The following is a 72,089-nucleotide window of genomic DNA, read 5'->3' on the forward strand; positions in this document are numbered from 1 at the left end:
GAAATAAAATCCTTTAGAGATAAGCAAATGCTTAGAGATTTTGTCACCACCAGGCCTGCCTTACAAGAGACCCTGAAGGAAGCCCTAAACATGGAAAGGAACAACCGGTACCAGCCATTGCAAAAACATACCAAAATGTAAAGACCATCGAGGCTAGGAAGAAACTGCATCAACTAATGAGCAAAATAACCAGTTAATATCATAATGACAGGATCAAGTTCACACATAACAATATTAACCTTAAATGTCAATGGACTAAATGCTCCAATTAAAAGACACAGACTGGCAAACTGGATAAAGAGTCAAGACCCATCAGTCTGCTGTATTCAGGAGACCCATCTCACATGCAGAGACATACATAGGCTCAAAATAAAGGGATGGAGGAAGATCTACCAAGCAAATGGAGAACAAAAAAAAGCAGGGGTTGCAATCCTAGTCTCTGATAAAACAGACTTTAACCATCAAAGATCAAAAGAGACAAAGAAGGCCATTACATAATGGTAAAGGGATCAATTCAACAGGAAGAGCTAACTCTCCTAAATATATATGCACCCAATACAGGAGCACCCAGATTCATAAAGCAAGTCCTTAGAGACTTACAAAGAGACTTAGACTCCATACAATACTAATGGGAGACTTCAACACTCCACTGTCAACATTAGACAGATCAACGAGACAGAAAGTTAACAAGGATATCCAGGAATTGAACTCATCTCTGCACCAAGCGGCTAATAGACATCTATAGAACTCTCCACCCCAAATCAACAGAATATACATTCTGCTCAGCACCACATCGCACTTATTCCAAAATTCACACATAATTGGAAGTAAAGCACTCCTCAGCAAATGTCAAAGAACAGAAATTATAACAAACTGTCTCTCACACCACAGTGCAATCAAACTAGAACTCAGGACTAAGAAACTTAATAAAAACCGCTCAACTACATGGAAACTGAACAACCTGCTCCTGAATGACTACTGGGTACATAACGAAATGAAAGCAGAAATAAAGATGTTCTTTGAAATAAATGAGAACAAAGACACAACATACCAGAATCTCTAGAAGACATTTAAAGCAGTGTGTAGAGGGAAATTTATAGCACTAAATGCCCACAAGAGAAAGCAGGAAAGATCTAAAATTGACACTCTAACATCACAGTTAAAAGAACTAGAGAGGCAAGAGCAAACACATTCAAAAGCTAGCAGAAGACAAGAAATAACTAAGATCAGAGCAGAACTGAAGGAGATAGAGACACAAAAAACCCTCCAAAAAATCAATGAATCCAGGAGTTGGTTTTTTGAAAAGATCAACAAAATTGACAGGCTACTAGCAAGACTAATAAAGAAGAAAAGAGAGAGGAATCAAATAGACGCAATAAAAAATGATAAAGGGGATATCACCACCGACCCCACAGAAATACAAACTACCATCAGAGAATACTATAAACACCTCTATGCAAATCGACTAGAAAATCTAGAAGAAATGGATAATTCCTGGACAATTACACTCTCCCAAGACTAAACCAGGAAGAAGTTGAATCCCTGAATAGACCAATAGCAGGCTCTGAAATTGAGGCAACAATTAATAGCCTACCCACCAAAAAAAGTCCAGGACCAGATGGATTCACAGCTGAATTCTACCAGAGGTACAAGGAGGAGCTGGTACCATTCTTCTGAAACTATTCCAATCAATAGAAAAAGAGGGATCCTCCCTAACTCATTTTAGGAGGCCAACATCATCCTGATACCAAAGCCTGGCAGAGACACAACAAAAAAAAGAGTATTTTAGACCAATATCCCTGATGAACATCGATGCAAAATTCTCAATAAAATACTGGCAAACCGGATTCAGCAGCACATCAAAAAGCTTATCCACCATGATCAAGTGGGCTTCATCCCTGGGATGCAAGGCTGGTTCAACATTCGCAAATCAATAAACGTAATCCAGCATAGAAACAGAACCAAAGACAAGAACCACATGATTATCTCAATAGATGCAGAAAAGGCTTTTGACAAAATTCAACAGCCCTTCATGCTAAAAACGCTCAATAAATTCGGTATTGATGGAACATAGCTCAAAATAATAAGAGCTATTTATGACAAACCCACAGCCAATATCATACTGAATGGGCAAAAACTGGAAAAATTCCCTTTGAAAACTGGCACAAGACAGGGATGCCCTCTCTCACCACTCCTATTCAACATAGTGTTGGAAGTTTTGGCTAGGGCAATTAGGCAAGAGAAAGAAATAAAGGGTATACAGTTAGGAAAAGAAGAAGTAAAATTGTCCCTGTTTACAGATGACATGATTGTATATTTAGAAAACCCCATTGTCTCAGCCCAAAATCTCCTTAAGCTGATAATCAACTTCAGAAAAGTCTCAGGATACAAAATTAATGTGCAAAAATCACAAGCATTCTTATACACCAGTAACAGACAAGCAGAGAGCCAGATCAGGAATGAACTTCCATTCACAATTGCTTCAAAGAGAATAAAATACCTAGGAATCCAGCTTACAAGGGATGTAAAGGACCTCTTCAAGGAGAACTACAAGGCACTGCTCAGTGAAATCAAAGAGGACACAAACAAATGGAAGAACATACCATGCTCATGGATAGGAAGAATCAATATCATGAAAATGGCCATACTGCCCAAGGTTATTTATAGATTCAATGCCATCCCCATCGAGCTACCAATGAGTTTCTTCACAGGATTGGAAAAAACTGCTTTAGAGTTCATATGGAACCAAAGAAGAGCCCGCATTGCCAAGACAATACTAAGTCAAAAGGACAAAGCTGGAGGCGTCACGCTACCTGACTTCAAACTATACTACAAGGCTACAGTAACCAAAACAGCATGGTAATGGTACCAAAACAGAGATATAGACCAATGGAACAGAACAGAGTCCTCAGAAATGATACCACACATCTACAGCCATCTGATCTTTGACAAACCTGAGAGAAACAAGAAATGGGGAAAGGATTCCCTGTTTAATAAATGGTGCTGGGAAAATTGGCTAGCCATAAGTAGAAAGCTGAAACTGGATCCTTTCCTTACTCCTTATACGAAGATTAATTCAAGTTGGATTAGAGACTTAAATGTTAGACCTAATGCCATAAAAACCCTAGAAGAAAATCCAGGTAGTACCATTCAGGACACAGGCATGGGCAAGGACTTCATGTCTAAAACACCAAAAGCAATGGGAGCAAATATCCAAAATTGACAAATGGGATCTAATTAAACTAAAGAGCTTCTGCACAGCAAAAGAAACTACCATCAGAGTGAACAAGCAACCTACAGAATGGGAGAAAATTTTTGCAACCTACTCATCTGACAAAGGGCTAATATCCAGAATCTACAAAGAACTCAAACAAATATACAAGAAAGAAACAAACAACCCCAGCAAAAAGTGGGCAAAGGATATGAACAGACATTTCTCAAAAGAAGATCCATACAGCCAACAGACACATGAAAAAATGCTCATCATCACTCGCCATCAGAGAAATGCAAATCAAAACCACAATGAGATACCATCTCACACCAGTTAGAATGGCAATCATTAAAAAATCAGGAAACAACAGGTGTTGGAGAGGATGTGGAGAAATAGGAACACGTTTACACTCTTGGTGGGATTTTAAACTAGTTCAGCCATTATGGAAAACAGTATGGCAATTCCTCAAGGATCTAGAACTAGATGTACCATATGACCCAGCCATCCCACTACTGGGTATATACCCAAAGGATTATAAATTATTCTACTACAAAGACACATGCACACGTATGTTTATTGCGGCACTATTCACAATAGCAAAGACTTGGAATCAACCCAAATGTCCATCTGTGACAGACTGGATTAAGAAAATGTGGCACATATACACCATGGAATACTATGCAGCCATCAAAAAGGATGAGTTTGCGTCCTTTGTAGGGACATGGATGCAGCTGGAAACCATCATTCTTAGCAAACTATCACAAGAAGAGAAAACCAAACACCGCATGTTCTCACTCATAGGTGGGAACTGAACAATGAGATCACTTGGACTCGGGAAGGGGAACATCACACACTGGGGCCTATCATGGGGAGGGGGGGAGAGGGGAGCGGGATTGCATTGGGGAGTTATACATGATATAAATGATGAATTGATGGGTGCTGACGAGTTGATGGGTGCAGCACACCAACATGGCACAAGTATACAATGTAACAAACCTGCACGTTATGCACATGTACCCTAGAACTTAAAGTATAATATAAAAAAAAAAAAGACACTTCAGGCCAATATCCTTGGAGAACATTGATGCAAAAATGCTTAACAAAATACTAGCAGACCAAATCCAACAGCATAACAGAAAGCTATTCCACCATGAATGTGTAGACTCGATCCCTGGTAGGCAGGGTTGCTTCAACATCTGCAAATCAATAAATGAGATTCATCATATAAACAAAACTGAAAACCAAAATTACAAGATTATCTCAATAGATGCAGAAAAGACTTTTAATAAAATTCAAAATCTCTTTATGTTAAATACTTTCAAGAAACAGGGCCCTGAAGGAACATACTTTATAATAACAAGAGCCATCTATGAAAAACCAAACACCCGCATTATACTTAATGAACAAAAGCTGGAAGCATTCCCGTTGAAAATCAGAACAAGAAATGGATGCCCGCTCTCACCACTCCTATTCAAAATAGTACTGGAAGCTGTGGCCAAAGTAATTAGGCAAGAGAGAGAAATAAAAGGCATCCAAATAATAAGAGAAAAAGTTAACTATCCCTATATGCAGACAACTGAGCAGGGAGGTGCTCAGTAAGAATACAACTGAGCAGGAGGTACAATGAAAATTTTAAAACACTGCTCAAAGAATTCAGAAATGACACAAACAAATGGAAAAATATTCCATACTTGTGGATAGAAAGAATTAATATTGTTAAAATGGCTATACTGCCCAAAGTAATTTATAGATTCATAGCTACTCCTATCAAACTACCAAGACATTCTTTACAGAATTAGGAAATCTATTTTAAAATTCCTATGGAACCAAAATCAGTGTGAACAGCTAAGGCAATTCTAAGTAAAAAGAATAAACCTGGATGCATCATTTTATTCAACTTCAAACTATACAACAAGCTTCCAGCTATGCTGTACTGGCTATACAGCTATGTTTTCTGTACAGCCTGTTTTCTGTACAGCCTGTTTTCTGTACAGCTATGTTTTCTGTACAGCCTTTATTTAGAAAAATAAAACACTTTTTCTAATAAATTAACCAGTCTCAGATATTTCTTTATAACAATGCAAGAAGATGCTAGCACACTGCCCAAAGCAATTTACAGATTCATTTATATTCCTACCAAACTACCAATGACATTCTTCACAGAATTAGGAAGAACTATTTTAAAATTCATATGGAAGCAACAAAGAGCCCAAATATCCAAGGCAATCTCAACCAAGAAGAGCAAAGCTAGAGGTATCAAGTTATCAGACTTCAAACTATTCTGCAAGGCTACAGTAATCAAAACAGCATGGTTCTGGTACAAAAACAGACACATAGACAAATGAAACAGAATAGAGAGCATAGAAACAATGCCACACACCTGCAACCATTTCATCTCTGGCAAAGTTGACAAAAACAAGCAACGGGGAAAGTACTCCCTATTCAATAAAATGTTATGGTATAACTGGCTAGCCATATGCAGAAGATTAAAACTGAACAACTTCCTTACACTACATACAAAAACTAATTCAAGACAGATTAAAGACTTAATGTACAACCTGAAACTATGAAAATCCTGAAAGATAACATAGGAAATAGCACTGTGGACATAGGCCTTGGCAAAGCAATTGCAACAAAAACAAAAATTGACAAATGGAAACTAATTAAACAAAAGAGCTTCTGCATAGCAAAAGAAACTATCAACAGAGTGAACCAGCAATGTAAAGAAAAGCAGAAGATATTTACAAACTATGCATCAAAAATGTTTAAATTTCAGCATCTATAAGAAATGTAAATAAGTTTAAAAAGCAAAAAGCAAACAACTCCATTAAAAAGTGAGCAAAGGACATGAACAGATACCTTTCAAAAGAAGATATACACATGCTCAAAAAACATATGAAAAAATGCTCAACATCACTAATCATTGGAGAAATGCAAATCAAAACCACAATATGATACCATCTCAGACAAGTAAGAAAGGCTATGATTAAAATGTCTAAACATAACAGATGCTGGTGAGGTTGAGAAGAAAAAGGGAATGCTTATACACTGTTGGTGGGAATGTAAATTAGCTCAGCCATTGTGAAAAGCAGTGCAGTGATTTCTCAAAGAACTTAAAACAGAATTACCATTTGACCCAGCAATCCCATTATTGAGTATATGCCCAAAGGAATATAAATTATTCTACCCTAAAGACACATGTATATGCATGTTCTTCACAGCACTATTCACAATAGCAAAGTTATGGAATCAACCTAAATGCCCATCAATGATAGACTAAATAAAGACAATGTGGGAGATAGGGAGCAAGATGATGAAATAGAAGTCCTCCCAGATTGTCTTGCCTGCAAAGACACCAAGTTAACAACTGTTTACAGAGAAAAAAAATACCTTTATAAAAACCATAAAACAGGTGAGCCCTCATATTACCTTCTTTTATATTTGTATGACTGAAAGAGGCACTGAAAAGATAGAAAAAAAATAGCCTTGTATTGCTGATGCCACCCTCCCCTACAACAGGCAGTGGGGATTTGATGCAGAGAGTCTCTCTGGGTGCTGGGGGAGAATGAACACAGCGATTGTAAGCTCTGAACTCAGTGCTGTGCTGTTAGAGCAGAAAGAGAAATCAGACCAAATTCAGCTGATGTCCACCCACAGAGGGAGCACTTAAAACAGCCCTAGCTAGAAGAGAATCACTAATACCAGCAGTCTGAACTTGAGTTTCCACAGACCTCATCACCATGGGCTAAACTACTCTGGATGACTAAGTAAACTTAAAAGGAAGTCTAGGCCGAAAGGACTGCAACTCTAAGGCGAGTTCCAGTACTGAACTGGGCCCAGAATCAGTGAACTGATGTGGTGGTGGGGCTAGGTGACCTGCTGATACACAGGTTTGGACTGCTAAGGGAGTGCTGGCATCACTCCTACCCAAACCCCAACCTGCACAGCTCATGGCTCCCAAAAGACTCCTTTCTTCTGCTTGAGAAGGGGAGATGTAAGAGTGTGAAGGACTTTGTCTCACATCTTGACTACCAGCCCAGCCACAGCAGGATAGGGCACCAGTACGGATCATAAAACCCAGTTTCCAGGACTTATTTCCTGGATGATATTTCTAAACACACCCTGGGAGAGAGGGAACCTGCTGCCTTGAAGAGAAATGCCTAGTTCTAGCAGCATTTATTATCTGCTAACTGAAAAGTTTTAAGGCCCTGAATAACCAGCAGTGATATTAACAGAAAGAGATCCCGATCCAGACCACAAGAGAGGTTTTTGGACCTTGCACAAGAAAGGATTCAGGGCTATTCCATAGAGTAAAGTGAAAGCAAGTTTAAGAAAGTAAAGGAATAAACAACAGCTACTCCGTAAGAGCTGCTCAACTGAGTACACTTAGTTACTTCTTGATTATATGCTAAACAAGGGGTGAATTATTCATTAGTTTTCTCGGAAAGGAATAGGCAATTCCTCTAACTGAGGGTTCTTTACCTTTTTAGAAGATACAGGGTAACTTCCAGATGTTGCTCTGGCATTGGTAAACTGTTTCGGTGCTGCTGGAAGCATCTTTTGGCATACTAATGTATTATAATTTGCATGTAATGAGCAATAAGGATGACTAGATGTCACTTTCATTTGCCATCTTGGTTTTGGCAGGTTTTGGCCAGCTTCCTGTTTTATCAGCAAGGTGTTTATGACCTGTATCTTCTGTGAACCTCTTATCTCATTCTGTGACTATGAATGCCTAGCCTTCTGAGAATTCAGCCCACTAGGTCTCAGCCTTATTTTATCCAGCCCCTATTCAAGATGGAGTCACTTTGGTTCAAACACCTTTGACGCTGATACCCAGGTACTACATCAAGAATCTTGGGTGAGCCTCTGAGACATGATGACTCCAGGTGAGACTTAGCACACTATTATCTGTGGTGGCTATTTGAGGAAACTCTGCTTGAGAAAAACAAAGGGCAAATTAAAGGGGACTGTGTCTTGCACCTTGGGTATTAGCACAGCAACAGGGTAATAGAGCATCAAGTGGACTCTTGGGGTCCCGAGTTCTAGGACTTGACTCCTAGACAGAATTTCTTTTTATTATTTCTTAAAAAAAAAAAAAAAGGATACATTACATGTGCAGAACGTGCAGGTTTGTTACATAGGTATATGTCTGCCATGGTGCTTTGCTGCACCTATTGACCCGTCCTCTAAGTTCCCTCCCCTCACACCACCCCCCAACAGGCCCTGGTGTGTGTTGTTCCCCTGTCTGTGTCCATGTGTTCTCAATGTTCAACCTGACTTATGAGCGAAAACATGTGGTGTTTAGTTTTCTGTTCCTGCATTAGTTTGCTGATTATAATGGCTTCCAGCTTCATCCATGTCCCTGAAAAGGACATGAACTCATTCCTCTTTATGGATGCATAGTATTTCATGGTGTATATGGACCACATGGACCACGTTTTCTTTATACAGGCTATAATTGATGGGCATTTGGGTTGATTCCATGATAGGCAGCATTTCTGGACCTGCCTTGGGCCAGAGGCAAGCCCACTATCCTGAAGGATGAGTACCATGCCAGGCAGCATTCACTACAAGCTGACTTAAAATGCCTCAGGTCTCAAAGAAACATTGGTAGTAGTCTGGAAATACTTCCCATGGCCTGTGGTAACAGTGGCTACCAGATGAGGCTTCTCTGCCTTTGGAAAGGGGAGGGAAGAGTGGAAAGAGCTGCATCTTGTAGGTTGAGTGCCAGCTCAGCCACAGTACAACAGAACACCAGGTAGAATTCTAAAATTTTTGTTCCTAGTTCCTGATTCCTGGAAAGCATCTCTGGACCCACCTAGGGCCTAGGATAATTCACCACCTTGAAGGGAATGACACGGGACTAGCTGGCTTTGCCGCTGGCTAATTGTAGAGCCCCAGGCAAACATAGGCAGTGTCCAGGGAGTGGTTACAGCAGGCCTATGGGTGAAACTCAATGCTGTGCTGGCTTCAGGTTTTACCCAGTGCAGTCACAGTGCTGGTGGCCACAGTGCTATTTGTGTCACTTCATTCCCAGATATAGGTGGCTCAGAACAGAGCAAGAGACTTTGTTTGTGAGAAAGTAGGGGAAGAAAAAAAAGAGTCTCTGCCTGGTAATCCATAGAATTATCCTGGAATTTTTTCAAGATTGTCAAGGTGGTACCTCTATGAGTCTGCAGGAATCACAGTGTTACAGGGCTTAGCATGCCCCCTAAAGCAGACACAATGTAGATCACAACACCCAAGTTCTTTCAAATATCCAGAAAGCCTTCCAAAAAAGGACAGTGATCAATAAGCCCAGACAGTGAAGACTGCAATAAATAACTGAATTTTCAATGCCCACACATCCAAGAACATGTACTAGCATTAACACCAATCAGGAAACATGACCTCACCAAATGAACTAAATGAGGCAACAGGAATCAATTGTGGAGAAACAGACATATGTGACCTTTCAGGCAGATAATTCAAAACAGGTGTATTGAGGAAACTCAAAGAAATTCAAGATAACAGAGAAGGAATTCAGAATTCTATCAGTTTAACTTAACAAAAAGATTAAAATAATTTAAAAGAATTAATCAGAAATTCTGGAGCTGAAAAATGTAATTTGCATATAGAAGAATGCATCAGAGTCTTTTAATAGCAGAATTGATCAAGTAGAAGAAAGAGTGAACTTGAAGACAGGTAATATGAAAATACACAGTCAGAGGAGACAAAAGAGAAAAAGAATAAAAAACAATAGAGGATGCCTACAGAATCCAGAAGATAGCCTCAAAAGGGAAAGTATAAGAATCACTGGGCCAGGCACGGTGGCTCACGCCTGTAATCCCAGCACTTTGGGAGGCCGAGGCAGGCAGAGCACTTGAGATCAGGAGCTTGAGACCAGCCTGGCCAACACGGTAAAACCCTGTCATTACTAAAAATACAAAAATTAGCTGGGCATGGTGGCACACGCCTGTAATCCCAGCTACTTGGGAGGCTGAGGCAGGACGATCGCTTGAACCCGGGAGGTGGAGGTTGAAGTGAGCCGAGATCACACCACTGCACTCCAGCCTGGGTGACAGAGCGAGACACTATCGGGGGGAAAAAAAAGTTATGTGCCTTAAAGAGGAGGTAGAGAAAAATATAGGGGTAGAAACTGTATTCAAAGCGATAATAACAAAGAACTTCCCAAACCCAGAGAAAGATATCAATATCAAAGTATAAGAAGATTGGTTATAAAACACCAAGCAGACTTAACACAAAAAAGAGTGCCTCAAGGCATTTAATAATCAAACTCCCAGAGGTCAAAGATAAAGAATCCTACAAGCTGCAAAAGAAAAGAAACAACACACAGTGGAACTCGAATATGTCTGGCAACAGACTTTTCAGTGGAAACTGTACAGACCAGGAGAGAGTGGCATGACTGGGCGCCACAGTAGCTCAGGCCGGTTGCCCTGGCACTTGGGGAGGCGAGGCTACACATTCGAGGCCAACCTGGTCAACATCGATTTAAAAAGAAAGTGGCATGACATATTTAAAGTACTGATTAAAAAAAAAAAAGAAAAACACTTTTAACCTAGAATAATATATCTGGTAAAATTATTCTTCAAACATGAAAGAAAAATAAAGATTTTCCCTCACAAACAAAAGATGAGGGATTTAATCAACACCAGACATGTCCTACAAGAAATGCTAAAGGCTGTACTTCAATCAGAAAGTAAAGGACATTAATGAGCAATAAGTGATCACTGAAGGTACAAAACTCACTGCTAATAATAAGTACACAAAAAAACACAGAATATTATAACACTGTAGCTATGCTGCATAAATGACTCTTATCCTATGTAAAAACACTAAATGATGAACCAAGCAAATACAATAACTACAACAACTTTTCAATACATAGTACAAGAAGATGGAAATAGAAAAAACAAAAAGTCAAAAAGTGGCGGTGTGGGGGGCAAAGTTGAGGCATAGAGTTTTTCTTACTTTTCTTTTTGCTTGTTTATTTACGCAAAAGGTGTTGAGTATTTAGTAGGTTTAAATAATGGGTTATAAGACAAGCCTCACAGTAACTTCAAACCAAAAAACATATAAGGGATAAAAAAAAACAAGTAAATAAAAAATTAAAATTAAATTAAAGTTGCAGGTCACAAATCGACATAGAAAATTCAGTAGCATTTCTATATGCCAACAGTAAACAATCCAAAAAAGAAATTAAAAAAAAAAAAGTATCCCATTTACACTAGCCATACAAAAAATTAAATACCTAGGAATTTACCAAAGAGAGAGATCTCTATAATGAAAACTATAAAGCGCTGATGAAAGAAATTGAAGAGAACACCAAAATATTGAAAAATATTCTGGCCAGGCACAGTGGCTCATGCCTGTAATCCCAGAACTTTGGGAAGCCGAGGAGGGTAGATCACCTGAGGTCAGGAGTTCCAGATCAGTCTGGCCAACATAGCGAAACTCATCTCTACTAAAATCCAGAAATTAGCCAGACATGCTGGCATCCACCTGTAATCTCAGCTACTCAGAAGGCTGAAGCAGGAGAATCGCTTGAACCCGTGAGGCAGAGGTTTCAGTGAGCTGAGGTCGTGCCACTGCACTCCAGCCTGGGTGACAGAGCAAAACTCCATATCTCTCTCTGTCTCTCTCTCTCTCTTTCTATCTATCTATCTATCTATCTATCTATATATATTTTATATTTATATATATATTTATATATATATTCTTTGTTCATGAATTGGAATAATCCATATTATTAATATGTTTGTACCACCCAAAGCAATCTAAAGATTTAATGCAATCTCTATCAAAATACCAATGACATTCTTCACAGAAATAAAAAAGAATCCCAAAATTTATATGGAATCAAAAAAGACCTAGAAGAGTCAAAGCTACCATAAGCAAAAAGAGCAAAACTGGAGCAATCACATTACCTGACTTGAAATGATACTATAGAGCTATAGTAATCAAAACAGCATAGTACTAGCATAAAAGCAGACAGACCAATGAAACTGAATTGAAAACCCAGAAACAAATCCACTCACCTAAAGTGAACTTATTTTCAACAAAGGTGTCAAGAATATATACTAGGGAGAAGACAGTGTCTTCAATAAGTGGTTCTGGGAAAACTAGACATAGAGAAGAGTGAATCTAGACCCCCATCTGTTGCTATATACAAAATCAAATTGAAATGGATTAAAGACTTAAATCTAAGACCTCAAATCATGAAATTCCTACAAGGAAACATTGAGAAAAATCTCCAGGACATTGGCCTGGACAAAAATTTCTTGAGCAATACCCCACAAAGCACAGGCAATGAAAGCATAAATGGACAAATGGGATCACATCAAGTTAAAAAGCTGTACAGTAAAGAAAACAGTCAATAAAGAGAAAAGACAACCCATAGAATGGGAGAAAATACTTGCACACTATTTACCTGACAAGAGATTAATAACCAGAATACATAAGGAGCTCAAACAACTGTACAGAAAGAATTCTAATAATTCAATTAAAAAGTGGGCCAAAGATTTGAATAGACATACAAAAGAAGACATACAAATGGCAAACAGGCATATTAAAAGGTGCTCAACATCATTGATCACCAGAGAAATGCAAATAAAAGCTACAATGAGATATCATCTCACCCCAGTAAAAATGGCTTATATCCAAAAAAAAAAAAAAAGCAATAACAAATGGTTGCAAGGATGTGGAAGAAATAGAACCCTCATACACTGCTGGTGGGCAGGTAAACAAGTACAACCACTATGAACAGTTTGAACGTTCCTCAAAAAAACTAAAAATGGAGCTACCAATTGATCCAGGAATCCCACTCTTAGGTGTATATTCAAAAGAAAGAAAATCAATATATGGAAGAGATAACCGCACTCCCATGTTTTTCAGAGCATTGTTCACAATACCTGAGATATGGAAGCAACCAAGTATTCATCAACAGATGAATGGATTTTTAAAAACATGGTACATATATACAATGAAGTACTATTCAGCCATAAAAATGAATGAGATTTATTCATTTGCAACAATATGAATAGAACTGGAGATCATATGTAAAGTGAAATAAGTCAGGCGCAGTAAGAAAGACATAGCTTGTTTTCACCTACTTGTGGTATGTAAACATCAAAACAATTTAATTTATGGAAATTGAGAGTAGAAGGATGGTTACCAGAGGCTGAAAGTGGTGGTGAGAGGCTGAGGGGTAGGTGAAGATTATTAATGATTACAAAAAATATAGTTGGAAAGAATGAATACAATCTAGTATTTGGCAGCACAACAGGGTGACTATAGTCAATGATAATTTAATTGTACATTTCAAAATCACTAGAAAGAGTATAATTAGATTGTTTGTAAAACAAAGAATAAATGCTTGAGGGGATGGATATCCATTTTCCACGATGTAATTATTTCACATAGCACCCCTGTATCAAAACATCTCATGTACCCCCATAAATACATACACTTACTATGTATGCTCAGAAATTTAAAAATAAAAATAAAAAAGAAAATGTGGTAGACGTATACCATGAAATATTATGCAGCCTTAGAAAAGAATGAGATCACGTCCCTTGCAGCAACACTAATAGAGCTGAAGGCCGTTATCCTAAATAAACTAACTCAGGAACACAAAACCAAATACTGCATCCTCATAGTTATAAGTGGGAACTAAACACTGAGAATACATAGACAAAAAGAAGGGAACAACAGACCCCAGGACCTACTTAAGGGTAGATGGTGGAAGGAGGTAGGGGATCAAATAATTACCTATTGGGTACTATGCTTGTTACCTAGGTGGTGCAATAATCTGTACATTAAACCCCTGTGACAAAATTTACCTACATAACAAACTTGCACATGTACCCCTGAAACTAAAATAAAGTTAAAAGAAAGAATGAGAATATGCAGGAAGTTCAAACAACTCAACAGCAAAAAAACCCATCTAATCCAATCAAAATGCAGAAAATATCTACATAGACATTTCTCAAAGTTAACATTCTAACATTGTACCTCAAGAAACTAAAAATAAAAGAAAAAATCAAGCCCACAGCTAGCAGAAGAAAACAAATAACAAAGATCGGAGCAAAGCTAAATAAAATTGTGACCCCCAAAACAATCCAAAGATGAATGAAAAGTTGTTTTTTTAAAAAAAGGTAAATAAAATCCAGAGACTACTAACTAAATTAACCCAAGAAATAAGAAGATTCCAATAAGAACAATCAAAAATGAAAAAGGAAAAATTACGACTAATACAACAGACACATAAAAAGGTCATCAGAGGTTCGAATGAACATCTCTATGCTCACAAATTAGTAAACATAGAGTAAATGTATAAATTCCTGAAAGCGTATAACCTCCCAAGATTGAACTAGGGAAAAAAAAGAAATTCTTAAGACAGCAATAATGAGCAGTATGATTGGATCAGGAATTAAAAAACAAAAAAAAGTCCCCAAAAGTAATAGCCTAGGCCAGAGGAATTCACAGTTGAATTCTATCATACATACAAAGAAATGGTACCATTCCTACTGAAACTATTCCAAAAAAAGTCTGAAGATCAGTAGCAAATCTATATATCAATAACAATCAAGCTGAGAACCAAATTTAAATCTCAATGTTATTTACAATAGCTACAAAGCAAAAATACCTAGGAATACGTTTAGGAAAGAAGATAAAAGATCTTTACAAGGAGAAATACAAAACGCTAATGAAAGAAATCATATATGACACAAACAAATGGAAAAACATCCCAGGCTCATGAATTGGAAGAATCAATATTGTTAAAATGACCGCACTGCCCAAAGTAATTTACAGATTCAATTCAGTTCCTATCAATTATCAACATCATTTTTTCACAGAATTAGAATAAACAATCCTAAAATTCATATGGAAATAAAGAGCCCCAACAGCTTAAGCAATCCTAAGTAAAAAGAACAAAGCTGGAAGAATCACATCACCTCACTTCAATTTATACTACAGGGATATAGTAACGAAGACAGTATGGTACTGGTGTGAAAATAGACACATAAATTAATAGAACAGAATAGAGAACTCAGAAGTAAGGTCACATACCTATAACCAACTAATCTTCAACAATGTTGACAAATATATACACTGAATAGATTCTTAGTAAATGTTGCTAAGAAAAGTGAATAGCCATATGCAGAAGAATGAAACAAACAAACAAACAAAACTCATGACAGATTAAAGACATAAATGTAAATAAAACCATACAAAACCTAGAAACAAATTAGGGAAAGCACTTCCGGACATTGGCCTTGGCAAAGAATTTATGACTAAGTCCTCAAAAGCTAATGCAACAAAAACAAAAATAGACAAATGGGGCTTAGTTAAACTAAAAATCTCCTACACAGCAGAAGAAACAGTCAACAGATTAAATGGACAACCTAAAAAATGGGAGAAAATATTTGCAAAGTATCCATCTGACCCAGGACTAATATCCAGAATCTACAAAGAACTCAAGCAACACAGAAAGTAATGTAAATAATAACAATAATAATCCCTTAAAAACTGAACCAAGGGCCGGGCGCGGTGGCTCAAGCCTGTAATCCCAGCACTTTGGGAGGCCGAGACGGGCGGATCACGAGGTCAGGAGATCGAGACCATCCTGGCTAACACGGTGAAACCCCGTCTCTCCTAAAAAATACAAAAAACTAGCCGGGCGAGGTGGCGGGCACCTGTAGTCTCAGCTACTCGGGAGGTTGAGGCAGGAGAATGGCGTAAACCCAGGAGGCGGAGCTTGCAGTGAGCTGAGATCCGGCCACTGCACTCCAGCCTGGGCGACAGAGCGAGACTCCGTCTCAAAAAAAAAAAAAAAAAAAAAAAAAAAAAAAAAACTGAACCAAGAATATGAACAGATGTTTTTCAAAAGAAGATATAAAAGCAGCCAACAAACAATACAAAACAAAAAATAAAATATTCAACATCACTAATCATCAAAGAAATACAAATTAAAACCACAATGATATGCCATCTTACTCCAGTCAGAATGGCTATTATTAAAAAGTCAAAAAACAACAGATGTTGGCAAGGATGCTGAGGAAAAGGAACACTTACTCAATGTTGGTGAAAATGTAAATTAGAACAAACTCTCTGGAAAAAAATGCATGGAGATTTCTCAAAGAACTAAAAATAGAACTACCATTTGATACAACAATCCCACTACTGGATATATATCAGAAAGAAAAGAAATCGTTATATCAAAATGTTAACCTGTACTCATGTCTTTATTTCAGCACTATTCACAAAATCATAGAGGAAACCTAAGCGTCCATCAATGAATAACTGGATAAAGAGAATGTGACATATATATATATATATATATATATACACACACACACACACACATGCTATAGAATACTTCTCAGTCATAAAAGAATGAAATCCTGTCTTTTGCAGCAACATGGATAGAAATGGAGGCCATTTTCTTATGTGAAATAACCCAGAAAGTTAAATATTGCATGGACTCATTTATAAGTGGGAGTTAAATAATGAATGCACATGAATACAAGGTGCAATAATAGACACTGAAGACTCTGAAAGGTGGAAGGTTGGGAAGAGGTTAGGAATAAAAAATTACCTACCAGGTATAATGTACATTATACAAGTGATGGCTAAAAGCCCAGACTTCATCACTACACAGTACTGCACTTGTACCCTCAAATCAGTAAAAATTTTTTAATAAAAAATAGAAAATGTTGTATATATACATAATGGAATATGATTTCACCATAAAAAAGAATTAAATCCTGTTGCATATTCTCACTCATATGTGAGTGCTTTTTTAGCTTTTTTAGTATATCATGAACATAGAGGTCAGATTAGTTGTTATCAGAGGCCACAAAGGGAAGTGGAGAGGGTGGATGAAGAAAGAAAAAGAATACAAATGTATTTCTACTAGTAAAAAGTAATAATAAAAAAAAAGTATTTACACGCTGACCAGTTTTAGCAGGTTGTAATCATTATTTCCTTGTATGGACACTTTTTTCACAAAGTTTGAAAATCATAACCATAATTATTTCTAAATAGTAATTATTATAGGGAAAATGTTAAACACGGAAAACAGCATTCTTTTGAATTAGAAATTCATTTTACCACAGACTTGATTATACTTTGTAAATAATGCACTGAATAATATAACTCCTAAAAAGCGTTTTTCTTCATGATTAAGTTTAAAAAGCAGTTATTTTGAATTCCTTTTCAGGTAATTCACACATCTCCATTTCAGTCACTGCTATTTTTGTTTGTCCTTTTGATGATGTCATGTTTCCCTGATTGCTCTTGATCCTTGTGACTGTTCCCTGATGTCTTCACATTTGAAGAAGTAGGTACTGACTCCAGTCTTCACAGACTGGCTTTGTTTTGGAAGACCCTTCCACTATCAGCCTGTCCAGAGATTCTGGGCAGGTCATCTTGTATTTTATTGATGCCCAGGGCCAGTTGGGTGAGCATGATTCTGGGGCATGATGAAACCCTGGAGCCACTACAGGCAGTGTGGCACTGGGGGATACCCAAAGCCTGGGTCTGCTCTACCTATCATGGCACTGGAGTGAGTCAGAGAGCAAGTGCACCTCACAGGCCTGAAGTCTGGAGATCTGGGGTCCCACCTGGCACCATGGCAAGGCTGGAAGATCAATCTATGGGTACTGACCTACAGTCTGGAGCCATGGGACCTGTCTCGTGCTGGGTTTTACTGTAGTGGGACTGGAATTGGTCCTAGGCAATTCCTGTACTCATTTCCCTCTCTTTCCTTCAAGCAGATGTTACATATTTTTATACTGTGCTGCCTGCAGTTATTTTAGAGGTGATGTGGATAATGTAAAACTGTCCTTCTTACCCTCTTCAATGCATCTATTCTTACTGTTGTGCTACAACCAGGTACTGTGACATCTCACCTGGTTTTCTTTGTTCTTATGAAGATATTTTAGTTTGTAAATAGTTCAAATTGATGTTTCTGTGCGGGGACAATCACAGGAGAGCCCTGTTCCACCATCTTGCTCCACCTCTCTCCTCCAACTTTCAGTCAATTTTTCAGCAAAAATCTTAAAGGTCAGAAGGCAATTGGATGACAGACTGATGAAGAAAAAAAATATTTCAACTGAGAATTCAGTATCTGGCAAAAATGTCTTTCAGAATCGAAGGAGAAATTAAGATATTCCCAGGCAAACAAAAGTCAGGGAAGTTCATTACCACTACACCTGCCCTACAAAAAATGTTAAAAGAAGTCTTTCAGGATGACAATACTACCCAAAGCTATCTACAGATTCAATGAATTTCCTATCAAAATCTTAACAAGGTTTCAAGGTTTTTAAAGTAATTTAAACACTTTTTATAAAATTCCTATGGAACCACAAGAGACAATAGGCAAACAAAACAAATTCTTAAAAAAGAACAAAGAGGATTCACACTTCTTGATTTCAAACTTATTACAAAGCTACAGCGCTAAATCAGTGTGCTGCTGGTATAAACACACACATATAGACTAATGGAATAAAAGAGAGTTGTGAAGTAGACTCTTGCTTATTTATGTAAGTGATTTTTGACAAGAATGCTGTGACTATTAAATGAGGAAAGAAAAATATTTTTAACAGTCAATGCTGGGAAAACTACATGGACACTTGCAAAAGAAAGATATTGGACCCTTACCTTACATCATATACACCATATACCTTACACTATGCTGTCTTAAATGAACCAAAGACCTAAACATAAGAGCTAAAACTGTAAAATGGTTAGAAGGAAACACGAGAGAAAACTTTTATGAAATTGGATTTTGCAACAATTTATCAGCTATGATACAAAGAGCACAGGAATGGAAACAGGAGATACACTGGACTCTATTAAAATTAAAATAAATGCATCAAGGGACACCATCAACAGAATGAAATGACAACTCACAGAATGAGACAAAAATTGTAAATTATATATCCAATGAGAAATTAATATCCAGAATATACAAAGAATTCCCACAACTTAATGATAATAAACAAGCACCAACTAAAAAGTGGGCAAATGGATTGAATAGGTATTTCTCAATGAGATACAAATGGCCAATAAAATAATAAAAAGATGCTCAATTTCACTAATCATTAACGAAATGCAAGTCAAAAGTACAATGAGGTACCACCGTACATTCATTATGATGACTATTACAAAAATAAATACATAAAAACTGTGAATGAAGATATGGAGAATTTGGAATACTTGTGCATTGCTGATGAGAATGTAAAATGGTACAGCCACTGTGAAAAACAGCTTGGCAGCTCCTCAAAAAGTTAAATTATCATATTATCCAGTAATTCTACTTCTCAGTATATACTCGAATGAAAGGAAAGCAGAGATTTGAACAAATATTTGTAAACAAATGTTCACAGCATCATCATTCACACAGCCAAAATGTGGAAACAACATTTTGTCTATTGTCAGATGAATTGAAAAACAAAATGTGATATATAGGTGCAATGGAATATTACTCAGCCTTAAAAAAGAATGAAATTGTGATAAATGCTATAACATAAATGAATCTTGAAGACAGTATGCTAAGTGAAAATAGACATAAAAGAACAAATATAGGCCGGGCGCGGTGGCTCAAGCCTGTAATCCCAGCGCTTTGGGAGGCCGAGACGGGCGGATCACGAGGTCAGGAGATCGAGACCATCCTGGCTAAAACGGTGAAACCCCGTCTCTACTAAAAATACAAAAACTAGCCGGGCGAGGTGGCGGGCGCCTGTAGTCCCAGCTACTCGGGAGGCTGAGGCAGGAGAATGGCGGAAACCCAGGAGGCGGAGCTTGCAGTGAGCTGAGATCTGGCCACTGCACTCCAGCTTGGGCGACAGAGCGAGACGCCGCCTCAAAAAAAAAAAAAAAAAAAAAAAAAAAGAACAAATATAGTATGATTTCAGTTGTATGAGGCACCAAGGAAGAGAAGTTACCAGGGACTGAGGGAGGGGGGAACAGGGAATTATTTTTTAGTGAGTACATATTTTATGTTTGGGATAACAAAACAGTTCTGAAAATGGATAATGGTGATTGCACAACAATGTGCATGTACTTACTGCCACTAAAATGTACTCTTAAAGTGGTAATTTTATGTTATAGCATAGCTTACTCCAATTAAAAAATCTTATAAAAATCATAAAAATAATATACCTCAATAGGATGAAGGGAAAAAATGATTATCTCTATTGACACAAAAAAGCATTTGACAAAATCCAACACCCTCTAATAATAATAATAATAAATCTGTCAACAAACTAGGAATAGAAGGTAACTTCTTCAAGATAAGAGACACATATGAATAAAAAACAGAGCTAAATTCACATTTAACAGTGAAAGGCTGAAACTTCTCCCCTAAGTATAAGAAGAGGACAAGAATGCCCCCTCACTATTTCCATTCAACATTGTACTGCAGTAGGTTCTAGACAGGGCAATTGAGCAAGAAAATAAATAAATACAAGTCACCCATATTAGAAAAGAAAACATAAGACTATTTTTATTTGCTGATTATACCATTGTATATAGAGATGATCCTAAGGAATCCATTAGTAAGTACTGAAACAATTAAAAGGATTCAGTCAAATTTCAGGATATGCTATGGATTGAATGTTTGTGGCCCTGTCCCCTAAATGTATATGTTAAAGCCTAATCTCCAGTGTGATAATATTTGAAGGTGGAGCCTTTGGGAGATAATTAAGTCATTAGGGCAGAGCCCGTATGGATGGGACTAGTGCTCTTATATGAGGTGGCCAGAGAGCAAGCTCTCTCTCTGCTCTCCACCATGTGAGGGTACAATGAGAAGACAGCCATTTGGAACCAGGAAGAGGGCCTATCACCAGGAACCAAATTGGCCTGTACTTCTTATCTTGGACTTTCCAGCCTCCAGAACTGTGAGAAATATGTTTATTGTTTCAGCCACTCATTCTATGGTAATTTGTTATAACAGCCTGAACTAAGACAAGATACAGTATCAGTGCTTAAAAAGCATGAAGGCTCAATCCCACAAGACTGCCCTGCACTTTAGATGCCAATTACAAGTTACAGGTTATGATCTGTACTATAAATCAGGGCTCTCGTTCAATTAATTTGCTGGAGCAGCTCACAGAACTCAGGGAAACACTTCACTTACATTTACCCATTTTTTGGAAAGGATAGTACAGAAGATACAGATGAACACCCAGAAGGAAGAGATATATTGGGCAAGGTATGTGGAATGGGGCACCAGGCTTCCATGCCCTGTTCAAGTGAGGCACCCTTCAGGAACCTGCAGGTGTACAGCTATCCCAAAGCTCTCTTAAACTTGTTATTCTGGGTTCTTATGGAGGCTTCATTATGTAGACATCATTGGCCATTGGTGATCGATTCAACCTTTAACTCCTCTCTGCTCCAATCTTCTAATCATGCCCTGGTCTTTCCAGTGAACAGCCCACATCCTGAAGATATGTAGGGTCTGCCAATCATCAGTCACCTTATTAGCATACAAAAGACATTCTTATCGCTCAGGATACTTCAAGGGTTTTAGGGGCTGTATGCCAGAAAAGGAGATCAAAGAGTAAATATATATTTCACAACATCACAGTGAACAATTCCTTTACCATAGCATCAAAAAGAATAAAATAACTTAGAAATAAATCTAACCAAAACTACAAAACATTGCTGAAATAATTTAAAGAAGATCTAAATAAATTCCAAGATAGCCAGTGTTCATAGGAAATTCTGTTCGTGGGAAATTATGTCCTCTGGAAACTCTGTGTTCAGGGATTGTAAGGCAATATTGTTGAGATAACAATACTCCCCAAGTTTATCTACAGAGTCAGTGCAACCCTTATCAAAATCCCAATGGTCCTTTTGTTCAGAAAAGGAAAAGACAATCCTAAAATTCATATGGAGTCGAAAGCGACCATGAAATTAGCTGGGCATGGTGGCGCACGCCTGTAACCCCAGTACTCAGGATGGTGAGGCAGGAGAATCGCTTGAACCCAGGAGGCGGAGGCTGCAGTGAGCCAAGATTGTGCCACTGCACTCTAACCTGGCTGACAGAGCAAGACTCTGTCTCAAAAAAAAAAAAAAGGACCATGGGTAGCCAATAAAATCTTAATAATATTTACAGAGAAATCACACTTACTGATTTCAAACATACTGCACAGTTACAGTAATCAAAAAATAAATGTGGTTCTTGCATAAAGATAAATAAAAAATGTGGTTTATGCATAAAATTCTATGAGATAGAATTAGGAGTCCAGATATAAGCCTATACATCTGTAGTAAATTGATTTTCAACAAGTATGCCAAGACAATTAAATGAGCTAAGAATTATCTCTCCAACAGAAGGTGCTGAGACAACTGGATATCCATGTGCAAAAGAATGAATTTGGTCCCCTTTCATCACACCATGTCTTCATCACACCATATGTAATAATTGACTCAAAATGGGTCAAAGACATTAATATAAGAGCTAAAAACAAAATTTTACAAGAAAATATAGGGGTACATTTTCATGAACTTGGATTTGGCCATGTTTAGTTAGATGTGACTCCAAAAGCACAACCAAGTTTTAAGCTTTTGTGCATCAAAAACACTATCAAGAAAGTGAAAAGACACCCCACAAAACGGGATAAAATATTTTCAAATCATATATCTGGTAAGGTTCTCCTATCCAGAATTTAAAAAGAACAATTAACAGCCCTGCTACAAACAATTCAATGAAAAAATGAATAAAGCACTTGAAATAGACATTTCTCCAAAGATACACAGATGTCCAACAAGCACACAAAAAGATGCTCATTCTCATTAGTCATTAGAGAAATGCAAATTGAAACCACAGTAAGATACCTCTTCATACCCACTAGGATGGCTGTAACGATAAAAATGATGGAATCATTTCTAAAATGTCTTTCTCCACAGATTTATGATCTCACAAATTCCTGTTTTAATTATAGCAATTGTTCTTAGTTTAGTGTCTAGGTTATTCTGTTCAAGTGAACAGAATAATTCATGCGAAAGCACAATTTATAGGTATTTAAAAATTAAACGTCTGAAGATAGGAGGCAACGGCAAAATTATGAAAAATCCTAATGCTGAATTTTATGAAGCTACTACAAAACATGTTCTCAGAAAATATCTAAAAAACTGAGCAAATGTTTATTCTATATGCAAATAGGCAGGGCATGAAAGTGCGTATGCAAAATTATCCACGCTTTGTAAGAGCTTAGAAAAAAGGAAAAGGAAATCCTGAGTGTTATTATTTCACTATGAGCCCTGGAAAATGGGAGGCCGACTTACAGTTAATTATTTTCTCTTCATGCCAATTTTCTGAATTTTACAGTGTCAATATTGTGCATGCAATTATTTTGCAATTGGGGAAAAGAAAAGAATCCTCAAGAAGTTAAGTCTGGAAATGACAAGTCAGTAAAAATTACGTAGATTGGGTCAAGACGGCAGCCTGAACACTGAGCACTAGCGCATTTCTCTTGTCCTACAACAAATCCCCTTCAATGGCGGGTGGGGGACGCGGGGAGGGAGGGGAAAGGGCCAATTCCGGAAAGGTGGAAAGCAGATGGGGCAGGGGCGCTGAGAGTTGAGGTGAGGTTGGGGGAGGGGGGAGTGCTAAGCCAGGGGAGGTAAACCTACGCAGTGAGAGAGAGGTGGCTGTGGGATCCCCAGCTTCTGATCTGGGGGAAGCTGAGGGACTGAGAGCCTAAGAGCACCTTCCACGCCCAGCGTTGTAGTAGAGGTTGGTGGGGGAGGAGCGCCACGCGGTGTTTGGCAGGAAGGGGAGGCCTCTCTACTGGCCGGAAGCTGCGCTAGAAAAAGAGGGAGGAGACTGCGGCGCGGCAGCGACTAGAGCGAGTCGATGTGGCAGAGGGGTTGCGGCCGCCGCCACCGCCACCCCCAACAGGAAGGCGGAGGACGCAGGAGCCAAGAGCAAGGGACGCTACCACGGTCCTCTTCGCCTGCCCCGCCGCCCTCTTAGAGACACTCCTTGCCTACGGATCATCCTCTTCCAGCTTTTGCAAGCACCGAGCTGCTAGCCCGCTGATATTCCTTCTCTGTAGGCTCACTGCGGAGGCAACGGCGAGGTGCCCGATTTGGGCACTTGAGGCCCGCAATCCGGGACAGTGGGGAATCTGCGCCTCCTGGCCGGGTAGTGTTGGAAGCAGGGCGAGGGGAACGGGGAACTGCTACCTATTTCACCGAACCGCAGATCTCTTGTTCTAGCTTAGCCAGACTGAGCTGGGGAGGAAGGTTACTGCAGGCACTCAGCCAGGGTGCCTTGATTTCCAGCTTTGCTATGTAGCTTTCGGGAAAAACGGGCGTGAGTGTACGGGGTGCGCTGATTAGGAGAAAAACGTCTCCGTGTTATGCACTGATTTTGTTAATTTCCTTTCTCAGTCCACCTGGCAACTGTGCTCCTCCACGCAGGCATGAAGACCCCGTTTGGAAAGGCAGCTGCAGGGCAGCGGTCTGGGACAGGCGCTGGCCACGGCAGCATGTCTGTTACCATGATGAAGAGGAAGGCTGCACACAAGAAGCATAGGAGCCGACCCACCTCCCAGCCTCGGAGGAACATCGTGGGCTGTAGAATTCAGCACGGATGGAAAGATGGAGATGAACCTCTAACACAGTGGAAAGGAACCGTTCTGGATCAGGTACCTGTAAATCCCTCTCTGTATCTTATCAAATATGATGGATTTGACTGTGTTTATGGATTGGAACTTCACAGAGATGAAAGAGTGTCATCACTTGAAGTCCTTCCTAATAGAGTTGCATCATCTAGAATCAGTGATACACACTTGGCAGAAATAATGGTTGGCAAAGCAGTGGAACATATTTTTGAGACAGAGGAAGGTTCCAAAAATGAATGGAGGGGGATGGTCTTAGCTCAGGCACCTGTCATGAACACATGGTTTTACATTACCTATGAGAAAGATCCTGTATTATATATGTACCAGCTCTTAGATGATTATAAAGACGGTGACCTCCGCATCCTTCAAGATTCCAATGATTCTCCTCCCGCAGAGAGGGAGCCAGGAGAAGTCATAGACAGCCTGGTAGGCAAACAGGTGGAATATGCCAAAGACGATGGCTGCAAGAGAACTGGCATGGTCATTCATCAGGTAGAAGCAAAACCCTCTGTGTACTTCATCAAATTTGATGATGATTTCCATATCTATGTCTACGATTTGGTAAAAACATCTTAAGAGGTCATCTTGAAATTTGCCAAATATGCTAGACTCTAAATCTGTACACACAAAAAGTCTTGATTGCTTTCTAGTTTGTAAGAACCATCTTCTCCCTTTTTGCACGTTTTGCTTGGCAAAAAATTGGAACTTCTGCCCTCTCATATGTTTTTGGAAGAAACCTTTTGCCCATCTGTCCAACCTTTTCACTGGTTCCTGTCCACAATTTAACTGATTAGTGAGAAGGGTAAAACCTGACATCCATTGGCTCATACTTTTTTTTTTTATCTTGGGTGGTGTTAATAGATTAAAGGTAGCTGAACACCTCTCACCTCATTCTTTTTGGCACTTGGACTCTACACTCATGGAGGTGTGAAGCTTGCCGAGATACCCCATGTGACTGGCTGGGTAAGTGTCTTTGCAATCTCAAATCTCCCCCAGGTGGCTTCAAAAATCTAACTGGGAAAGAGTGGAAAGCCCATTTTGGTCTCTTGTTCAAGTTGCATTCTCAATTCTAACTGTACCAAAAGTAAGGCTAATAATTTTGCTCTTTCTGGTTCTTTCACCTATTGCTCAACTGTTTTAGAATTAAGAAGGTAATTACTTTGCATTTTAGTACCTAAGCATAGGCTGAGAAATTTTGCAAAACTGATAAGAAGACAAGCATTTAGGGACCAAACTCCCAGTGGAGAGATCCAGATTTCTGGTGGAGCTTAAGTGAAAGGTTTTAGTCATCAGTGGCATTAGGGTCTCTCTTGTCTCCAATAGCTCTGGCTGGTATCTGCAGACATGGAGTGGGTTTTAACTGATACAAGCTGTGCAGGCAGACTTTAGCACAAGTGGTCTTTGCCAGCCCAGAGGAGCATTAAGCCAGGCTCTAGCTAGAGTCCTCAGTCACAAGGCAAAGGCTGAGTTTGGCAAGGGTTGACAGATCTGTCCAGAACCTCAAAATTAAAGAACAGAAACCTAGAATCAAGCTGAGATACAGATTTCTTTGCTGTGCTAAGAGAGACTCAGAAGTTTTAGATTTGATTCTTAGGAGACTTCAGAGTCCCAGCATATTAGGTGGGCAAGGCACTTGTGAGAACCAAGAATGGCTGAAAGCAGGCTATACTTCCTTGCAGGGACTGGTGGGCTCATCTATTGTGGTATCCCAGCAGGACTTGGAACACAGTCAGTGGTAGGTAATCTGTAGGCTTAATCACGTTTTAAGTGCTGGCATTGGTAGATAGAAATCTAATAGATTTTTGTTAGTGTTTTGATTTTTAACTCTATCCTGTTTCTTGGCTGTCCCTAAGAAACTCATATGCACATAAGGGTGAGTTCTACTGTGGCAGAAAAGTAAACAATGGAAGGGCCTTTGAGCTTTCCATTATTAAAGAGGCATTGGTGGAGGTTAACCAAAGCCTAGGAAAGAAAAGTTGAAATACAAGTATGGTTTTTGAGAGAAGCACCTGGCCAAAACCAATGCTTTCTCACTGGGGTTCTCACAGAAGCTCCATTAGCAGTAACAGCCTAATAAGGCCATGGACTTCTGCACATTTGGGGCTGGGACTCAAGACAGTACAATCATATTGGGACTGTACTGCAAGATATCTTCCAAATTAGTTTAAGTTCACAGGTCATGGAGTCCAGACTACCGGCAGAGATTGGCATCCTGCTGAGGATGAAACAAAGAAGATATTCTCTTTTCTCCTGTTTTTATCTGTCTGCTTTTGCTTAGTAATGCCACTAAGTGTCTACTATGATGTTTGACTGACAACAGCAATGTGAGTCTGTATTGCCCTATGTTCTAAGTCCTGGGGTCATACATTTGCTTAAAAAAACTGTTCCTAGTGTCTGGGGACTAGTGTGCTTTCTAATTTTTTTGATGTGAGGTTGATATTGTGATAATCTTATGTCTTATTGACCCTTTGGACTCTTTAATATGTATGACATGCAATTGTGGGGTTAGATTAATTCAACTCCTGATGTCCTGAAGGAACTACACCCAGTCAAGAGGAAGACAGCCAAGGCTGCAGCTGCTGAAGGAACCCCATATCTGAGCAGACATCTTTGTGAGATCTATATGGCTGAAATGAGAAAAACGAGAAATTGGGAAAGGCAGAATTTTGGATGTTAATTCTTTTGGACTTTGAATTAGAATTTAATTTTGAGCAGTCATTTTTCCCTTGGAGTTTAATAGTTGATGGGGGGGGTGAGGTCATATAGTTCAAGCTAAGGCATTTTTATTATGTTGTTGATATTGTATTATTTGGAGTATTTTAATGCTATCTTTGGGGGTCATTGTATAATTGTTGTCAGCTATGTCAGGAAGTATGGCTGGACATAATTGTAAATTAGGGCTACAATTGTGATCAAATTTTCAGCCTAGGGTGTAATGTAGCCTTGGAGTTAATTTAATTACTGTTCTATTTTGACTCATTTCAGAGCCTCTTGGGGGCAAAAACAGAACTGCTCACCAATCTTACATTGATGGGAGCAGAACTTTTCTAAGATACTGTTGGTATCCCTGGAAGGGGACAGCCACAGCCCTGTTTGTTGACCAGAGTCTTGAGCGTTAACCATTGTGGCTTAAGAGAATGAAAATGTACAAGGGTGTGATGGGATCTATCCTCTTCCTCTCTCCATGCTCCTGACTCAAGAAAAGGAAAAGACTTGCATCTCTCAAAAATGTTTGGAAGAAAGTTCCACCCATCTTCTTTTACACTCATTCAATCTTATGCTTGGGAGAAGGAATAACTTGATGAGATTGAGAAAATGGTTATAATGGATAGGCAGCTTAGGCGGCTCTTGGATCTTGAGTTCGTTCCACACAGCAAGATGTGGGAAAAACTGCAGTCCTTCACTACATGGCTGGGTAAACATCTGCTTTGTAGACCCAACTCTCTCTCCTTGGGGTGGGGGATCCCAAAGTCCTTAGACTTATGGTAGAATTTCATTTCAGCCTCAGGTCCAAGCCGTATTCTCCAATCCAGCTCTATCAGCTATAAAGCTGGTATTTATTTTTATTCTTTTTTACAGTTTTACTATATAAATTGTTTTTTAGAAAAATAACATATGCCTATGGTAAAAGTCAAACAGTACAAAAGGGTATACAATTAAAAAGTAAGTCTCTTTTCCTCCTTCTCACCCCTGGCCTCAGTTCCCCCGTCCCATTTTCAAAAAGTAACAACTGTTACCAGTTACTTATGTATCATTCCAGAGATATTCCATGTATTTACAAGCATATTGTGTGTGGGTATGTGTGTATCAGGTTTTTTTTTTTTACACAAATGGTGGCATACTATACATGCTGTTCTGAATTTTGCTTTTTTCACTGAACAATATATTAAAGCTGATATCTTAATCCCTATTTGATTTCTGTGTATATTTTTTAATTGGTTCATAATCTGGAAGGGAAGGAGGTGTAATTAAGTCAAACCTTCAAACCCTAACCCAGTTTAATGAAAACTTACATGACCCTACCAACGCACAATTTCTGCCAGTCCAATTTTTCTCAATAGTAGAATGTGAAATATATGTGAACATAATATATTCTGTGAGAGGAACTTCTTGAGAGAGGCCAATATATTTTTATTGAGGGAAGTTAAAAGGAAAACCAATTTATATTGAAGCTGTGGGGAAAGTTAAGATACTATATAATTAATCCAGAAATGAAATGAACAATTATTTATCTACTGCCATATGGCAAATTCATATTTATAGCTTTGATTTGCCTTTTCTACCAGAACTTGCCTGCATGTAACAGGAAACCCATTTCAAACAGGCTTCAACAGTTACCAAGCATTGATCAATTAAAAAAAAAAAAAAAAAATCCAGAGCTCAGATGGGCTTCAGGCATAGTTTGAATTGGGGCTCAGCCTCAGTGTTTATGATTCTTTAGGATTTTCCTTCTGTGTGTCAGTTTCATTCTCAGGCTGTGTTTTCTTATGGTAGCAAAATTGGACCAGCAGTTCCAGGCTACAGCAGTCCAATCTAGAGAAAGATAGATAGCCTGTGTCCTATGATGTATTCTTTGCTGGTTTAGGTCAGATACTTTGACCAATCACTAAAATCTCAGGGATTGGCTTAGCAGGTCATGTGTTCCATCCCTAAACTCTCTAGGGCAGTGGTCCCCAATTGTTTTGGCACCAAGAACTAGTTTCATGGAAAACAGTTTTTCCACAGACAGGATGGGTGAGGGGAAGTGGTGGTTTGGGGATGATTCAAATGCCTTACATTTATTGTGCAATTTATTTCTATTATTATGTTCTAATACATAATGAAATAATTATATAACTCACCATAATGTAGAATCAGTAGGAGCCCTGAGCTTGTTTTCCTGCAACTAGACCGTCCCATCTGGGGGTGATGGGAGACAGCAACAGATCATCAGGCATTATATTCTCATAAGGAACATGCAACCTAGATCCCTTGCATGCACAGTTCACAATAGGGTTCATGCTCCTATGAGAATCTAATGCCACTGCTGATCTGACAGGAGGCAGAGCCCAGGTGGTAATGCAAGTGATGGGGAGCAGCTGTAAACACAGATGAAGCTTCGCTTGCTTACCCACCTGCCGCTCACCTCCTGCTGTGCGGCCTGGTTCCTAGCAGGCCATGGACCAGTATTTGTCAGTGGCCCAGGGGTTGGGGACCCCTGCCCTAGGATATATCTTTCTGGAACCAGATGGATTTCCAGTAGAATCAAGGGCTTTGGGGAAATGAAGAATGAATGCTATTCACCAATCACAAATATCTAGTATAGCTTCTTCATTTGAATACCTAGCATCCATGGACACATTTCTTCCTACACATCCTCTTTCAAAAAATGCCACACATAGGTGTGATAATTTAAATTAGCAGTAAGTTCAAGATCCCTAGTTGATATGCAGCCATCTTTAGATCCATCTTCCTAGCATTCTGGTCAACTATACTTAAATTATAAACTACTCTTCTCAACACACCCAGTATACAGTAGTGGGGAGATAACCAGAAAAATGTAATCAAAACTACCATTTGAAAAAGGGAGGAAATAGGAAACAATGCATAGTAGTTTCTGGTCCAAAGCATATATCATAACCTGTTAGACAAGGACTACCTATCCTAGCAGTTGAGTGACTCTTTTGGTCAAATACCTCTTTGTGTTCTCTGAGACGTTCTCCCTTGGAGGCATATCTTGGGTGGATGCCCTTTTTGGGGGTTGAACTGGTCATTCTATTTCATCTTATGCTACTTCTTGCACCTGGGGGTTGAACAATCGAAGTTTTTTTATTATTGGCTATAATTAGAGATTATTTAGTACAGTAGCTCTCAAACTTGAGTACACATCAGAATCCCCTTGAGAACTTGTTAAAATACAAATTTCTGGGGCCCTCTTACAGAGATTCTGATTTAGCAGGTCTAGGGGGGGTCCACAGGCTTATATTTATAACAAGTTCCCACATGAGACTGATGCTGCTGGTCCTGGGACCCCACATTGAAAATCACTGATTTATAGGTGGCAATTGAGTGAGGTCAGAGTTATTATTTCCTATACTTACCTGATAAGATTTACCTGGAGCAATTGTTAAATATAAATTGCTGAGCCCTATCTTAGGTGTAATGAATCAAAATCTCTTGGGAGGGACCTGGGGGCAGCTGTACAAGATACCCCAGGTGATTCTTTATCATCAGTAATGATTAGGAAACACTGATCTAGGAAATTAGGTTTTTCTTGCCCCTTGTCTTATTTCCTGATATGTCTTCCATCTGCTTGCCCTTGTTCTCACTAAGCTTAATCTGGGGCAAAAAACTTGGCTTTTCAAATCATACAAAGTTCCAAATTACCCACATCTCTTTCCACTGGGATTTCACGAAACCAGTGACTAAACTAGCAAAGTTTTGTTTTCTTCTTTCACTGTTTTCAAATAAGCTCATTTCAACAATGAAGATGGTATGCTTGATCTTGGCCTAAGAAGCACAGATCTGAGGGCCACATGCTCCTCAAGAAAGGATGGAATAAGCGAAAAAAACAATAAGGTCAGCTGATTGGACATTAATTCCAGGTTTTACTAGCTCTGTACTAGCAAGTTACTTAATCTTTGTGAGTCTATTCCGCTTCCTGATAGTGAGGGTAACACCCTTTACTCAGTTCTGTTTAGAGGTATATGAGAAACTATATCCTTAGCATGTAGCATTGTACAGCACAGATGCTTAATAAAGGTGAATTCCCTTTAATTCTCAAGAGGGTAAACCGCATGTCCTTTTGGTTAAGCTTTATATTTAGCAATGTTCCAGTGACATTTAACTAGTGAATATAGGTCCAGAAATTCTATTACTGAAATGTGAAAGAAATTATTTAAAAAATTCTTTGGATGTACATAGCTCTTTTAATCTCTGCTAAGAACTGAGTTTGTTTTCCCAGAGAACTTGTTAATCTTTATAACATTACTGGACAGTCAAGAGAGCAGGATTATTATCCTGAATGCAATCATTCATTCATTCATTCATTCAGCTACTTTTTGATGCATTTGCCCAATAGTGATGAATGAGATAGATACTGTCCATTCTGTCAGGGTGCTTACATTCTCATAGAGGGGAGAAAAGCAACAAAGATGTAGACAAATAACCTAAATAACCTGTATAATTTCAGAGAGTGATAAGTTGTATGAAGAACAAAAAAGCAGAGCAATGGATAGAGATGAAGTGAAATAAGGGAACTACTTCAGCAAAAGGTTTTCAGAGGAAGGCCTGAGTGGATATTAGCAAATAACTAATGAAGCCAGGCCATGCAATGATTTGAGGAAGGAGTGTTCTAGAGAGAAAAAAACAAGTTGAAAGGCTGGAATACCTGATGTCATTTATCCATAGCTATTAATTCAGTAATGTATTTAACATTGAAACCTAGGGCCTGTGATTCTTCTCTACTGTTCTGCACAGCTAACACTATAACTCTGTTGTTTTCTGGGTTTTTTTTGTTTTTTTTTTTTTTTTTGGAGTTTTTAAATATGTTTTTTTTGGGTTTTTTTTTTTTTTTTTTGAGTTTCGCTCTTATTGCCCAGACTGGAATGCAATGGCCCAATCTTGGCTCATTGCAACCTCCACCTTCCAGGTTCAAGCAATTCTTCTGCCTCAGCCTCCCTGAGTAGCTGGGATTACAGGCAGGCACCACCACACCTGGTTAATTTTGTATTTTTAATAGAGACATGGTTTCACCATGTTGGTCAGGCTGGTTTCGAACTCCTGACCTCAGGTGATCCACCTGCCTCAGCCTACCGAAGTGCTGGGATTACAGGCATGCCCCACCGTGCCTGGCCTTAAATACGTTTTTCTGTTGCTATCCTAGAAAGCAAGTAAAGTAGCTAAGAGGTCACTGATTAAATAGAAATGGGGCAGATTTCTTCCTCTACCCCAAATCTATGAAACAGGTACATAACATAAAGTTGAAGGCCACATATAATGTAATGAATGTGTATACCTATTTTTCTGGTTACATTTTCAAGCACGTACTACAAGACATTTGCATTATTAGTTTAAATCATTTGCCTTTGGAGGATGTCGGGATGTCAGTAAACATTTGTTGGACACCTAGTATGTGCTGGGCACATCTTAATCTTCACAGGATACTGGAAGCTGAGTGTTACTACCTCCATTTTTCAGATAAGGAGATTAAGCTTAAAGAGAAAAAGGAAACCAGGGTCACACAGCTAGTAAGAGTGCTGGACTGAAACTAGGTCTCTTGATGCCAAGGAATGCTCTAATTATCATTTTTTCCTAATATTTGCATAAAGAAATGGGAAAGAAGCAGTAGCACCAAGGGAGAAGTGATTCATAGCTGTGATTTTTCTCCATGACTCATTCATATTCTTCCCTCTCTATCACCCTCTTTCTACACACCCTTTGTTCCTACTGTTAAATCTACTTTATTCATTCGTTTGTTCAACAAATGTATTCAGTGCCTACTTTGTTCCAGGCGCTTTAGGCATTTGGGATATTTCATGAACAAAGAATTCAGTGATGCCTCATGGAGCTTACATTCAAGCAAGGGGAGGCTAACACTAAAAAAAAAACCCAAAAACAAACAAACAAACAAAAGCATAGTAAATTATGTGGGATGTCAAAAATTGATAACTGTTATAAAAAAGAAAATTAGGACAAGGTAAGAGGGAAGGGAAGTGGTAGGTCACCATGGTAAATAGGGAGATTGGGGTGGACTTCATGGAGAAGGTAATATTTGAGCACATAAATGAAGGAAGTGAGCCAAGCATGTATCTAGAGAAAGAGCATTCTAGGCAAAAGGAACTACTAGAGGAAAGGGCCTAAGAGATAAGTGTGTCTTTGGCATGTCCAAAGACTAACAAGGAGGCTTATTTAGCTAGAGCTACATAGGTGAAGGAGAAAGACATAGGAGAAGTCAGAGAGGAAGTAAGGGTCTAAATAATATAAGGCATTGTAAAGACTTGGCATTTACTCTGCATGAAATGGGGAGCCTGTCACAAATTGGGTTTTCCCAGGAAACAGACCCAGAAACAAAGTTAATCTTGTAGAAAATTTATTAAGCAGTGCCCTTGGGGTCAATACCTGGGGAATAAATGGGAAAGCAGCAGGAGCACAAAGAGAGTGAAGCTCTGAAAAAGACTCAGTGACAGTGTCAACCACACCCACAGGAAGCTTTGGAACTAGAATGGCCCTTCAGAGTTGGGGTAATATTTACAGGCCTTTCAACCCCTACACTAATCACTCTTTGGATGTGGGCTGCCCCAGGAAGGGATGTAGCCTTGCACAAGGTTGCTTTCAGCAGCTGAGGCAATCTCTAATGGAGGTGAGAGCTGAAGCAGCATGATAAGTCCATCACTGAAGCATAACCTGGGTGTTGCATCCCATGTCCACAAACCCACTGTGGATTTTCAGCAGATAATTGACCTGACATATTTCTAAAAAATCTCTCTGCTGTTTTAAGGACGGGCTATAAAGGAGAAAGTGAGGAAGCAGGGAAACTAGTTAGAGTATCGCAGTATTCTATGTGTGAGATTATGATATCTGAGAGGTAACAATGGAGGTGGTGAGAGGTTTTTAAATTGGGGGTATATTTTGAAGGAAGAGTAAGTAGAATTTTCTCACAAATGTAAGGAAAGAGAGAAGTCATGGATGGCTCCATAAAACAACTGGGAAGATGGAGTTGCCACTGATAGAGATGAAGAAGGGTGTGGTTTGGATGGGTGCTAGGAAGAGGAGAGGCTAGGAAATCAGTTTTGGACAAGTTGAGTTTGAAGGTGTTTTTAGGACATTAAGTGGGGCTGTTGAGCAGTTATTGGAGTGTGCAGTTCATGGGAGAGGTCTGACTAAGCTGGATGCATAAGTTGGAAATTTCTCCATGTAAATGATACTGAAAACCATGGGACAGTATGAGATCACCCTAGGGAGTGGGTGTACATAGAGAACAACAGATGACCATGGACAGAGCCCTGGGTCTTAAAGAGATCAGAGAGAAGAGGAGACAAAACAAGAGACTGAGAAGTCACCACCAGTGAGGTAGGAGGTAAACGAAGAGTGTGATGTCTTGGAAGCCTTTTTGGTTTCCCTCCTCCCCGTAAATCTCTTTGTGACAATTTTTTTTTTTTTCACTTAATCTCAAATGTTAGCTCCTCCACTGTATTTTTTTGCTTTTCAGCTCCTTTGAATAAACCTGCGCACCACCAAGAACCCATACATGACTTTCTTTTCATTGTATCAAAGTAATGTGTCCACCGGTGTGAGCACCAGCGACTCACTTCTTCCTCAGACATCTCTAAAGCTGGAAAGATTTTGAGGGACAGTATGGTTTCCTTCACCCCACCCCAATGTTATGAATGAGACCAGGAGACCAACAGCAAACATCTAGAAGGTAAGAGGTTTTTTTTTAATCTCCTCTTCGCACCCTATAACACAGCAGAAAGCAAATGGAATGGATGGAGCAAGTGTCACAAAACAGTGTCTTCGTGAACGAGAGAGAGAGGATGTGGGCTCTGAAAGCCTAACTCAAAGCTTGGTTGACTAATTAAAGAAGGAATTAGAGGGCTGCGCTGTTGTGTGCCTGTAGTTCCAGCTGCTGGTACGGCTAAAGTGAGAGGATCCCTGAGTGCAGGAGTTCAAGTCCCATCTGGGCAACATAGTGAGACCTCCATCTCTAAAAAACTAAAATAAAAGAAGGAAGTCAGGGCCAATGAAAGGAGAGCCCTAGTTAACCTACGGCTCTATTATATCAGTCCTCTGTATTACACATACATAGCCAAGCACTACCCAGATGCTATCATTCGGTGATCTGCCTCTTCTTACCCGCATTTAGTATGGAACACAAAATATTTCTCGTGCAGATGGCCTCAGCAGGGTCCCCAGTAGTCAAGCCCCACCCTGGCATAGTACTGACCTTGCAGAGCCTTTGCTCATCGCACTCACTCAGGTCTATTGAAACTGTTGATTCCCGTGGATATCTGTTGATTTATTATTGCTGAATATTTGTTGATAACTGTAGGTGTTCGTTGGTTTTAGGGCCTCCCTTGCTTAAACACTGAAGTAGACAAATCACTGCGCACACACTGTCAGATTCACCCATACAGTAATTCAAATGGTACTTGGCCCACTTCTTTCCAAAACCTCACAGACACTTGGCATGCTACCAGTTACCCTGTATGAGATTGTGACTGTTTCTTAGGAGATTCCATTCTGCATGGGAAGAGAGAAAAGAACTGAAGAGTAGTGGGATGACTGGGGGAAGAGTAGAGAATCCCAAAGTTTTCTAATCCTCACCTCTTATTCCTTCTCTCTCACTCTCCTTTTTCCCCTCATTCACTAAAATGTGAGTACCCTGCACACATGAGTACCACCAGCTGAAGGGCATGAAAAGAACAGATGTCTCAAGAGTGACTGTTGAAAACTATCACCCTGCACAAGGAAAGGCAGGTTTTGGAATAAATATTAACATATCAGTATTGTCTGAAACTGATGATGTCTTTTAAAGTGGAGTTTCACAGAATGGAAATGCAGTTTGTAATTTTGCATGACAAATGGGGTCACTAAACTGCATGAGAGCATTACATAATTTGCCTGGAATGAAGACCACTTTTTCAGCCCAGCATTCAAGGCCTTTCATGATCTGGCTCTTTTCTACCTTTGTAGCTTAACTATTTACTACTGCACTATTTACTATGACTCCCTGGTCCTTATATTTCAGACCATTTCCTTCAACAGTCCAAGTTGTTTCAAGTCTCTTGGTTTTTGCACTTGTTTCTCCTGCCTGGAATGCGCTTCCTCTCACTGCATTACCTGGGTGGAAACAGGACTTACTTAAACATTTCATATCTGAAGTCTTTACTTAATTCCACAGCTTGGTCAGTTGATCACTCCTTTGTACTCTTATATCCTTTATCCCTTTGTTACAGTATTTACTGGTACCTCTTGTTTCCCCAGAATGACAGCTTCTCTGTGATCTCTTAAGAGGCAACAGCTGTGTGATTGAATTCCTCTCCATATCCTAGACATTGCCCAGCACAGACAAGGTTCTTTCTGGGGCATCAGAAAGTACTTTTTCACTAACTGATTGGCTGAGAGAAGCAATGCTGGCCCTGGGTATTTTCTTCTCAAGACAAGTAGAAGGGATTTACCACGAGGGTCCACAGAAGCACTGGAGAAGAGAACTGAGGTGACAGTAACAATCTTATGGCCATTCTTTCAGATGATAACTTCCAATGCTTCTGTGAGGTCAGATGTTTGCCTCCCTTTTCTCACAAGAAGAAACTGAGAAGGGAAGTGGCAGGTCTCCCAGACCCCCCAAGCCAATCAGCAGTGGGGCTGGAACTCCAACCTTGGGCTCCCAACAGCAGACCCTAAACTTCCTGCTCCAGCTCCCCTGAATCTGGGCAGAAGTTATAGCTCAAGCCTGACCTGGATGCATTCAGGATAAGGGGTTTCTCCATATGTTGCTTCTGGCCCTGAGAATGCCATCATGATCCTGGGTGATCCGTGATGCTGTCCAGGGTGAGCCCATTTACCCTGAGAGGATGTAGTACTTCTCTAAGTAACCATGGAGTCAAGTGTCCATCTCTGGACAGCCTCAGGACAACAAAGATGTTTTCTCACCCATCACTTAGCTGTACATTGTGAACAAACTCGGGGGAAGCAACAGATAATGGAGAACCTTCTTGCTCCACTTCTATCATCTATTGCCTGTGAGACATGAGGAAGTCAGTCAACTTATCTACCTTTTGGACCCATTAATTCCTGAAACAAAATGAAAGGCACAGGGAATTGAGGGTGGGGTATGGTACTGACAAGCCATGCACCTCGCAGGCTTTTTGTGATGCTCTAGTCATATAATGAACAAAGAAACACTTGTGAAGTGCAATGGGATATTTAAGTGTAAAAAAAGTTACCATAAATCAGTGAGTGAATATTACTCTTGCAGGAAAATGCAGATAGGATATAAATATAAAATCCAGAAACCAGTTTAAAATCTGCAGTGCTCATCTATGCCATGATAGGAATTATAAAATAGTTTAGAGCTGTAGTTTTGGGGATTTGAAGCTGAGGAACTTTTTATCCATTGGTAAAGTTTACCTTAACAATGTCGTAAATCTGGACCATTAGCTGGCCACCTTTGAAAGTATATAGAGAAGATATGCATAAGAATAAAGGTACCCACAGGGGGAAAACCAAATCACAAAATGAAACAAACAAACAAAAACTTTATCATGATTATAACATTTGAATCTGCAGGGTTTTTTTTGTTTTTTTTGTTTTTTTTTTTTTGAGATGCAGTCTCACTCTGTCTCCCAGACTGGAGTGCAGTGGTGTGATCTTGGCTCACTGCAACCTCCGTCTCCAGGGTTCAAGTGATTCTCCTGTCTTACCCTTCCAAGTATCTGTGACTACAGGCACCAGCCACCACCATGCCCGGATAATTTTTGTAGTCTTAGTAGAGACGGGGTTTCACCTTGTTGACCAGGCTGATCTCCAACTCCTGACCTCAGGTGATCCGCCCACCTCGGCCTCCCAAGTGCTGGGATTATAGGCGTGAGCCATTGAGCCAGTCCTGAATCTGTGGATTTAGAGAGACTTTAGGCCTCTTCTTCCCTCTGTTTGTCCAGTATTATTAGTCAATATATTGCTTTCATTTTCTGGCACTTACAGAAAAAAAAAAAAATTAACTAATATGTTACTTTTTTAAAAAAATTTTTAATGCCCATAACATTCTGTACCAGGAGAGGAAATGCCAATTTGTTACTCAAATGTACAGAAGATTTTTAACTGGGTATATGGAAATTAAGAACATAAGCATATACAGACAAGGACTGATGTTAAGGACAGAAAAACAGAATTTAAGATCTGTGCAGGCCTTGAGATTATCTAGTCTCCCTCCTCATTTGTACAGAGTATGAAACAGGTCCAGAGAGTGGAAAGGGTTTAAAGTAACTGTAAGGTCCTAGAGGAGTCACATCTTAAATCAGTGTCTCTGACTCCCAAGTCACACTGCTGCTGCTGCTGCCTCTTCTCCTTCTTTAGTCCCTTTTTTTTTTATAAGGAAATTAAAAAAGAGAGATACTTTTAGTTCTTATTTTATTCCAACCCCATTTTTTTTCCATTTTCTTTTTTTGTGTGTGTGAGGCTTTGCATAAAGAACTTTTTTTTAATTTTATTTTTGTTTTTATTATACTTCAAGTTCTAGGGTACATGTGCATAATGTGCAGGTTTGTTACATATGTATACTTGTGCCATGTTGGTGTGCTGCACCCATCAACTCGTCAGCACCCATCAATTCATCATTTATATCATATATAACTCCCGAATGCAATCCCTCCCCCCTCCCCCCGCCCCCCCCCCCCATGATAGGCCCCAGTGTGTGATGTTCCCCTTCCCGAGTCCAAGTGATCTCATTGTTCAGTTCCCACCTATGAGTGAGAACATGCAGTGCTTGGTTTTCTGTTCTTGTGATAGTTTGCTAAGAATGATGGTTTCCAGCTGCATCCATGTCCCTACAAAGGACGCAACTCATCCTTTTTGATGGCTGCATAGTATTCCATGGTGTATATGTGCCACATTTTCTTAATCCAGTCTGTCACAGATGGACATTTGGGTTGATTCCAAGTCTTTCCTATTGTGAATAGTGCTGCAATAAACGTACGTGTGCTTGTGTCTTTGTAGTAGAATAATTTATAATCCTTTGGGTATATACCCAGTAGTGGGATGGCTGGGTCATATGGTACATCTAGTTCTAGATCCTTGAGGAATTGCCATACTGTTTTCCATAATGGTTGAACTAGTTTACAATCCCACCAACAGTGCAAAAGTGTTCCTATTTCTCCACATCCTCTCTAACACCTGTTGTTTCCTGACTTTTTAATGATTGCCATTCTAACTGGTGTGAGATGATATCATTGTGGTTTTGATTTGCATTTCTCTGATGGCGAGTGATGATGAGCATTTTTTCATGTGTCTGTTGGCTGTATGAATGTTCTTTTGAGAAATGTCTGTTCATATCCTTTCCCCACTTTTCGATGGGATTGTTTGTTTGTTTTTTTTTGTAAATTTGTTTGAGTTCTTTGTAGATTCTGGATATTAGCCCTTTGTCAGATGAGTAGTTGCAAAATTTTCTCCCATTCTGTAGTTTGCCTGTTCACTCTGATGGTACTTTCTTTTGCTGTGCAAAAGCTCTTTAGTTTAATGAGATCCCATTTGTCAATTTTGGCTTTTGCTGCCATTGCTTTTGGTGTTTTAGACATGAAGTCCTTGCCCATGCCTATGTCCTGAATGGTACTACCTAGATTTTCTTCTAGGGTTTTTATGATATTAGGTCTAACATTTAAGTCTCTAATCCATCTTGAATTAATCTTCGTATAAGGGGTAAGGAAAGGATCCAGTTTCAGCTTTCTACTTATGGCTAGCCAATTCTCCCAGCACCATTTATTGAATAGGGAATCCTTTCCCCATTTCTTGTTTCTCTCAGGTTTGTCAAAGATCAGATGGCTGTAGATGTGTGGTATTATTTCTGAGGACTCTGTTCTGTTCCATTGGTCTATATCTCTGTTTTGGTACCATTACCATGCTGTTTTGGTTACTGTAGCCTTGTAGTATAGTTTGAAGTCAGGTAGCGTGATGCCTCCAGCTTTGTCCTTTTGACTTAGGATTGTCTTGGCATTTCGGGCTCTTTTTTGGTTCCATATGAACTTTAAAGCAGTTTTTTCCAATTCTGTGAAGAAAGTCATTGGTAGCTTGATGGGAATGGCATTGAATCTGTAAATAACCTTGGGCAGTATGGCCATTTTCATGATATTGATTCTTCCTATCCATGAGCATGGTATGTTCTTCCATTTGTTTGTGTCCTCTTTTATTTCACTGAGCAGTGGTTTGTAGTTCTCCTTGAAGAGGTCGTTTACATCCCTTGTAAGTTAGATTCCTAGGTATTTTATTCTCTTTGAAGCAATTGTGAATGGAAGTTCATTCATGATTTGGCTCTCTGTTTGTCTGTTACTGGTGTATAAGAATGCTTGTGATTTTTGCACATTGATTTTGTACCCTGAGACTTTGCTGAAGGTGCTTATCAGCTTAAGGAGATTCTGGGCTGAGACAATGGGTTTTCTAAATATACAATCATGTCCTCTGCAAACAGGGAAAAATTGATTTCTTCTTTTCCTAACTGAATACCCTTGATTTCTTTCTCTTGCCTGATTGCCCTAGCCAGAACTTCCAACACTATGTTGAATAGGAGTGGTGAGAGAGGGCATCCCTGTCTTGTGCCAGTTTTCAAAGGGAATTTTTCCAGTTTTTGCCCATTCAGTATGATATTAGCTGTGGGTTTGTCATAAATAACTCTTATTATTTTGAGGTACGTTCCATCAATACCGAATTTATTGAGCGTTTTTAGCATGAAGGCTGTTGAATTTTGTCAAAAGCCTTTTCTGCATCTATTGAGATAATCATGTGGTTCTTGTCTTTGGTTCTGTTTCTATGCTGGATTACGTTTATTGATTTGCGAATGTTGAACCAGCCTTGCATCCCAGGGATGAAGCCCACTTGATCATGGTGGATAAGCTTTTTGATATGCTGCTGAATCCAGTTTGCCAGTATTTTATTGAGGATTTTTGCATCAATGTTCATCAGGGATATTGGTCTAAAATTCTCTTTTTTTGTTGTGTCTCTGCCAGGCTTTGGTATCAGGATGATGTTGGCCTCATAAAATGAGTTTGGGAGGATTCCCTCTTTTTCTATTGATTGGAATAGTTTCAGAAGGAATGGTACCAGCTCCTCCTTATACCTCTGGTAGAATTCAGCTGTGAATCCATCTGGTCCTGGACTTTTTTTGGTGGGTTGGCTATTAATTGTTGCCTCGATTTCAGAGCCTGCTATTGGTCTATTCAGGGACAACTTCTTCCTGGTTTAGTCTTGGGAGAGTGTAAGTGTCCAGGAAATTATCCATTTCTTCTACATTTTCTAGTTATTTGCGTAGAGATGTTTATAGTATTCTCTGATGGTAGTTTGTATTTCTGTGGGGTCGGTGGTGATATCCCCTTTATCATTTTTTATTGCATCTATTTGATTCCTCTCTGTTTTCTTTATTAGTCTTGCTAGCGGTCTGTCAATTTTCTTTTATTTTATTTATTTTTTTTTTTTTGAGACGGAGTCTTGCTCTGCCACCCAGGCTGGAGTGCAGTGGCCGGATCTCAGCTCACTGCAAGCTCCGCCTCCCGGGTTTACGCCATTCTCCTGCCTCAGCCTCCCGAGTAGCTGGGACTACAGGCGCCCGCCTCGTCGCCCGGCTAGTTTTTTGTATTTTTAAGTAGAGACAGAGTTTCACTGTATTAGCTAGGATGGTCTCGATTTCCTGACCTCGTGATCCGCCCGTCTCGGCCTCCCAAACTGCTGGGATTACAGGCTTGAGCCACCGCGCCCGGCCCGGTCTGTCATTTTTATCGATCTTTTCAAAAAACCAACTCCTGGATTCATTGATTTTTTGGAGGGTTTTTTATGTCTCAATCTCCTTCAGTTCTGCTCTGATCTTAGTCATTTCTTGCCTTCTGCTAGCTTTTGAATGTGTTTGCTCTTGCCTCTCTAGTTATTTTAACTGTGATGTTAGAGTGTCAATTTTAGATCTTTCCTGCTTTCTCTTGTGGGCATTTAGTGCTATAAATTTCCCTCTACACACTGCTTTAAATGTGTCCCAGAGATTCTGGTATGTTGTATCTTTGTTCTCATTAGTTTCAAAGAACATCTTTATTTCTGCTTTCATTTTGTTATGTACCCAGTAGTCATTCAGGAGCAGGTTCTTCAGTTTCCATGTAGTTGAGCAGCTTTGATTGAGTTTCTTAGTCCTGCGTTCTAGTTTGATTGCACTGTGGTGTGAGAGACAGTTTGTTATAATTTCTGTTCTTTGACATTGCTGAGGAGTGCTTTACTTCCAATTATGTGTCAATTTTGGAATAAGTGCGATGTGGTGCTGAGAAGAATGTATATTCTGTTGATTTAGGGTGGAGAGTTCTATAGATGTCTATTAGGTCCACTTGGTGCAGAGATGAGTTCAATTCCTGGATATCCTTGTTAACTTTCTGTCTCGTTGATCTGTCTAATGTTGACAGTGGAGTGTTGAAGTCTCCCATTATTATTGTATGGGAGTCTAAGTCTCTTTGTAAGTCCCTAAGGACTTCCTTTATGAATCTGGGTGCTCCTGTATTGGGTGCATATATATTTAGGAGAGTTAGCTCTTCCTGTTGAATTGATCCCTTTGCCATTATGTAATGGCCTTCTTTGTCTCTTTTGATCTTTGATGGTTTAAAGTCTGTTTTATCAGAGACTAGGATTGCAACCCCTGCTTTTTTGTGTTCTCCATTTGCTTGGTAGATTTTCCTCCATCCCTTTATTTTGAGCCTATGTATGTCTTTGCATGTGAGATGGGTCTCCTGAATACAGCAGACTGATGGGTCTTGACTCTTTATCCAGTTTGCCAGTCTGTGTCTTTTAATTGGAGCATTTAGTGCATTTACATTTAAGGTTAATATTGTTATGTGTGAACTTGATCCTGTCATTATGATATTAACTAGTTATTTTGCTCGTTAGTTGATGCAGTTTCTTCCTAGCCTCGATGGTCTTTACATTTTGGCATGTTTTTGCAATGGCTGGTACCGGTTGTTCCTTTCCATGTTTAGTGCTTCCTTCAGGGTCTCTTGTAAGGCAGGCCTGGTGGTGACAACATCTCTAAGCATTTGCTTATCTGAAAAGGATTTTATTTCTCCTTCACTGATGAAACTTAGTTTGGCTGGATATGAAATTCTAGGTTGAAAATTCTTTTCTTTAAGAACATTGAATATTGGCCCCCACTCTCTTCTGGCTTGTAGAGTTTCTGCCAAGAGATCTGCTGTTAGTCTGATGGGCTTCCCTTTGTGGATAACCCGACCTTTCTCTCTGGCTGCCCTTAAGATTTTTTCCTTCATTTCAACATTGGTGAATCTGGAAATTATGTGTCTTGCACTTGCCCTTCTGGAGGAGTATCTTTGTGGCGTTCTCTGTATTTCCTGAATTTGAATGTTGGCCTGCCCTCCTAGGTTGGGGAAGTTCTCCTGGATGATATCCTGAAGAGTGTTTTCCAACTTGGTTCCATTTTCCCCCTCACTTTCAGACACCCCAATCAGACGTGGATTTGATCTTTTTACATAATCCCATACTTCTTGCAGGCTTTGTTCATTTGTTTTTCTTCTTTTTTCTTTTGGTTTCTCTTCTCGCTTCATTTCATTCATTTGATCCTCAATCGCTGATACTCTTTCTTCCAGTTGATCGAGTCGGTTACTGAAGCATGTGCATTTGTCACGTATTTCTCGTGTCATGGTTTTCATCTCTCTCATTTCGTTTATGACCTTCTCTTCATTAATTAGTCTAACTGTCAATTCTTCCACTCTTTTTTCAAGATTTTTAGTTTCTTTGCGCTGTGTACATAATTCCTCCTTTAGCTCTGAGAAGTTTGATGGACTGAAGCCTTCTTCTCTCATCTCGTCAAAGTCATTCTCTGACCAGCTTTGATCCATTGCTGGCGATGGGCTGCGCTCCTTTGCAGGGGGAGATGCGCTCTTATTTTTTGAATTTCCAGTTATTCTACCCTGCTTTTTCCCCATCTTTGTTTTTTTATCTGTCTCTGGTCTTTGATGATGGTGACGTACTGATGTGGTTTTGGTATAGGTGTCCTTCCTGTTTGATAGTTTTCCTTCTAACCGTGAGGACCCTCAGCTGTAGGTCTGTTGGAGATTACTTGAGGTCCACTACAGACCCTTTTTGCCTGGGTATCAGCAGCAGAAGTTGCAGAAGATAGAATATTGCTGAACAGCGAGTGTACGTGTCTGATTCTTCCTTTGGAAGTTTCCTCTCAGGGGTGTACTCCACCCTGTGAGGTGTGAGGTGTCAGACTGCCCCTAGTGGGGGATGTCTCCCAGTTATGCTACTCAGGGGTCAGGGACCCACTTGAGCAGGCAGTCTGCCCGTTCTCAGATCTCAACCTCCATGTTGGGAAATCCACTGCTCTCTACAAAGCTGTCAGAGGGAGTCGTTCGCATCTGCACAGGCCTCTGCTGCTTCCCCTGTTGTTTTTTAGCTGTGCCCTGTCCCCAGAGGTGGAGTCTACAGAGACAGGCAGGATTCCTTGAGCTGCTGTGAGCTCCACCCAGTTCGAGCTTCCCAGTGACTTTGTTTACCTACTTAAGCCTCAGCAATGGCGGGCGCCCCTCCCCCAGTCTTGCTGCTGCCTTGGGATTAGATCGCCGCAGACTGCTGTGTTAGCAGTGAGGGAGGCTCCGTGGGCGTGGGACCCTCCTGGCCAGCTGTGGGATATATTCTTTTGGTGTGCCAGTTTGCTTAAAGCGCAGTATTGGGGTGGGAGTTACCCGATTTTCCAGGTGTTGTGTGTCTCAGTTCCCCTGGCTACGAAAAGGGATTCCCTTCCTCCTTGCGCTTCCAGGTGAGGCGATGCTTCGCCCTGCTTCAGCTCTCCCTGGACCACCTGCAGCAGCTGACCAGCACCGATTGTCCAGCACTCCCCAGTGAGATGACCCCAGTACCTCAGTTGAAAATGCAGATATCGGAAGGGCGGAGCAAGATGGCCAAATAGGAACAGCTCCAGTCTCCAACTCCCAGCGCGAGCGACACAGAAGACCGGTGATTTCTGCATTTTCAACTGAGGTACTGTGGTCATCTCACTAGGGAGTGCCGGACAATCGGTGCTGGTCAGCTGCTGCAGCCTGAACAGCGAGAGCTGAAGCAGGGCGAGGCATCGCCTCACCTGGAAGTGCAAGGGGGAAGAAAATCCGTTCCTAGCCAGGGGAACTGAGAAACACAACACCTGGACAATCGGATAACTCCCACCCCAATACTGCGCTTTAAGGAAACAGGCACACCAGGAGAATATATCCACACCTAGCCGGGAGGGTCCCATGCCCACGGAGCCTCCCTCACTGCTAACACAGCAGTCTGCGGCGATCTATCCGCAAGTCAGCAGCGAGGCTGGGGGAGGGGCGCCCGCCATGCTGAGGCTAAGTAGGTAAACAAAGCCACTGGGAAGCTCGAACTGGGTGGAGCTCACAGCAGCTCAAGGAAGCCTGCCTGTCTCTGTAGACTCTACCTCTGGGGACAGTGCACAGCTGAAGTCCAATAGGGGAAGCAGCAGGGGCCGGTGCAGACGTGAACAACTCTGTCTGACAGCTTTGGGGAGAGCCGTGAATCTCCCAATGCGGAGGTTGAGATCTGAGAACCTACAGACTGCCTGCTCAGGTGGGTCCCTGACCCCTGAGTAGCCCAGCTGGAGACATCCCCCACTAGGGGCAGTCTGACACCCCACACCTCACAGGGTGGAGTACACCCCTGAGAGGAAGCTTCCAAAGGAAGATCAGACACGTACACTCGCTGTTCAGCAATATTCTATCTTCTGCAACTTCTGCTGCTGATACCCAGGCAACAGGGTCTGGAGTGGACCTCAAGCAATCTCCAACAGACCAACAGAAGCCCTTCTGACTGTCAGACGGAAAACTATCAAACAGGAAGGAACCTATACCAAAACCCCATCAGTACGTCACCATCATCAAAGACCAGAGACAGATAAAACCACAAAGATGGGGAAGAAGCAGGGCAGAAAAGCTGGAAATTCAAAAAATAAGAGCGCATCTCCCCCTGCAAAGGAGCGCAGCCCATCGCCAGCAACGGATCAAAGCTGGTCAGAGAATGACTTTGACGAGATGAGAGAGAAGTAGGCTTCAGTCCATCAAACTTCTCAGAGCTAAAGGAGGAATTACGTACCCAGCGCAAAGAACTAAAAATCTTGAAAAAAGAGTGGAAGAATTGACAGCTAAACTAATTATGCAGAGAAGATCATAAACGAAATGACAGAGATGAAAACCATGACACGAGAAATAAGTGACAAATGCACAAGCTTCAGTAACCGACTCGATCAACTGGAAGAAAGAGTATCAGCGATTGAGGATCAAATGAATGAAATGAAGCGAGAAGAGAAACCCAAAGAAAAAAGAAGGAAAAGAAATGAACAAAGCCTGCAAGAAGTATGGGATTATGTAAAAAGACCAAATCTACGTCTGATTGGGGTGCCTGAAAGTGAGGGGGGAAAATGGAACCAAGTTGGAAAACACGCTTCAGGGTATCATCCAGGAGAACTTCCCCAACCTAGGAGGGCAGGCCAACATTCAAATTCAGGAAATACAGAGAACGCCACAAAGATACTCCTCCAGAAGAGCAACTCAAGACACATAACTTCCAGATTCACCAAAGTTGAAATGAAGGAAAAATCTAAGGGCAGCCAGAGAGAAAGGTCGGGTACCCACAAAGGGAAGCCCATCAGACTAACAGCAGATCTCTCGGCAGAAACTCTACAAGCCAGAAGAGAGTGGGGGCCAATATTCAACGTTCTTAAAGAAAAGAATTTTCAACCCAGAATTTCATATCCAGCCAAACTAAGTTTCATCAGTGAAGGAGAAATAAAATCCTTTACAGATAACAAATGCTTAGAGATTTGTCACCACCAGGCTGCCTTACAAGGCCTGAAGGAAGCCCTAAACATGGAAAGGAACAACCGGTACCAGCCATTGCAAAAACATACCAAAATGTAAAGACCATCGAGGTTAGGAAGAAACTGCATCAACTAACGAGCAAAATAACCAGTTAATATCATAAGACAGGATCAAGTTCACATATAACATTAACCTTAAATATCAATGGACTAATGCTCCAATTAAAAGACACAGACTGGCAAACTGGAAAAAGAGTCAAGACCCATCAGGCTGCTATATTCAGGAGACCCATCTCACATGCAGAGACACATAGGCTCAAAATAAAGGGATGGAGGAAAATCTACCAAGCAAATGGAGAACACAAAAAAAGCAGGGGTTGCAATCCTAGTCTCTGATAAAACAGACTTTAAACCATCAAAGATCAAAAGAGAAAAAGAAGGCCATTACATAATGGTAAAGGGATCAATTCAACAGGAAGAGCTAACTCTCCTAAATATGTATGCATCCAATACAGGAGCACCCAGATTCATCAAGCAAGTCCTTAGAGACCTACAAAGAGACTTAGACTCACATACAATAATAATGGGAGACTTCAACACCCCACTGTCAACATTAGACAGATCAACGAGACAGAAAGTTAACAAGGATATCCAGGAATTGAACTCATCTCTGCACCAAGTGGACCTAATAGACATCTATAGAACTCTCCACCCCAAATCAACAGAATATACATTCTTCTCAGCACCACATCGCACTTATTCCAAAATTGACCACATAATTGGAAGTAAAGCACTCCTCAGCAAATGTCAAAGAACAGAAATTATAACAAACTGTCTATCAGACCACAGTGCAAAAACTAGAACTCAGGACTAAGAACTCAATCAAAGCTGCTCAACTATATGGACACTGAACAACCTGCTCCTGAATGACTACTGGGTACATAACGAAATGAAAGCAGAATAAAGATGTTCTTTGAAACTAATGAGAACAAAGATACAACATACCAGAATCTCTGGGACACATTTAAAGCAGTGTGTAGAGGGAAATTATAGCACTAAATACCCACAAGAGAAAGCAGGAAAGATCTAAAATTGACACTCTAATCACGTTAAAAGAACTAGAGAGGCAAGAGCAAACACATCCAAAAGCTAGCAGAAGGCAAGAAATAACTAAGATCAGAGCAGAACTGAAGGAGATAGAGACACAAAAACCCCTCCAAAAATCAATGAATCCAGGAGTTGGTTTTTTGAAAAGATCAACAAAGTTGACAGACCGCTAGCAAGACTAATAAAGAAGAAAAGAGAGAGGAATCAAATAGATGCAATAATATGATAAAGGGTATATCACCACTGACCCCACAGAATACAAACACCATCAGAGAATACTGTAAACGCCTCTACGCAAATCAACTAGAAAATCTAGAAGAAATGATAATTTCCTGGACACTTACACTCTCCCAAGACTAAACCAGGAAGAAGTTGAATCCTGAATAGACCAAGAGCAGGCTCTGAAATCGATGCAACAATTAATAGCCTACCCACCAAAAAAGTCCAGGACCAGATGGATTCACAGCTGAATTCTACCAGAGGTACAAGGAGGAGCTGGTACCATTCCTTCTGAAACTATTCCAATCAATAGAAAAAGAGGGAATCCTCCCAAACTCATTTTATGAGGCCAACATCATCCTGATACCAAAGCCTGGCAGAGACACAACAAAAAAAGAGAATTTTAGACCAATATCCCTGATGAACATCGATGCAAAATCCTCAATAAAATATGGCAAAACGGATTCAGCAGCATATCAAAAAGCTTCCACCATGATCAAGTGGGCTTCATCCTGGGATGCAAGGCTGGTTCAACATTCGCAAATCAATAAACGTAATCCAGCATAGAACAGAACCAAAGACAGGAACCACATGATTATCTCAATAGATGCAGAAAAGGCTTTTGACAAAATTCAACAGCCCTTTATGCTAAAAACGCTCAATAAATTCGGTATTGATGGAACGTACCTCAAAATAATAAGAGCTATTTATGACAAACCCACAGCTATATCATACTGAATGGGCAAAAACTGGAAAAATTCCCTTTGAAAACTGGCACAAGACAGGGATGCCCTCTCTCACCACTCCTATTCAACATAGTGTTGGAAGTTCTGGCTAGGGCAATCAGGCAAGAGAAGAACTAAAGGTATCCAGTTAGGAAAAGAAGAAGTCAAATGTCCCTGTTTGCAGATGACATGATTGTGTATTTAGAAAACCCCATCGTCTCAGCCCAAAATCTCCTTAAGCTGATAAGCAACTTCAGCAAAGTCTCAGGATACAAAATTAATGTGCAAAATCACAAGCATTCTTATACACCAGTAACAGACAAGCAGAGAGCCAAATCAGGAATGAACTTCCATTCACAATTGCTTCAAAGAGAATAAAATACCTAGGAATCCAGCTTACAAGGGATGTAAAGGACCTCTTCAAGGAGAACTACAAACCACTGCTCAGTGAAATCAAAGAGGACACAAACAAATGGGAGAACATACCATGCTCATGGATAGGAAGAATCAATATCGTGAAAATGGCCATACTGCGCAAGGTTATTTATAGATTCAATGCCACCCCCATCAAGCTACCAATGACTTTCTTCACAGAATTGGAAAAAACTGCTTTAAAGTTCATATGGAATCAAAAAAGAGCCCGCATTGCCAAGACAATCCTAAGTCAAAAGGACAAAGCTGGAGGCGTCACGCTACCTGACTTCACAGTATACTACAAGGCTACAGTAACCAAAACAGCATGGTACTGGTACTACAACAGAAATATAGACCAAGGGACAGAACAGAGTCCTCAGAAATAATACCACACATCTACAGCCATCTCATCTTTGACAACCTGAGAGAATCAAGAAATGGGGAAAGGATTCCCTATTTAATAAATGGTGCTGAGAAATTGGCTAGCCATAAGTAGAAAGCTGAAACTGGATCTTTCCTTACCCCTTATATGAAGATTAATTCAAGATGGATTAGAGACTTAAATGTTAGACCTAATACCATAAAAACCCTAGAAGAAAATCTAGGTAGTACCATTCAGGACATAGGCATGGGCAAGGACTTCATGTCTAAAACACCAAAAGCAACGGCAGCAAAAGCCAAAATTGACAAATGGATCTCATTAAACTAAAGAGCTTTTGCACAGCAAGAAACTACCATCAGAGTGAACAGGCAACCTACAGAATGGGAGAAAATTTTTGCAACCTACTCATCTGACAAAGGGCTAATATCCAGAATCTACAAAGAACTCAACAAATATACAAGAAAAAAACAAACAACCCCATCAAAAGTGGGGAAAGGATATGAACAGACATTTCTCAAAAGAAGACATCCATACAGCCAACAGACACATGAAAAAATGCTCATCATCACTCGCCATCAGAGAATGCAAATCAAAACCACAATTAGATACCATCTCACACCAGTTAGAATGGCAATCATTAAGAAGTCAGGAAACAACAGGTGTTGGAGAGGATGTGGAGAAATAGGAACACTTTTACACTGTTGGTGGGATTGTAAACTAGTTCAACCATTATGGAAAACAGTATGGCGATTCCTCAAGGATCTAGAACTAGATGTACCATATGACCCAGCCATCCCACTACTGGGTATATACCCAAAGGATTATAAATTATTCTACTACAAAGACACATGCACACGTATGTTTATTGCGGCACTATTCACAATAGCAAAGACTTGGAATCAACCCAAATGTCCATCTGTGACAGACTGGATTGAAACATGTGGCACATATACACCATGGAATACTATGCAGCCATCAAAAAGGATGAGTTTGCGTCCTTTGTGGGACATGGATGCAGCTGGAAACCATCATTCTTAGCAAACTATCACAAGAAGAGAAAACCAAACACCGCATGTTCTCACTCATAGGTGGGAACTGAACAATGAGATCACTTGGACTCGGGAAGGGGAACATCACACACTGGGGCCTATCATGGGGAGGGGGAGGAGGGAAGGATTGCATTGGGGGTTATACATGATATAAATGATGACTTGATGGGTGCTGACGAGTTGATGGGTGCAGCACACCAGCATGGCACAAGTATACATATATTACAAACCTGCACGTTATGCACATGTACCCTAGAACTTAAAGTATAATAAAAATATATAAAAAAAGAAAGAAAGAAAGAAAATGCAGAAATCACCGTTCTTCTGTGTCGCTCTAGCTGAGAGTTGGAGACTGGAGCTCTTCCTATTCGGACATCTTCAAAGAACTAAAAGGTCAGCCTGGACTAACTCCTTTTCACTGCACCATTCCAGCATGATGCGCAGAGGTTGGTAGAAGGACCAGGTATTGGGAGGTAGGGCTGTGTTGTACTATTGTGCAACTTTCAGGTCGCTGAGACTACAACATGTGGCAGCTGGTCAAGCATGGTAGCTCACACCTGTAATCTTTTTTTTCCATTTTCATTGAACTATAGTTGATATGTCCTTCCTACTACTTTATTTTTTCACTATATATGTATCCCCAAAATATATATTGTTTTTATGTTTTAAATTTTTACCCATATCATGTACTATGCCAGTATTTTTGTATCCTGCTTTTTTCACTCTATTTTTGTTTGACCTTTTCATATGGATATATAAAATGCCATTTCGTGGCTGTACTACAATGTATATATTCCCAAAGAATGAATATTTAGGTAATTATCAATTTGGGATTTTTTTCTTTTCTTTTCTTTTTTTTTTTTTAGTTCTTGTTCTAAAATATCCTTAAACATTTCTCCTTTTGCGCATGAGTTTCTGTTGTGCATATGCCTAGAATTGCTGGGTCATAGGGTGGACACATCTTTGATTTTGCTAGAGAATACCAAACTTCTCTTCAGAATAGTTACATTGGTGTGTCAGGTGAAACCAGAATCTGCTCTGAGTACGTCACAAGATTTAGTGAGGATCCAAGCAGAACGAGAGTGTGAAAATATGTGTGAAGTTTTTGACAGTGCTGTGTCATGAATCGTGAAGGGGCAATTTTAAGTCAGTGTATGGACAACAATGATCATAGGTAGACACTGGATGAATCACCAACTTCTCCTATGAATGAGGTCTTAATTTTATCTACATTAGGACCATGTCCAGAGAATCAGCAAAAATGATTACATTTAATTAGGTCTTCATGTTTTGTGAAGGCTTTAGATCTGATATAAACATACAGTACAAAATCCTTTTTAGTAAAGCTGGAAGAGACATAATAGCATCAGTTTCGAAGCAGAAAATCAGCCCTATACAAATTCTAAAGGCCGGTTGTAAACTGGACATGTTTTAGCATGGTTTAGAATATTTTCAAAGAAAACTAGCACTATGCCTTTGTCTCTGAGAAAAATAGATAAATGAGTCAATTATGTATTTACAGTTTAATTCATATTCAGTTATATTTTGCAGCTTAAAAGGCCACTAACAGAAAAATAGAACATAAAAAAATAAATCTCACTTGGAATACTTGTTGTTTTGTTTGCTGGTTGGTTCTTTTAGTGTCCTTTCCTTTTTGCTGTGTTTTTGTTTCTAGGTTAAGATGGTTGCAAATTGATGATGCTTCATCTACTTTTACTCTCTCACTGAATAATCCATGATGGACTGGAGAATCTCAATGATTGGTTCACCATACTCTGGCAGAAATTCCTACTGACTGCCATATAGGTAGGGCTTGACTAAGAAACTCTTGGTAACCAATGCAGACTCAGACCTCTTGAAAAAAAAACCAGCAGGGCCAAGCTGGATAAAAGCCAAAATTACTATGTTTGCCAAATTACACTGTCATGTTTTGTAGAACAGCTAGGATTCTCATATACCTAAAGATAGTGAAAAGATGTATAGAGATTGCTGAGGTTGTAAATATATGTTGTGTTTAATCTAACACTGTAAGCTACAATGGCCTTTCAATGAAGGTTTAAGGAATTTGGAATCTGTTCTGCAGGCAGAAGGGAAAGTATTGATGATTTTGAGCAGTGACAATAGGATCAGATGCATGCTTTAAAAGGTCCAGAAGTATAAAGGGTATATGTATATTAGGGCTGGAGTGGCTGGAGGCTGGGAGACAAACTTATTGCAAGACTCCACATAAAATCATATTTACCTCACTGAGTCCTGTCCTCAGGTAAATACTGTTAATTAAAAGGGTTACACCATTTATAGAGTGTTGGGGTCCACGTGTTTCCTAAACAAAGGAATGAACACACAAGACAACACAAGACAAGAAAACATGGCAGCCGCCCTGAACGACACTCCTCTTTATTTTATACAGTCGTTTGTGGAATGTTACCAAGTCACAAGACACATTGTTGTTTTTCTGACCTTTCCCTGACTTTCTGGATTTTCAAGATGTTTACACATAAACAAGCCCCCAGGGTCTGCTGTTTGCAGCTGACTCCTTTGTCCTCCCTGTTTGCAGGGAAGGAACGCCCTGCTTTGTTTGCAAGAGTAGGACTTATCAGGAACGCCCTGCTTCATTTGCAAGAGCAGGACTTATCAGGAACGTCTCGTTTGCGAGCACGTAGTCCTCTACATTTCCCCTTTCTTATTTACAAGTTTGAATTCCTTTCAAAACCATCATTACATGTTGGGCTCGCTGAGATTCAGTGTTTACCCTTTGGCACCGTCTCCAGCAGACTGTGAAAATGACAAAAGCAAGAACAACAATCAATACATTGCTAGAAACAGAGGTCAGCAAAGTTTTTACAGGGCTCATAGGGTTCAAAGACGTCAAACTTTGTGCAATACCAGTCATCAAATCTACACCAGTCAGCAACGGTAACTGATTGTGAAATGTTTCAGAAATGTTCTGTGTTAATTCTTGTATTTCTAGGGAAAGATTATTATGACCAATTAAAAGTTTCTTTATCTCAGTCCAATTATGTACAGTGCTGTTAAAAGGAACAGGAGTAATACAAAATTGGGTAGTATTCCAATCACATTTCAACAAAACTCGGGTATTCAGCACTGTTAGCTGATCTCCAACCAAGAAACCACCTGCTCCAGATTGTCCACTCGTTCAGTCAAATGAGCATCTATGTCTTGTTGCTACTGTCACAAAAATGTGATTGTTCATGCCATTGTTGCACAAATTCTGCATTTTGTATACTCTGATGTAGAGCTAATCCAGCACAACAGCGGCGGTGGAAGCAATTGCTACAAGTCCTATCACCGCAGTCACGACGATTCCAACCATCCTTCGACTGTGGTGGTGGACAAGATCTTGCATAACCTTGTAAATTTGAGTAACCCCAGCAGATTCACTCCAAGTATGTGTTAAGTTTACAGGTAGCCAGGTTCTTTTCTGGCTCTTAGTATGTATAAATCGGAATGAGACTCATTCCAATTATTATTCCACCAAGTAGTATTTATACAACTTAAGAATGTACAATTGTTTATACAGTTAACTACCCCTGTATTATTACCCCATTTAAAAATTCCTGTCAACAACAAGTAAGGCTTTCTTACACATGCAATAACATATCTAGAACTATTTCGATGCAAAGATATATGGAAAGGGTTAGCAATATTAATAAGATTTAAGGACATGTTTCCCGTGAAAGTGAACATTGGTTTACCAGCAGCTAGCAACTTCCAAATATGACTTTGTATTTGTGAGGTATTAGCCAAATGTGACATAGGGGGTGATAGACCACCATCATGCCAAATAATAGTTTCATTGCCATCTGCAGAAATGCTGTGATTACCTTTATGCCAACGCAGGTTGACATGGCTGAATTTAGTCTGAAAATCTCCATGTACACTCCAATCTGTAACAAGGTATTTACGACTCTTCCCTTTTACTTCTAACAACAATCGTGGCTCACTACCTCTACATCTAGTCCACTCTAGTTGGGAAACACCTCCGGACACATCGGGGATGGGGCATAAAGATAATGTAGTGACAGAGTTTCATTAAGTACTGCAGTATGATTAACTTAAAACTTTGAGCCACAATAATCATAGTAAAGGCAGAGATATGACTATGCTTATAGCGAACAGCCCAAGCCTCATGAGAAAGATGCAGACAATGTGGACTACCCAAGACATATAGGTAACCCTTCAACCCCAAATGATATGAACTATTTACTGTGCAGTGTCTAATTCAGGATCCTGGTTTTAAAAAGGCGATGGCATCCAAGCAGATCATTAGTAAATACTGGGACTTCTCTGTCCCAGGCCACACCTTGATATAAGGGTAGAAAAGGAATATAAGCCCAGTATGTAAATTATCCAGCTGTTACCTGACAATTTGCGACAGCCAGCATAGCCACGGAATAAAGTCAATGGAGTTTTGGGCTGCCCAGCTTGTTGAACAACCCCTCAGGTTCTTGAGTTACCTTTTCAGTTGTCCCCATGTTGGGTGTTCCGCACGCCGAGTTCCGAAGGTGAATGTTCTCTGAGCATTCAGATTTAGCTCCTGGAATTCCTTCAGGAACTCTTCAGATCGGCTCCTCTTTGCCATGGCACTGTTTCAACCGTCGAGATGGAAATCACTCGTCTCCGGCACCTGTACAGACAAGAGCATAGCCTCGGCCCCATTGTAAATCTTTTCCTTTTAAATATTTCCCTTTTAGTGAAGGATAATACACCCACAGATTACTGTTTTGCGGCTTTTCTAAAGGCTGTTGAAAATTTCACTGCTGCAGAGTGCTGTAATTGGCGCCAGTGGTTGAGAAAATTTACAGTAAAAGGGGCTTTCAGAATTGATGTTTTGGGGAATCTTGCCCATCTCCCCCTTCTTATTTTAAAAGTTGTAATTTTAAGGTAGCATTGGCTCTTTCAATAATTGTTTGACCTTGACTGTTAAATGGAATACTAGTGGAATGACGAATATGGTATAAAGAAAGGAAGGCAACCAATTTATGCAGGGGCATTATCAGTTTTTAGTTTAGCAGGAACTCTTATACCTGTAAAGCAAGTAAGTAAAATCACTGTTGTAATCCTAAACTATTAGTATGATGTAGTTGGTGCTCATCCTGAACCCGTTGGAATGAGAACGAATATGAGTGATTAAAAGGGGGGCAGTGCAGGAAGTAAGAGTTACAAATAATAAAGAAAATAATTTTGTAAAGGAGTTTGAGGAAATAATGGTAAAGAAGTCTGAGAAATATATTTAGTTACATATACAGCATATTGGGAATCACTAACTATATACAAGGGGTTTGAGGCCAGTCTTGTAGAACCATAAGAATGGCAAAAAGTTTCCTTGGTGTACTGATTCAAATGGATAGTGAGAAATTTTTGAATTATCTGAAGTCCAGTATCTAGCCTTTCCATTGCTTGAAGTATCAGTAAAAAAGGTGGGACCTTTAACTGGAGTGTAAGAAATAGGATTATATGGCAGTAAAGAATATTGATGCAGAAAAGCAAATAATTTATTACTAGGATAATGCTGAGAAAAAGGACCAGTATACTCAGTGCAAGCCACTTACCAACCCTCATGAGTTTCCAACAGAGATTCTATGTATTGATTAGATAATCGGGTAATAATTTTTATAGGGTCAGCACCAAGCAACTGACGAGCTTGATGTCGTCCTTTAATAATTCAGCCAATTTATCAATATATGGGTAAATTTTCTTAATGGCTTTATTAGCCAAAAACAGCCACTCCAGAATATTACTATCTTGGTGTAAAATGGCCGTTGGCGAATGGGGAGTATGAAAAAGACACAACGAAAGTGGAAGATTGGGTGCAATACAATCAAGGTGAGCTTCACTAATTCTATTTTCTACAAATGACAATTCTTCTTCTGCTACAGGGGATAATTGACGAGAACTATTTAAATCTGAATCTCCTTCCAAGGTAGCAAATAGATGTCGCAATTTGTATGTAGGGATGATAAGAGCTGGATTAGGAAGCCCAGGTTGTAAAGTCCCCATAGGTTGAATACAAGCATTTACAGCTCTAAGATCAGTTAATAAGTGCCATTTTCCACTTTTCTTTTTAATGACAAACACGGGAATTCCATGCAGAAGTACTTGGTTCAGTATGCCCCTTGGCCAATTGTTCCTTAACTAAATTCTTTAAAGCCTTAAGTTTTTCTTTAGATAATGGCCACTGTTCCACCTAAAGAGGAGTTGTAGTTTTCCACTTCAATTGTAAAGTTTGAGGCTTGTGGACAGTGGCTAAGAGTTTAAAGGATTGTAGCCCATTTTGAACATCATATTTTTGGCAGCTGAAGAAATATGAGGAATGCTTAAAAAGGCACCAAATTGTTGTAAAAGATCATGGCCCCAAAGGTTAATATTAATGGGAACAATATAAAAGAACACTTTTCCTTGTTGTCCTTCAGGTCCTACACAGCTCAGGGGCTCGACACTTTGGTAGACTATAGAAGCAGTACCTAGGCCGGATAGAGTAACTGATACTTGTTTCTTTTTCCAACGATCAGGCCATTGAGCCAAACATATAGTAGATACATCCGCTCCTGTGTCAACTAATCCCTCAAAAAGTATCCTATTAATTTGCAATGAACATAAAGGTTTTTGATCAGAAACTAAAGTTTCCCAGAAAACAGTTTTCCCAGTACTACTGAAACCTCCTTGACGAGACACATCTCTAGATAGGAAAGGAAAAAGAGGCAATAAAAGCAATTGTGCAATACGTTCCCCTGCCTCTAGGTGCATAAATTGTGAGACTTGTACCATAATAAGGATTTCATCAGTAAAATCAGGATGAATAATTCCTGTGACCACCATTAACTCCCACATAGTGCTGCTGCTTCGACCTAACAAAAGTCCTACATGTCCCTTTGGCAAAGGGCCACACACTCCAGTAGTTAACTTATATATTCCTCCATTAGGAGACAGAGTATAAGGTTGAGTAATAGCTAAGTCAGCAGCAGCACTCTGCTTAATTGCAGCATAAAGCTGGGAAACAGGGGTATGGGGTGATACCCTTAAGGATGACTCGAAGTCATTCCTTGATGTTGTAAGCCATCGCTCACTGGGTATTGTGGTAGGCCTGCATTGTAATTGTTGGGGCCCCAAGCCTGCGGACCCCGGTTCCCGTTTCCCGGGAAGGGTGACAATAATTTCCACTCTTACCAGGTTTGAATGGCATTCATTTGTCCAATGTCGACCTTTTCCACGTCGTTTGCAATCCCCACAGGGTAACTTTTTCTCTTTTAGAGCAGAAGAGCCTAATTTTATCTGGCATTCCTTTTTAAAATGACCGGGTTTCCCACATTGATAGCATATACCTTGTTTAGTATTGCCTTTTAAAGCCTTAGAAAGTGCCCCAGCAAACAATTGAGCATTGTAAATAGTTCCCCCAACACCTGCACAAGCCCGAATATACTCATCTAAATTAGCTCCACTGGCCTTTAAATGTCTTAATAATTTTTGAACATCACACATCAGGGCCTATCATGGGGAGGGGGGAGGGGGGAGGGATTGCATTGGGAGTTATACCTGATATAAATGACGAATTGATGGGTGCTGACGAGTTGATGGGTGCAGTACACAAACATGGCACAAGTATACATATGTAACAAACCTGCACGTTATGCACATGTACCCTAGAACTTAAAGTATAATAAAAAATAATAATAATTTTTGTTGCAGCTTTCATTTCTTTCAAAAATTTAAATTGTAGGGCTGTAAAAGTCACATTCTGGCCACCGTTTGGGAACTGAGCATTGGGGCCGAAAGCAGCCCGTGTTATTGGGAATAGATCTAATTTCTCGAAATCATCCTTTTCCTTCAATTCCTTATTTTCTCCTACAGGAGGAAAAGGCACAGAGAAAACCTGACCTGACATAGGCAAAGAGGTTAGAGGTGGAGGCAAAGGGAAATCTTTTTAACAGGGAAGGCTCGTGGCGGAGAGATAGGAGAAACAGGAGCAGCGGCACCTTGCAATTTTAACAACTGTTGTAACATCTCTAAAATATGCTGCAAATAAGAATTTCCTTCAGATGAAGGAGGCATTAGCTCTTCTTCCAATTCCTTGTCCTCAGCAACCGGGGCATAAATATGTTCCTCTCTAGGATCATTCCTCTCTAAAGCTTCAGATGCCTCACCTCCTGTGGCAGTATCGCCACGCTCTGAGTCAGTTTCAAATAACTCTAATGCCTGAGTAATGGAACTACACAATGTCCACAAAGTCAGAGGCATCACTTGCCCTCGCTGATGAGCTCGACGCAGGACTTTAACCACTTGTAACCATTCCTTTCGATTTAACTGCACTTTGGTTTGATATTGAAACCAATAACAATGTTGTTCAACATGGGCAAACAATCACTTCAAAGTCTTTTCTTTTACTTCTACTCCTATAGACATCAACAGTCCCTGAAGTAACCGCAAATATTCAGAGGCCAGAGAGGTGGAATTCCTCATAATTTTCCCGTGGGTCCCTCTTCATTTATTTACCTGCCCGAGGTGTTCCCCCTCCGATTCCTTGCTCTTGTGGAGCCACGGACCCTGCTTGCTGCGCCAGATATTGGGGTCCGCGTGTTTCCTAAACAAAGGAATGAACACACAAGACAACACAAGACAAGACAAACATGGTGGCCACCCCGAATGACACGCTCCACTTTATTTTATACAGTCGTTTGTGGAATGTTACCAAGTCACAAGACACATTGTTGTTTTTCTGACCTTTCCCTGACTTTCTGGATTTTCGAGATGTTTACGCATAAACAAGCCCCCAGGGTCTGCTGTTTGCAGCTGGCTCCTTTGTCCTCCCTGTTTGCAGGAAGGAACGCCCTGCTTCGTTTGCAAGAGCAGGACTTATAGGGAATGTCTTGTTTGCGATCACGTAGTCCTCTACAATAGAGCCTTCAGATTATTTATCCTTAATGTTATTATCCCCACATGTGCTCATGAACAAGCCTCTCAGATCTTCTGCTCCCGTCTTGTGATGGTAGCATGTTCCTGCTTCTGGTGGTGCTAAACCCTGGGCAATCATCTCTCCTAGGAACAGCTGTTCTTCATGGGTGACTGCTGTGAAACCAACAGGATGGCCTGTTTTCTATTTAATCCTAAGAGTGAGCATAAAGTAAACATTTGTAAGATTTTACTGAAAGTATTGGAGTGTAAGAAGGAAAATGCTACACTGAATATAATTATAACTATTCAGGCACAGACCAATTCCAGAGTCTCTTACCAAGTTGACTCTCCTGTCTGTCTTCCTTTTCTGCCTTCACTTGGCTTCAGACAGCTCACCTTCCAACCACTGGAAGTGTTTATAGCATCTCCACATCTCTCCACAAGGTGGAGATCAAGGCCAAATATTTCACCAGCCCCAGGTACTAGAAGGAGTATTTATTTCTTCATTCATAATCAATGTAAGGCCTGCCTTCTAGGTCTTTATTTCATATTCATACATTGAATCTGACAGTGGCAACATATTACCTTTGGAGGAAATTCTGTCTATGCCTAAAGCAGTGTGGTCTAGCTTTATGGTTTGATTAAAGACAATCACACAATATCCAATATATTTCCTACATCACAGGTAGGCCATCAACAGTCGGATCAAGGTCTGGCTATGTCAAGTCCAACACAGCTCCTAGGTATCAAATGATCATGAACTCTGGAGGTTCACTCTCACTCATGGCACCTATCTTAAACCGTTTTCTGTTGCTTATAACAAAATATCTGAAAACTTATTTTAAAAATAAAGTTTATTTCTTACAGTTCTGGAGGCTGAGAAGTTCAAGATTGAGGGGCCACGTCTGGTGAGGGCCTTCTTGATGGTAGAAACTCTCTGCAGACCTGAGGTAGCGGAGGGTATCACATGGCAAGGGGACTAAGTATGCTAACATGGTAGCTTAGGTCTCTTTTTCTCTTCTTATAAAGCCACCAGTTCTATTTCCATGATAATCCACCAGTGGATTAATCCATTCACAAGGGCAGAACCGTCATGTTCCAATCACTTGTTAAAGGCCATACCTCTGAATACTGCCATATTGGAGATAAAGTTTCAACATAAGTTTTAGAGGGAATATTCAAACCATAACATTTCCTTTCTGTGTATTTGTGTGCACATATGTACACGTTTGTAGAGACACAGAGAGAGAGGACTAGAGAGGCAGAGAACGCATATATACACCTGTACATTAAATCCATCTATGTACACATATATGAAGTTGTAAAAATGGAACCATAGTATATATCCTCCTCTGTAAATTTCTCCACTTAATATAACGTGAACATGTTTGTAGGTTCTTTTATACACAGTTACTTCTTTATATAGTATTCCATTGTGTGAATAAAGCATAATTTATTTAGCAAATCCTTGTTCATATATATTGGGACAGTTTCCAAAATTTGATTATTATGAACAATGCCACCAAGAACATTGTCATACACATATACATGAATTTCAATAGGGTGACCTGTTAATTCAAATATTTATTTCTTATCTTTCCAGGTAAAATATTGGGTAGGTCCTTTGGAGTTCTAGACTAAGTTTGAGATTACAGAACATATGCTCAACATCCTCCTTTGACCTGGTCCCAGTTTCACCATATTCAATAGATGCTTTATAGTCTCTGGTAAGGAGGTGTACAATTCTCTGATTTTATTACAGTTTTTAGGGAATTTTATTTTGTTCATTTCAACAAGAAAAATTACATAAATAGGTAACAGCTCCACTCAAAGCTGTGTTTCAAATGAACAAAATATTGGACTCTGTGAACAAATGTGGTACTTTTTCTATCTGTAATTATTGGCTAGCAATCTTATTTTACTAAATCTATACTGACAAATTTAATTTGGTCCATTTATTTGAGTTTAAAGATTATTTCATACTCTCCCCAGTGAAACAGTCATGGGCCATTGCTATCCTAGCACCTTCCCTCAAGAACGATGAGATAGTCTTCTTTTCCCTCTAGAACATAAATTTCAGTGGCAGGCAAAACTATTTTAGCATCAATATGCTCACGTCTTCCATCATACGTTTTTCTTCCCTACTAAATTGAAAGTTTCTCTAAGTTACCATAGCCACTCACAAGTTTTTCTCTACCTAACTGAAGTTGCCATCTTCTGCTGATCATTAGGACATTAACTTTTAGAATCATTTCTGTTTTAGCCTCTTATTTTGAAGGCAGCCTTTTAATTTCCTCAGAGAAATTGCAATGGAACGAAAATTTGTTCTCTTTTTACATATGTACACTTTTATAAGAGATGTAATGTTTTTAGATAAAATGTTTAATTAATGCAAAACCATGGCTGTAACAGTGTGAAGGTTATAAAGATTAATAATAGTATAAATATCCATGTACCAATCACACAGAATAATTCTAGTCAGATACAGTTTTTGTAAGGACAGAAAAGAAAATAGATCTAAAGAAGTAAATAAGATAGATCATTGCATAGTGCTTTACAGTTTAACGAAGGTTATTTAGATAGGACTCACTCCATACTTATTCGATTCTCCATTTTCCACTGAATTTCCTTTCCAAACAATGTACAGTATTCTCAATACCTATCAAAACTCCATAAAAGTTATGATTCCCAATTTATTCAGACTTTCCACTAAGATGTTTTCTCCCAAGCATCGCATTATTGAACCAAGCCATTAAAGACTTCGACTGTGACACAGTTTTCATTCTGAGAACTATACATCAGTGTAATTACCCTCACCTCCCATTTACTACCCTATAAGGGGAATCCCTATGGCCTTAGGCTTATACACACATCTAGGAGCTCTAAGGACCAGGAAAAGTTAAAAATGAACCACTCAATAAGGTAGCTCTTCAGACCCCTCAGTGCCTACCACGATGGGGAACAATTCCACAGGAAATGGATTAGGCAGAGTCATCCCAAACCTAATCTGTCTCTACTGGCTGCAAATAAACTGTGGAGTTCCAACCCACACTAACCAGCCAGCCATACCCCGGGCTTTCATTCTCATAAAAGACTAAACTACTATAAACCCAAAATAAAATTCTAAGGCCCCCCCAACCATCTGAATGGATATCCTCCTCTGCCAGGGCACTCTAAAATTTAACCTGAAAAACTGGTTCAGGATATGACAGAAAGTGAGGGGGTCGGACCTGCCTCATTATACCCTCCAACATTAGCATAAACACAGACCTTAAATATGATAAGAAATATTCTAATGTATTCTCTCTGAAGCCAGGCTCCATCAGGATGATGAAACTTTGGTGTCTACATTCTCTTACTATAACCCAGACATTACATTTTATTGATAATAACCAGTTGCCAATCAGAAAATTTTCAAATCTACCTATAAATTGAAAGCATCCCCCGCTTCCAGTTGCCCCACCTTTCTGGACCGAATCGATGTGTATCTTAAATGTATTAAATGTCTCATGTCTCCCTAAGATGTATAAAATCAAGCTGCATCCCAACCACCTTGGGCACATGTTCTCAGGATATCCTGAGGGCTGTGTCACAGGCCATAGTCACTCATATTTGTCTCAGAATAAATATTTTCAAATATTTTACAGAGTTTCACTCTTTTCCTCCACACTGTGCCCCCACTCACCACAAAAGCACAATCCCTCAGCTGTTACCAGAAGGTTCCCCCATTCCTAGATGGAAAGAGGCCAGGAGAGACCAAAATTTCAGCTAATTTGTTAGTTCTCACCCTTCTGCCCCCATCCCGACCTCTGCCCTATTGGTTGTAAGGCAAATTTTTGTTTGTTTGTTTGTTTTCCTTGTCAGCCTCCTAGAAACCCTGCCCGCTGTCTAGACAGAACCTATTTATCAAGACAAGGGAATTGCAATGCAGAAAGAGTAATTCATGCAGAGAAGCTGTGTGTGACACTGGAGTTTTATTATTACTCAAATCTGTCTCCGCAAGCCTTCCCTGGGTTCAGAGTTTTTAAGGATAATTTGGTGGGGAGAGGCTCGGGAAGTGGGGTGTGCTGATTGGTTGGGTTGGAGATGGAATCATAGGGGGTAAAAGTGATTTTCTATTGCTGTCTTCTGTTCTTGGGTGAAATCGCAGAACTGGTTGAGCCAGATTACCTGACTCAATCTAGTTGAGCCAGATTAGCAGACCTGGAGTGCAGGGTCTGCAAAATATCTCAAACACTGATGTTAGATTTTGCAGTAGTGATGTTATTTCCAGGAGCAATTTGAGGAGGTTCAGACACTTGCAGCCAGAGGCTGCATGGCCCCAAACCATAATTTCCAATCTTGTAGCTAGTTTGTTAGTCCTACAAAGACAGACTCAGACTGGTCTCCAGATAAGAAGGGGTGATTTGTTTTGTTTTTCTTTCCCCTTTGGGAAAGGGCTATTGATTTGTTTTTCTTAGACCACCAGAGCGGGCACAAAAGAAACAGCGAGTAGGCAAGGCTAGGAGCAAAACTACAAATTTATTTGGTCACCTAGCGTCAGGGAAGAAGGTGTGGAGGGTGAGGTCTGTCGGCCTCCGGCAAAGGAGGCCAAGAGAGATGCCCGGTGGAGCTCTCGGGCGGAGTTCCTGCATTCCCGACAGGAGTGAGGGCTGAGGAAGTGCGCACAGTGTGCTCGCTGGGAGTGGCTTTTCTAGGAGTGGGAGGGCAATAGGCGGGACACAGGCATGTTGGGGGCGTCCGTAGGTGTGACCAGGTAAACCTTGGTCTCTTCGGATTGACGTCACCTGGCGCATGCCCGGTTGATCTGCACCTTCCCGGGCACCGGCTGCATTTTCGCGTGCACGGGAAAAGTTGGTGATGAAGAACCCAGAAGTGTGCCATACATAAAATACTTAGGAATATACTTAACTAAGGAGGTGAAAGATCTTTACAAAGGAAACTACAAAATACTGCTGAAATAAGTTACAAATGTCGCATATAAATGAAAATCCATTTCATGTTCATGGATGGTAGAATCAGTATTGTGAAAATGGCCATAGTGGCTGGGTGCAGTGACTCATACCTGTAATTCCAGCACTTTGGGAAGCCCAGGCGGGCGGATCACAAGGTCAGGAGTTTGAGACCAGCCTGGCCAATATGGTGAAACCACATCTCTATTAAAAATACAAAAATTAGCCAGGTGTGGTGGCGGGCGCCTGTAGTCCCAACTACTCCGGAGGCTGAGGCAGGAAAATCACTTGAACCTGAGAGGCGGAGGTTGCAGTGAGCCGAGATCGTGCCACTGCACTCCATCCTGGGCAACAGAGCAAGATTCCCTCTCAAAAAAGAAAAAAAAGAAAAGAAAATGACTGTATTGTCAAAAGCAATCTACAGATTTGTGAAAGGAAACTATCTTGGGGCCCCAAAATCACCAAGGAAAACTCAAGCTGGGAACTGCTTAGGGCAAATCTGCCTCCTATTGTATTCAAAGTCACTACTCTGCTCACTGAGATAGATGCATATCTGATTTGCCTCATTTGGAAAGACTAATCAGAAATTCAAAAGATGTAACCATTTGTGTATCACCTATCTGTGACCTGGAAGCTCCCTCCCCACTTCCAGTCTTCCTGCCTTTGCTTAAAGTTGTCCTGCTTTTCCAGACAAACCAATGTACTTCTTATGTATATTGATTGATGTCTCATGTCTCTCTAAATTTATAAATTAAGCTGTGCCCTGACCACATTGGGCACATGTCGTCAGGACTTCCCGTAGTTGTGTCACGAGCGTGTCTTCAAACTTGGCAAAATAAACTTTCTAAATTAACTGAGACCTTTCTCAGATTTTCGGATTTCACATTTTTGGTAACCACAGCGGGATTCTGAGTGGAGATGCCCCTGACCTTTGACAAATCTCCTATTACCAGCATGAGCTACCTTTATGACTCAAATCAATAGGAAAATTTGCTGAGGTTTGTGAGTACCCCCTCCAGAGAATCCTGATCTCCCAAAATTTGATCGACATCCAAAGTTTAATTTGCCGTACAACTCCTCTTTTGTTTTTTGGAGATTTATTTGCTTCCAACAGGAAGGCAAGTTTTCCTGCTTCCATGACAATGGAAGGCAGGTAACTCTTTTATAGAATTTGAGCTTGCCTCTAACAGGGAAGATGAGTTTTGTTTTCCTGCTTCTAGGAGAGCAGTCTACAGCCTGAGACTCATCACTAAGTAAGAAACTGTTTGGGATTTTGTCTTGCAAATTCCTTTTAGATGACTAAAGTTAGCATTTAACAACCAGCTGGTGTTAATTTCTGCCTACACATAGAACAGTCAGAGATTGTATAATTTGTCTAATCATTGTTAGTTTGGCAGTCTTTTATCCTAGCTGAAGTATGTAATAAGATTTTAAAAGTTAGGCCAGGCACGGTGGCTCATGCCTGTAATCTCAGCACTTTGGGAGGCTGAGGTGGGCACATCGCCTGAGGTTGGGAGTTCAAGACCAGCCAGACCAACACAGAGAAACCCTGTCTCTGCCAAAAATACAAAATTAGCCGGGCATGGTGGAACATGCCTGTAATCCAGCTACTCAGGAGGCTGAGGCAGGAGAATCGCTTGAACCCTGGAGGTGGAGGTTGCAGTGAGCCGAGATTGTACCATTGCGCTCCAGCCTGGGCAACAAGAGTGAAACTCAAAAAAAAAAAAAAAAAACCCAAAGATTAGAAAAATTGTTTTTAAAGGAGTTCAATGGTTGAAAAGTCAGCTTAATTAAAAGGCTAACATCCAAGAGGTATGTGGGTATGTGTGCATGTGTGCATGTTTGTATTTGAAAGGCCTTCATGTTTTGAGGGGTTTTTTTGTTTGTTTTTCTCTCCTAAGACCTTGTGTTTTTTTTTTTGAGCAAACTTTTTTTTCCTTTTTCTTCTCAGTCGACCGAATTTTATGTTCACCTCAGTTTTATTTGTTTTTTTTTTTTTTTTAATAAAATAGTTACTGCAACAGAGCTACTCTTTGGTTTTAAGGAAGAGTGTAGTTTAATTCTGTGTTTGATTTGGCTCAAAGAAAAATAAAAATATCTCCCTCTAGCACCACCAGACTTTTCCTCTCTGTAGTTTATGATGTGAATTTTTTATTTTATTTTAATTTGAGTTGTTTATTTTAATGTGCAAATTTAAGGATATTTAGCTGACAACTGTCTAGGGTTGTGAAACAGGTTATCAAGAATCTGAAAGTCTAAGATGGGGGAAAAAAAAGAAGGGGGTCATTATAAATCTATAAAATGTATTTCCCTAGGCATGTCTAATACATTTTTGTATGTATTTAGGTGTTGTGTACAGAATGTTTCACTACTAAAAATATATGAAAGAACTCTTATTGATTGTCTTTAATAAGTGCTTAATTAGACACTAAAAAGAAATGACGAGTTAAATGCTTTTTCAAGTTTACGTAACTTAAGTAAAATCTTTAATAAATAAGTTAGTTTTAAAATTATTGGTAAAGTAATATTAGAAATATCTTAAGAATTGCCCAGCATACATTTTTGTTTGTATTTATTAATCAAGCAATTTTATACTTATCCCTGGCAAATAATATAAGGTGTCAAAATTTTGGCATAGGGGTTACAAAACTATACACCCAGCCCAAAACAGAATGATCTTTGCTTGTGCAATTTTTAATAAATCAGGCATTGATATGGGTTTAATGAAAATAGCTGCATCTTGAATTTAGTAAAATTACCATAACTTCTAATCCTGTGGTTTTAGGCAGTCTGGTTCACAGACAATAGGGAGGTTGGTTTGGGGAAAGGACTGTTACTATCTTTGTTTCAAAGCTAAACTATAAACTAAGTTTTGCCCAAAGTTTGGCCTATGCTGAGGAATAAACAAAGACAGCTTGGAAGTTAAGAGCAATATGGAGTCAGGTCAAATCTTTTTTCATTGTCTCAATTATAATTTTGCAATAGTGGTTGCATAACTTTATATCATGACTGTTGCAGTTTTCATAAATAATCTAGGTAAACAATTAAAATAAAATTGGTAAATGTAATGGGATAAATACATGTAAAACAAACTGGTCATAATTTAGAATATAAAGTTATATTAAATAGTAGATATTTTATTATTTCGGTATTTTTCAATAAATATATGTTGTAGGAAAACATCCTTACTAAAGAAAAAAAAAAGTGTCCTTTAAAAAAAAAGCGAATAAGTTTTGTGTAATTCAAACCTTATTTAAAGGTTATGTATAAAACAAGGTGAAAGAATCCAGGAATAAAAAAAAGATGTAAAGAAAGTTATAAAAGTAAAGAAGTATTTCTTGAGGTAAAAAAGCTAAACATAAATTATTTTTTATGAGAATCTTGTGTGGTAACATTAGTCCTAAAATAAAACAACTGGTTGTTTAAAAGGAGGGATGTTGAGAACAAATCAGAAAGTCTGACCATGTCATAAACAGTCAGTGTAAGTCACAATAAGAGGATTTATATATATTAAAAAAAAAAAACTTTTATATAATCAAGTTGTCATACTATTAAGTTTTGCTTTACTTAGGAAAACAAAATGAGATTTTTTTATCTCTCTCTCTCTCTTTTTTGAGACAGAGTCTCACTCTGTCGCCCAGGCTGGAGTAGTGGCACGATCTCAGCTCACTGCAACATCCACATCCCAGATTCAAGCAATTATCTGCCGCAGCCTCCCAAGTAGCTGGGATTACAGGCACCCACCACTATACCCAGCTAATGTTTGTATTTTTAGTAGAGATGGGGTTTCAACACCTTGGCCAGCCTGGTCTTGAACTCCTGACCTCGTGATCCACCTGCCTCGGCCTCCCAAAGTGCTGGGATTACAGGCATGAGCCACCATGTCCAGCCAATTTTTTTTTAATTAAGGTTATTATATTCATGTTCTGTATGTGCTTTTAAAGTCCTTGTAACATTGAATTACAGGGCGTTAACTCCTGCATTAAAGACATCAAGTCCTGCTAAATCTCAAACACTGACAGCAATTAAAGCCTCCTCAAAGTACACCCCACAGTGTGGGAGTGGGCCTGAGCATAGGGGCTCAAAGGCCCTGTTACAGAGTTTTTGTGAGTTTAAATACCCACAATGGGGTACGCCCTATGTAAATGAAAAGGAGGAAGTAAAGTTACAAAGTCATTTACTCAGTGTATGAACTTTGGAGAGGATATTTCCTGTTATAGCTCAAGTGTGAATCAGCCTTATGTTCCCTGCCTCCAGACCCTATTTTCCTCCCTCATCTCTACTATACATTTTGGGGAAACGTATATAATGAAATTACAAACATTTCACTATACCAACCTCAGTTCAGGAACAAAGAGGAAGAAATGGGGAAGGGACACAATAAGGGCTACAAATTCATATTGTATATTTTATTTCCTTTGAAAAAACAGAAGGATATAGTCCCAGCTACTTGGGAGACAGGGGAAGGAAGACCCCTTGAGCCCGGGAGTTTGAGTCCAGCCTAGGCATCATAACCAGATCCCAGTGTCAATCAATTAATCAATGACTGAAAGACAAAAGGAAGAGCAGCAGCAGTGGCAACCTGGCCTGAGAATGAGAAAATATTACTTTAGGGCCTGACTTACAGGACATTACTGTAGTACTTTAAATCCCTTCTCTCTCTGGATCTGATTCACACTCTATACAAATGAGAAAGTAGATTAGATAATCTTCAGGCCCACACAGCTCTGGAATTCTATTAATCTGTGTAATCAAAGGCCATGGCTTATATAGGTTAAAACCTTAATGTCATATACCTAGTTAACAATTTTCTATGTATCCAATCAACAAATTGACATTTCACTTACAGGTGCAGAATGAGACAGGGAATTACACAAAAAACAAAAAGGGCCAGACACAGTGACTTACACCTGTAATACCAGCTACTCGAGAATTTGAGGTGGAAGGATCACTTGAGGTCAGGATTTTGAGACCAGCCTGGACAACATAGCAAGACACCCGCCTCTAAACACACATACAAGCACACACACACACAGTATGTATCACTATGTATGTGTGTGCATGTGGGGTGCATTTGCAGGACTAACAAATAGCTACAAGATCTACTATATATATACACACACACATAGATATGTTGAAAATGAGAGTACCCTCCACAGTGTGGGTGTGTCTATATATATATATAGAGAGAGAGAGAGAGAGACACACGCACATACATATATGTACACATATACATATATACTTATGCATGCACATACATATGTATGTATACATGTATATACACATATACATATGTGTATAGATATATATATGAAATAAAACCATTGAAACAAAAAGGGATGTTGAGGGACATGACCTGAAGCATAATGAGCTGGAAATTGTAATAAATGCTACAGGAGTAGTAAACAGTGGAGCTGGAAAAGAACCCAGTGTTGCAGAACTTTTCCTTAGTTCAGCTAAAGAAAGGGTTCTTTGTCCTATGGCCATGAAAATTCATGTTTGCAGACAATTTAAGTGGTGAGTAAAACAGGGTTTTATTGGGTGAAAAAAGGAAGAAGAGGGGGAAACAGGGACTCTTGAGAGGCCAGAGGCCCTCCGCTAGAGTGCTTCCTGCCCACCATAAATCCCAGGTTCTACCCAGGAAGAGGAGGAGCCTGGCTCCTCCCACTACAAAGGGTGGGAACTTCTGTGGTTCCACTCCAGTGGGCAGGCCGCTTGGAGTTTCTTTAGGGACCCCCTCTCACCTGGCTGTATCTTCCCCACTCTAAAGAAGTACATCTAACTGCCGTTAGATTAAGGATAAGGACAAAGACTGATCTTAACTGCTTTCTGCTGACAGCGGGTGCTGTTTTGGGGAAACGGCAGTCAGAGCTCCCTCAGAGGCCTATCTAGAAGTTTCTAGCAGAAAGGGCCATTGTCAGAGGCTTCGGTGCATGACTGTTTAGAGTTTGATGGCCTAAAGACAAGAACAAGCAAATCAAGTTATTAGAAAACATATATCAAAATGAAACAAAGGGGAGGTAAGGACAGCTCAAAAATTCCAAGGCCTTTTTCCAGTTTGCACAGTGAGAGGGAGGCCAAAAGCCCGACTGGTAAAAATGACTTTTCCCTTTGGCTAGCATGTTGGGCTTCTGGGTTCCCTTCTCCTGAGTCCAATCCTAAGCCATCCAGTTTAAGGTTTGGGAAATTAACTCTTTCCAGTTTAGAGGATGCATCCGAGGGGAGTCTCCAATAGTATGAAGACACAATTCCCTATCAGTGAAGAGAGAACTGAGGAGGGGAAAGGAATAAAAGAAGGCACTTTTTAAAGGAGTCCCAATGGTTTAGGATGCATTTTAAAGAGGTAGAGACTGAGGCTGAATGGCTACCCATCTAGAAAGAGGGGAGCAGGTGTCTCTGGTTTCCTTCCCTTCCTAGCAGATACCGGGGGTGAGAGAGAGAGAGAGAGAGAGGGAGAGAGAGAGAGAGAAGAGCATCCTCTTTCCCTCTTCTATCTTTGCATCCCCAAATCCCAGTGACCTTGGCAGGTCCGCCATGAGTACCAAAGCGGCTTGCACCCATGAAGCAGGGGGCCTAGAGAATAGAAATTATCTGCTCTGACCTATGTCTCTTTCCCACCTACTGTCAGTAGCCTTGGAGTTCCCTAGACCTCATTTATGCCATGGATATTATCCATGAAACAAGAAGCTTCGGGTTGGCTTAATCTGCAGGAATCAGCCACACTCACCTGTGCTGTGCCTTTTAACCTCTGTTGTTATATACCTCTGGATTGCTCAGATCCAGTTTTCCTTCCTAGGGTTTTAACCCGAAGGTAGGAATTGAGTTTGGGACAAAAATGTGTCTCAGGGGAGTGTTGTATGAACTCGTTATTATAAGCCAAATGCAAAGGTGCACCTGTGGACCTGAGTCTTCCTCCAGCAATAGAGAGAAAAGGAT

At 39.9% G+C, this 72,089-nt stretch overlaps 1 protein-coding gene across 11 annotated transcripts; it reads left to right on the plus strand.

Annotated features, from left to right (window-relative positions):
- Nucleotides 1-24,037: 24,037 nt before the first annotated feature.
- On the plus strand, nt 24,038-53,152 carry SPIN3 (spindlin family member 3). Of its 11 annotated transcripts, none has more exons than XR_004434754.1 (4): nt 24,045-24,374; nt 24,623-25,818; nt 35,045-35,257; nt 52,967-53,152. XR_004434754.1 is itself a non-coding variant. In XM_033201086.1 (2 exons), the coding sequence occupies exon 2, from the start codon at nt 24,655-24,657 to the stop codon at nt 25,429-25,431; it is 777 nt and encodes a 258-aa protein (XP_033056977.1). In that variant the 5' UTR covers nt 24,038-24,309; nt 24,653-24,654; the 3' UTR covers nt 25,432-28,765. The 11 variants fall into 11 exon arrangements, 4 of the variants coding, with proteins under 4 accessions (XP_033056977.1, XP_033056974.1, XP_033056975.1 ...); XR_004434759.1 differs by having other exon boundaries at nt 24,623-24,879; XR_004434755.1 differs by lacking the exon at nt 52,967-53,152 and adding an exon at nt 36,820-38,153.
- The last annotated feature ends 18,937 nt before the right edge of the window (nt 53,153-72,089 follow it).

Source organism: Trachypithecus francoisi, unplaced genomic scaffold, assembly GCF_009764315.1.
Source record: "Trachypithecus francoisi isolate TF-2019V2 unplaced genomic scaffold, Tfra_2.0 Lachesis_group6, whole genome shotgun sequence".
NCBI classification, from domain to species: domain Eukaryota; kingdom Metazoa; phylum Chordata; class Mammalia; order Primates; family Cercopithecidae; genus Trachypithecus; species Trachypithecus francoisi.

Coding starts and splice junctions, on each gene's coding strand:
- SPIN3 (XM_033201086.1), top strand. CDS start 24,655: ATGAAGACCCCGTTTGGAAAGGCAGCTGCAGGGCAGCGGTCTGGGACA.